The 72,089-nt window shown below is 41.4% G+C and overlaps 2 protein-coding genes across 2 annotated transcripts; both read right to left on the bottom strand.

The window, feature by feature from the left end:
* Positions 1-21,797: 21,797 nt before the first annotated feature.
* Positions 21,798-38,718, bottom strand: LOC118617665 (fetuin-B-like). Its single transcript, XM_036243653.1, has 7 exons — positions 38,494-38,718; positions 38,044-38,154; positions 36,670-36,757; positions 35,012-35,181; positions 33,926-34,027; positions 22,996-23,079; positions 21,798-22,115 (listed from the first exon to the last, which is right to left on the bottom strand). The coding sequence occupies exons 1-7, from the start codon at positions 38,716-38,718 to the stop codon at positions 21,798-21,800; spliced, it is 1,098 nt and encodes a 365-aa protein (XP_036099546.1).
* An 18,703-nt stretch (positions 38,719-57,421) lies between these two features.
* On the bottom strand, positions 57,422-64,496 carry AHSG (alpha 2-HS glycoprotein). The gene is made up of 7 exons (XM_036243505.1): positions 64,284-64,496; positions 61,985-62,095; positions 61,547-61,631; positions 61,026-61,189; positions 59,756-59,857; positions 58,386-58,469; positions 57,422-57,733 (listed from the first exon to the last, which is right to left on the bottom strand). Exons 1-7 carry the CDS (start codon positions 64,494-64,496, stop codon positions 57,422-57,424), a joined length of 1,071 nt encoding a protein of 356 aa, XP_036099398.1.
* Positions 64,497-72,089: the final 7,593 nt, after the last annotated feature.

Below are 72,089 nucleotides of genomic sequence, written 5' to 3'. Positions count from 1 at the left end.
GATTTCAAAATACAGTCCATAACTAGAGAAGAAGAAGGGCACTACATAATATTGAAAGGATCTATCCAACAGGAAGATATAACCTTGGTAAACATATATGCACCGAATATAGGAGCACCAAATTACATTTAAACACTTCGGGAGGACTTCAAAGGAGAAATTGACAACAATACAATCATAGCAGAGGACTTTAACACTGTGCTGACATCATTGGATAGATCCTCTACACAAAAATGAGCAAGGAAGCAGAGACTAAATGCTGGATTTAATAGATACCTGTAGAGAATTACATCCCAAAACTGCAGAATTCACATTCTTCTCAAGTGCACATGGGACATTCTCAAAGATAGACCACAGGACACAAACTGAGTCTCTACATGTTCAAGAAAATTGAGATAATGTCAAGCATCTTCTCAGATCATAATGGCATGAAACTAGAAATCAATTACAGCAAAAACATTCAAACACATGGAGGCTAAATAGCGTGTTACTAAACAATGAATGGGTTACCAAGAAGATCAAGGAAGACGTTAAAAATTTCTTGGAAACCAATAAAAATGAACACACAACAACAAAAAATCTATGGGATGCAGCAAAAGCAGTCCTGAGAGGGAAGTACATAGCACTAAAGGCCTACCTCAAGAAACAAGGAAAATTTCTGATTGACTCTCTAACCTCACAACTTAAAGAACTAGAAAGTAAACAAAAAGGAAAACCCAGAGCAAGTAGAAGAAATGAAATAGTAAAAGTCAGAGCAGAAATAAATGACATAGAAACTAAAAAAAAAAAAAAAAAAAAAGGAAAAGATCAATGAAACAAAGAGCTGGTTCTTTGAAAAGATAAACAAGATTTATGGACCCTTAGCTAGACTCACCAAAAAATACAGAGAGGACACAGATAAATAAAATCAGGAACAAAAAAGGAGAAGTAACATCTGACACCACAAAAATACAAAGGATTGTTAACAAATACTATGAACAACCATACGCCAACAAATTGGACAATCTAGGCGAAATGGATAAATTTCTAGAATCATGCAGTCTCCCAAAACTGAACTGGGAAGAGATGGAAGACTTGACCACACCAATAACAACTAAGGAAATTGAAGATGTAACCAAAAAAGTCCCAGCAAACAAGAGCCCAGGCCTGGACAGCTTCACAGGGGAGTTTTACTGAACATTCAAAGAAGAACTAACACCAATTCTCCTCAAACTATTTCAAAAAATTCAAGAAGAAGGAAGACTTCCAAACTCGTTTTATGAGGCCAGCATAGTTCTAATTCCAAAACCAGAAAAAGACACTACAAAGAAAGAAAACTACAGGCCAATATCCCCGATGAACATAGATGCAGAAATTCTTAACAAAATATTAGCAAATTGGATCCAGCAATACATCAAAAAAATTATTCACCATGACCAAGTGGGATTCATTCCAGGGATGCAAGGCTGGTACAATATTCGCAAATCAATAAATGTGATACACCACATAAACAAAATGAAAGATAAAAACCATATGATCATATGAATAGATGCTTAGAAAACATTCAACAAAATCCAGCACCCATTTCTGATAGAAACGCTCAGCAATGTGGGAATAGAAGGATTATGTCTCAACATAATAAAGGCCATTTATGAAAAACTTACAGCCAACATCATACTCAATGGACAAAAACTAAAAGTATTTCCCTTAATAACAGGAACAAGACAGGGATGCCCCCTTTCATCACTCTTATTTAACATAGTACTGGAAGTCTTAGCCACAGCAATTAGACATAAAGAAAAAATAAAAGGGATCCAAATCAGAAAGAAGAAAGTAAAACTGTCATTATTTGCAAATGACATGATATTGTACATAGAAAACCCTAAAGACTCTATAAAAAATCTACTAGATTTAGTAAATGAGTTTGGCAAGGTAGCAGGATACAAAATTAACATCAAGATATTAACAACATTATTATACACCAATAATGAACTCACAGAAAGAGAAACTAAAAAAAAAAATCTCATTTACCATTGCAGCAAAAAAAATTAAGATAACTAGGAATAAACTTAACCAAAGAAGTAAAGGACCTATTTGCAGAAAACTATAGGACATTGAAAAAGCAGTAGAGGAAGATATAAAAAAGTGGAAGCACATACCTTGTTCCTGGATTGGAAGAAGTAACATCATTAAAATGTCCATACTACCTAAAGCAATCTACAGATTCAATGCAATCCCCATTAAAATACCAATGACATATTGGTATTTTACTAGAACAAATATTCCAGAAGTTTATATAGAACCAAAAAAGATCCTGAATAGCCAAAGCAATCTTGAAAAAAAAGAACAAAGTAGGAGGGATAATAATACCCGATATCAGGTTGTACTACAAAGCCATTTTAATCAAAACAGCCTGCTACTGGCACAAGAACAGGCATATAAATCAATGGAACAGAACAGAAAACCCAGAAATTGACCCAAGACATTATGCTCAATTAATATTTGACAAAAGTGGAAAGAACATACAATGGTATAAAGAGAGCCTCTTTAATAAATGGTGCTGGGAAAATTGGACAGATACATGCAAAAAAATTAAACTAGACCACCAACTTACACCATACACAAGAATAAACTCAAAATGGATAAAAGGCTTAAAAGGGACTCATGAATGCATAAAATTCTTAGAAGAAAATGTAGGCAACAAAATTTCAGACATCATACGCAGCAGAATTTTCACTGATACAACACCTAAGGCAAGAGAATCAAAATCGCCCGGTTTGGCTCAGTGGTAGAGTGTTGGCCCATGGACCAATGAGTCCCAGGTTCTATTCCAGCCAAGGTTACATACCTAGGTTGTGATTCATCCTTGGCCCTAGTCGGTGCCGTGTTGGAGGCAGCCTGTTGATGTGTTCCTCTCACATTGATGTTTCTCTTTCTTTTTTTTTTTTTCTCTCTCTCTCTACTTGAAGATAAATAGGAGAGCATAATTGCCAATGATACATCAGATAAGGTGTTAATTTCCAAAATATATAGAGTACTCATACAACTCAACAAAAGGAAGACAAAAAACCCAATTAAAAAATGGCAGAGGACCTAGACACCTCTCCAAACAGGACATACATATGGCCAAGAGACATATAAAAAAATGCTCAACATCACTAATCATCAGAGAGATGGAAATTAAAACTACTGTGAGGTATCACCTGACAGAATGGCTGCCATTAACAAATCATCAAACAATAGTGTTGGCGAGGGTGTGGAGAAAAGGGGACTCTAGTACACTGCTGGTGGGAATGCAGACTGGTGCAGCCACTATGGAAAACAATATGGTGTTTCCTCAGAAAATTAAAAATGGATCTGCCATTTGACCCAGTGATCCCACTTCTAGGAATATATCCTAAGAAGCCTGAAACACCATTCAGAAAGAATATATGTACCCCCATGTTTGTAGCAGCACTATTTATGATTGCTAAGATCTGGAAACAGCCCAAGTGTCCATCAATAGATGAGTGGATAAAAAAGCTGTGGTACATTTACACAATGAAATACTATGCAGCTGTAAGAAAAAAGATCTCCTATCCTTTGAGACGACATGGAAAAGCCCAGCACTAGTGACCAGTCATGGAAGAGAACCATAGCAACTTGTAATGAAAATCTTTGGAACCTGTACTTTCCCCAAAGTGTTGACTAGGAAATGTTGTGAAATAACTGGTGGAGGTATTTGATAATATTACCTTGATTACCAGATCCTTCTGATGCTCAAGTCTCTGTTTTGACACTATTCATGATGCCCCAACCCCATCATTCATAAAGTGTTAATCTTTTAGCAAACTCTTCCTAGTTCTGGCAAGGAGAGCATCATTAACATGAAGTTTTCCCCAGAGAAAGAAGATACAGCTCAATCATCTTTAAGGCAACCTTCTGAAGGTGTTGCTTGGCTGTTGAACTTTTGTGTATTGAATCATGCTGAGATTTGCTATTTTTAAAGAAATTCTGTGATAATTCTTTTGGAAAACGTAAATAAAAGAACATGCACTTTAGAGTCAACACTGGAGGGGTGGGGTTATGTTCACCACATTTTGGCTGTTTTCCTGAGGCCAAATCACCAAACCTCTTTGAACCTCAGTTTTTTTAAACTCTAAAATAGAAAGTATCATAATCTTCATAGTCTTATTGTGATATTAAATGAGACAACATATATATAACTGCTTTGTAAACTGAAGTATTAATATATAACTTTTAGATGTTGAAGTCAATACTTAACTGAGTGCTAAGTACTTTGGAAGTGTGCTACACAGAACGTCTTATTTAATTCTAACAAAAACCAAATTATTGGCTTTATTTTACAAATGAGGAATACTTAATGTGGTTGAGTAACTTGCCCTCAAGACCATGCGACTAGTAAATGATAAGATTGGGATTCAAATTGAAGCAAATTAATCCCAGAGCCCATGTTCTCTACAATAACGCTATACTGCCTTATGTTAATTTTAATTTTAATTTAAATTTAATTTTATTTTTTTATCCTCACTCTAGGACATTTTTCCATTTTTTGTTCAGATAGAGTGAGGAAGAGAGAGAGAAACATCAAAGTGAAAGGGACACATTGAGTGGTTGCCACCCGCACCACTCAACCAGGGCAGGGGACAAACTGCAACCGAGGTATGTGCCCTTGCGGAACTGAATCCGGGTCTCTCTGGACCGCAGGCCGACGCTCTAACTGCTGATCCAAACCAGCCAGGGCTCTATTTTTATATATTAAATTTCTTTAAAGAAAAATGCACCAATAACAGGGAAACTCTGCTTGCTTTTCTTTTCAAGAGAGTGAGTAATAATCAAGTCCGTAAGCACAGGTAGGGACCATTTTTGATACGTACATCATAGTATTATGTTAAATACCTCTGTATGACTGAATTAAGTAGTATTTTTCTTTTAATAATCTTTTTTTCAGATAGAGTGGGAGGGAGGGAGAGAGAAAGAAACATTGACGTGAGAAAGACACACTGGCTGCCTCCCGCACGACCCACAACCAAGGTATGTGCCCTTGTCTGGAATCGAACCCGCCACTCTTTGGTCCACAGGCTGATGCTCTAACAGCTGACTCCATTCCTCATGGTAATTGCAACTAATTCCTTTATCCATTCCTGCTAATGGGACCAGTCTTCAGAGGACACAATTGCAAGTTCATAGGTTCTAGACCCATTGACTATCAGGGCCAGGTCGGATCTTAGAGTCTATCTACTCCAAACTCCTCTTATTTTATAGCTAAGGACATGGAAGGCTAGCAACATTAGATGATTTGCAGAAGGTCACATAGCTGATCATGCTATACCAATGGACCACAAGCCCCACTGACTTATCTTAAACTGGGTTCCTAAGTATGGCTCTCAAGAGAATATTACTCAAGGTTGACATAATCTTCATAAGTCAAAAGGCAGAAACTACTCTTACTCTTTTGCTGTGCTAGACTAGAAAATACAGCTACTCCAAGTAAACAGAGTGGACCGAAGTTAAGAATGACAAGGAGAGGAGAATGGTAGCGTGTTTACTTACTATATCAGATAGATGCCCAGAAACAGTTGGCCCAGTCATCCCAGTGTTTCCTGGATTGGATCAGACAGTGAGATTCGTTCACATCTAAGACTAAATAATAGATATCTGTGGATTCCTGAGAAATTCCAAGAGAGCAACAGGTGAATAGCACGTGGGAGCCCAGTTTGTTTTCAATAGAAGCAATCTCTTGATTTCTTAAACAGAATTCTTGTTCCCTTCCAAATCATTGCAGAGGCTTATCTTTGTATCATTTGATCTATTTGTTTGAATAAATAGCTTGAAATGGTTACTTCCAAAATGTTCTTTTTAACTGGTCATGATGTTGCTTCTGCTCATGAGCTGTAAAAAGCAATCATAAAATAGCATTCGTTTGGGTGGAGATGTTGAAAGTGTAAACCTAGAATTATAAGTGATGACAACCACATCACGAGCTCCAATCTGTATGTGCAATTATGTCCTCTCACCCAGCTCTATTCCTGAACTTGGACTTCTTGCCTTAATTTCAACTTGCCCAAAGCTAAAACCACTCTCTTCTCTTACAGACCAGCTGCCTTTCTCAACATATCCTGTCTTTTGTCAGTGACACCATTAATGATTTCTTGCTTTAGTCTTTGGCTTAAAAAAAAACATGACATCAACTTTGATTTCTTCCTTTGCTTTTGCTATCCAGTTTCCAGGCCTTGGATGATCTTTTCTTAAAACGTCTCATGTCTTTTCTTCATTCTCATTGCCCTAAATCCCACTGCCTGGGTCTGGTCTTCATTTGCTCATTCCTGAACACTAAACAAGCCCACGTCACCTGCATTCATCTTCCCAGATACACTGTACCTCCTCTCCCCCTTTGGACTCCCATTCAGAAGAAGCACTGGGCCAACTCATCCTGTGTCCTATAATGTGGCAGAGAGCTTGAAATGAGACTAGTGGTCACTGAATTGCTGATAGAATCCTACATCCCTGCACTGGTTCTCTGCAACCTGTACTGCCTCCACATCTAATACTTTAGCAAGTATCAAGTTATCTGCTTGTCCTCTGTGGTGCTCTATTGTCTTACCACAGTGATTTTAGTGATTCCCCCAGAGGGTAGGTTGTTTTGGGAAGTTGGGGAGGGATGCTTCCCTCCACAATCTCTATCAAGCCCTCAAATCTACTCCAAATAAGCATATGATCAGTGGTTTTCCACCTTTTTAATCTCATGGCACACATAAACTAATTACTAAAATTCTGAGGCACAACAAAAAATATATTACATTTTTACCCAAAAATATATTTTTTGCCAATCTGATTTTTTAAAAAGGTATAATTTTGATTCAGTCACACCAGATGGCTATTGTTGTATTGGCTGTTGTCCTTTTATTATTTGACAAACTAAGGGACAAGAGGTCAGTGCCCCTGACTACATAATCAGGTCTTGCATGTTTTTTTTTTTTTTTCCCTCACTCGAGGACATTTTTCCATTTTTTGTTCAGGTAGAGTGGAAGGGAGAGAGAGGAACAGAGAGAGAGAGAGAAACATCAACGTGAAAGGAACACATCGAGTGGCTGCCACCCGCACAACCGACCAGGGCCGGGGACAAACTGCAACCGAGGTATGCGCCCTTAGTGGGAACCGAACCCGGGTCTCTCAGGACCGCAGGCCGACGCTCTAACCACTGAACAAAACCGGCCAGGGCAGGTCTTGCATGTTTTAAAAATTTCTGTGACGCTTGGCCGGCGTGGCTCAGTGGTTGAGCGTCGACCCATGCACCATGAGCTCACTGGTTCGATTCCCAGTCAGGGCACATGTGCACGTGTGGGCCCGATCCCCAGTGAGGAGCATGCAGGAGGCAGCCAATTGATGTTCTCTCTCATCAATGTTTCTATCTCTCTCTCCCCTTCTCTCTCTCTAAAATCAATAAAGAAAAATAAAATTAAATAAAAATAAAATAAAAATTCCTGTGACATACCGGTTGAAAATTGCTGCTCAAAGTGAAGACGGTGGGCTTGCATTGCATCAAGATAAGCCTACATTTTTTCTTCCACCCTACTGCCTGTGCCAAATCTCGTGCAGAAGTTCTGGGATACCCTTGCTTATGTTTAATTTCTCCCTAATACTCTCCTTCCTGATTTCTTACCACACAGAGGTGGTATTTCTGGAATTCCTCTAGAATGGCTGTAACCCAGGCCGTCTTCCGGTTTAAATCCTGCTTATTTTGGGGGACCCAAATGAAGCTTTCTGTCATTCAATGGTAATAGATCTCCTTTCATTAGCTTGTCCAGCATCTATGCTACTCACTCTGTCACTTGAATATATCATACCTTTCTCAGTTTGTCTATGTTTTTATGTGAGCTGATTATTATTTATCTCCCTGAGGGCAAAGCCCATAGTCTATTCTAATTTTTCTCTTATATTACTTTGCATTTGATTGGATTCAGCATCAGTGCCTATAAGTATTCACAGGCAGCATAGTTAAGGACAAACTAATAACAAACATTAGTTTGAAAAAATAAGAACAGTCTAGAGCAGCAGCAGCAGAAACTAAACAGAAAACCCTGACCAAAGCCATTCCATTGTGCAAAGCAGTAGGCTCGGTGGCTAGAGTCACACTTGCCCCTGGTGCATGGTTTCCCGACTCAGCTCTGCATTGGCAATTCCTTCCTGCTTTGTCCAAGTGGGCATCAGCGACCTGCAGCAACGGAAAAAGGTAGCCATTCAAATGTCCTTTATCAGGCCGGCGTGGGTTAATGGTTGAGTGTCGACCCATCGTGCATCAAATGTCCTTTATTGATCAGGTCTAGAGCTTTCCCAGCCAGGGACTCAGTAGCATTGCAGTCTATGGGACTCACAGCACAGAAATACTGCAGTGTGATCAAAAGGATAGAAAACAGAGCTGCAGTGAATACCTTCATTTTGTTAAAATGTGAAAACCATCCCTTGCTATGGTATACCACAGCAGAGAATTTTATACAGACTTTTGAAATAAACACACACACACACACACACACACACACACACACACACACACACTCCGTTCATTAAACAGTTTTTATACTTTTTTGTTGTGTAACCAGGATGTTCACCTTGACCCCTGGTTGAAATATCTGTCAACATGCTGTAAATGATTAGCGGTCCCGGGGACAGAAAGTTGAGACATGCCTCTGGTGAGTGGGTGAAACTGTGATCTGCACAAATCTGGCTATTTCTAGTACATACTAGATCCAAAGTGTTTTTGACCATAAACCTTCCTCATTTATTGGTGTGGGGGGTAGGGGTAGCAGTGAAGTAAATTTCCTCCTTCTGCCTGCCTGTCTCAGCCAGAAATTGGCACCATTGGTTGTAGCACTAGAAGTCTTTAGTAGAAAGCAGCTATATTATTTAAGGGAGATGTTAAATGGTTAACACATAAAAGGATCTGAGTTCAGGTAGAATAGAATGATTAAGAGGTTGTTGCTTTACAGTCAGATCTGCATAGTTACCCTCTTACCATGTGATGCTGGGTAGGCCATGAAACTTCTCTGAGTCTTAGTTTCCTCATATATAAAATGGGGATTAATACCTCTTGGCAGTACTGTACGATAATTAAATAAGAAAACGTATGATGTAAACAATACAATTCTTGGCACAGATTCAGGTGCTGAATAAATGATTCTATTATTATTATTATCATCATTATTATTATTATTATTGAGGACAGCACTTATCATTCCAATTCTCCTTGGCTATTAAAGCATGCCCCCCAAAATTGGTTCATGTGGAAGAGAAACTTGGTGAGGATAGAAGTCAAGCCATTTGATACCCATCCATCCCAGAGAAGGGGTTAGAGGGAATACACCATTGAGAGAGGGGCTCAGCACTGAGGGACAGAGCTGGGATGAAGCTGACCCCTAAGCCCTATTCCTCCAAAGAAACAAATATACCTGTATGGACCTCTCATACCAGGGGAACTTAGCAGCATCTGAAAGGACTAAAGGGAATCAGCCCTTTCCACTACCAGTCACTTAAACAGCATCGCCCTGCCTGCTCTCTTCTCTGTGGTGAGTGACTGTAAGTGTCCACAGCAATGGTTCTCAGTCTTGGCTTCATACTAAAATCACCTGAAGAGTTTTGAAAAATCCTTATGTCCAGGTCTCCCCCTAGAGCAATTACACCAGGATCTCTGGGGGTGGACCCAGGTATTAGGAGTTTTAAAACTCCCAGTTGATTTCATTACGCAGTCAAGGTTGAGGACTGCTGGGGCCCTAGACAGAACTTGGAGGGTGTTTGAAGAGAGAGCTAAAAGGCAGGATACACAAAATGCAGAACTCACTTCCCAGAATCACAGATGGTTTAGCGTGTGTTAAAAGTGGAAGAAACACATTTTAAATTGTATTTGAGAATGAACTTTTAATATTAACAACACTAGCTTTTAAATACCCAAACAATACTACTCCAGTGCAACTTTGAATGACAGGAACAGTATAAAATCTGGCCAAAGTGTTATTAAGGGACTCTCACAAAGGTGGGTAGGGGGAATGCTATTGATTAAAACAAAAACTGTTTTATGTTTCAATGAACTGAGTTCCTTAATTAAGTCTTTCTATTACTGCCTATATTGGCCAGGTCCAATATGGAGTGCCCTGGGCAAACCAAAAGCTGGTGAAGGGAAAGGGATGGCAAAGGGAAAAGTGACCAAGGAGGAAAACAAGCTTTTCCTACAGTGCTGTTGTAGGGGTACTCACGAGAGCCATGCCTTCTCCTCCCCTTGCTTTACCTCTTTATTGAATCTTAAATACAGACACAATTCTAGAGATGCCATTTCAGTTACTGGGGTAGCTCCTTAGGGAGCTGATTGAGGGTGCTAGGGTGGCGACAATCAGGAGACAGAATGATGGCGAGTAGGAGAGAGAGTCTGTCCTGGGGAACTGTCTGATCTAGGAAGTGACATTTAGCTTTGGTGAAGCTACTTACTGGCTTTGGGAAAGCTTCCGGAGAGTCCTGAGGCAGAGAATGGCCTCAGATGTGGAATGAAGAGGGTAGTAGTGACTTTTCACAAGATGATTATCAGGGCAGATGGGGGTACATAGATCTTCATTTGTTATTATCAATGAACCTACATTGAAACATTATTATCACCCAAAGTCTATAGTTCATATTAGGGTTCACTCTTGGTGTTATACATTCTATGGGTTCAGACCAATGTGTAATATCCTGTATGCACCATAATAATATTATATGGAATAGTTTCACTGCCCTAAAATACTGTTTATCCCTCCCTACACCCAACCCACTGATCTTTTTACTGTTTCTATAGTTTTACCTTTTTCAGAATATCATGGAGTTGAAATCATAGGATATGTCACCTTTTCAAGTTTGATTCTTTCACTTTGTGATATGCCTTTAAGATTCCTTTATACCTTTTCATGGCTTAATAGCTCATTTATATTTAGCACTGAATAATATTCCATTGTTTGTATGTACTACAATTGATCCATTCAACTACTGAAAGGTATTTAGGTTGCTTCCAAGTTTTAGCAATTATGAGCAGAGCTGCTATAAACATCCATGTGCAAGTTTTTATGTAGACATAGATTTTAAACTCATTTGGGTAAATATTAAGGAACACAATTGCTAGATTGTATGGTAAGGGTATGTTTTGTTTTGGAAGAATTGCCACATTGTCTTTCAAAGTGGTTGTACCACTTTGCATTCCCAACAGCAATGAATGGGAGTTTCTGTTGCTCTACACTCTTGCCAGCATTTGGTGTCAGTGTTTTGGATTTGGCCATTCTAAAAGATGAATAATGTTATCCCACCATTGTCGTAATTTTCAACTCCTTAATGACATATAATATAGAGCATCTGTCTGCCATATGTTTATATGCCATTATATATCTTTTTTTAAAAAAATGAGGTATCTGTTCAAATCTTTTACTCATTTTTAATTGGGTTTTTCATTTTCTTATTGTTAAAGAAGTTACTTCTAAAGATTCATCCAAGAAAATTCTTAATACTACATAACTAGAAATGTCCAAATCTTAAAGTTCCATCATTGAAGATTAACATTAGCAATTTTCAGAGCACTGATTATTTGATTAATGCGTGCAGCATTTTGAGACTATTGACAAAACTATTGAATTAGCTTCCCTGCATGGAGTTTGCAGACTAAGAAAAAAAAGATCAAGAATCAAAAGCTGGAGAAACAGCATCTAAGAGATGAGCCGAAGAGGAATCTAAATGCCTTAGGAGAAGTTATCAGAAAGGTAGAAGGACCTGGAGGATGTAGGACAAAGTCTAACTGAGAAATTTAAAGGAACAGCAAGAATCACATTGTCAGATGCTTGACAGAGCATAAGTAAATGTCAACAATGCGTCCCTTGACTTTAAGAAAGTCATCTCAGCAACTCTGCAGGCAAACCTACTTTTCCTCCCTGTTAATGGAGCCCTTGTCTGTCCATCCAACAAGGAACACAAAGTCCTTCAACACACTTTTTAAAAAAAAAATTTAATTTTTCTTTTTTATTATTATTTTTTTCTTTTTTAATTAATTAATTAATTTTTGTTACAGATGTTTCTCCTTTTTCCCCCATTGAGTTCCCTTTCCCCTCCCTCTCCGCCCTGTCCCCAGCTTTGTTGTCCATGTCCACTGTTCATGCATACATGCATGTATGTCTGTGGTTTATCTCTACCCCACCACTCCCTCTTCTGCGGATTGTCAGTCTGTACCCCACTTCCATGTCTCTGGGACTACCTCATTCCTCAGACTATTATGTTCATTATATTCCACACATAAGTGAGGTTACATTATACTTGTCTTTCTCTGTTTGGCTTGTTTTGCTTAGGATAATACCTTCCAGGTCCCTCCATGTCGTCTCAAAGGATAAGAGACCTTTCTTTCTTACAGCTGCATAGTACTCCATTGTGTATATGTACCACTGCTTTTTTATCCATTCGTCTACTGATGGACACTTGGGCTGTTTCCAGATCTTAGCTATTGTAAATAGTGCTGTTACAATCATGGGGGTACATATATTCTTTCTGATTGGTGTTTCAGGCTTCTTAGGGTATATTCCTAGAAGTGGGATCACTGGGTCAAATGGAAGTTCAATTTTTAATTTTTTGAGGTAACTCCATATTGTTTTCCATAGTGGCTGCATCAGTCTGCATTCCCACCAGCAGTGTACTAGAGTCCCCTTCTCTCCACACCCTCACCAACATTTGTTGTTTGATGATTTGTTGATGGCAGCCATTCTGACAGGTGTGAGGTGATACCTTATTGTTGTTTTAATTTGCATCTCTCTGATGATTAGTGATGTTGAGCATTTCTTCATATGTCTCTTGGCCATTTGTATGTCCTGTTTGGAGAGGTGTCTATTTAGTTCCTCTGCCCATTTTTTATTGGGTTCTTTGTCTTCCTTTTGTTGAATTGTATGAGCACTCTATATATATTGGGAATTAACCCCTTATCTGATGTATCATTGGTAATTATGCTCTCCTATTCAGTGGGTTGCCTTTCCATTTTGATGATTATATCTTTTGCTGTGCAGAAGCTTTTGAGTTTGATGTAGTCCCATGTGTTCATTTTTTCCTTTGTTTCTGTTGCCTTAGGTGATGTATCAGTGAAAATTCTGCTGCATATGATGTTTGAAATTTTGTTGCCTACATTTTCTTCTAGGATTTTTATGCATTCATGAGTCATTTTAAAGTCTTTTATTCATTTTGAGTTTATTCTTGTGTATGGTGTAACTTGATGGTCTAGTTTCATTTTTTTGCATGTAGCTGTCCAATTTTCCCTACACCATTTATTAAAGAGGCTGTCCTTACTCCACTGTATGCTCTTGCCACCTTTGTCAAATATTAATTGAGCATATTGCCTTGGGTCCATTTCTGGGTTCTCTATTCTGTTCCATTGATCTATCTGTCGGGTTTTGTGCCAGTACCAGGCTGTTTTGATTACAGTGGCTTCATAGTATAACCTGAAATCTGGTAATGTGATCCCTTCAACTTTGTCCTTTTTTTTTCAAGATTGCTGTGGCTACTTGGGGTCTTTTTTGGTTCCATATGAACTTTTGAAGTATTTGTTCTAGTCTGTGAAGTATGACATTGGTATTTTGATGGGGATTGCATTGAATCAATAGATTGCTTTGGGTAATATGAACATTTTAATAATGTTAATTCTTCCAATTCATGAACAAGGTATGTGCTTCCACTTTTTTTTTATATCTTCCTTTATTTCTTTTTTCACAATTTTTTTTTTTTTTTTTTTTAGTATGTGCCCCTAGCGGGAACCAAACCCGGGACTCTCTGGTCCACAAGCTGATGCTCCAACCTCTGAACCAAACCGGCCAGGACTCTATTTCTTTTTTCAATGACATGTAGTTCTCTGCGAATAGGTCCTTTATTTCTTTGATTAAGTTTATTCCTAGGTATCTTAATTTTTTTATTATTAAATCTTTATTGTTGAATGTAAAATGTATTACAGATGTTCCACATTTTTCCCCCATTGACCCCCTTCTCCCCACTCCCGCCCCCCTCCCGCCTTTTCCCACACTATTGTCTGTGTCCATTGGTTATGCATATAAGTTCTTTGGTTTATTTCTTCCCACCCACCCCCAACTCCTTTCCCTTTGAGGTTTGTCAGTCTAGCAATTAATTTGTATTTCTTAATCTCTTCACCTTTACACCCATTCCCCCAACCCTCCTCCCATCTGGCAACCAACATCTATGAGAATGTTTCTGTTCTGCCTCTTCATTTTGTTTGTAGATTCCATTGTTGATAGATATGTATTCATTGCCATTTTGTTTGTTCATATATTTTACCTTTTTCTTCAAAAAGACCCTTCATCATTTCATATAATCATGGTTTGGTGGTGATAAACTCCTTTAACTTCTTCTTGTCTGGGAAATTCTTTATATGGCCATCGATTCTAAATGACAGCTTTGCAGGATAGAGTAACCTTGGTTGTATGTTCTTGCTTTTCATCACTCTGAATATTTCTTGCCACTCCCTTCTGGCCTGCAAAGTTTCTTTGGAGAAATCAGCTGACAGCCTTATGGGAACTCCCTTGTAGGTAACTAGCAGCCTTTCTCTTGCTGCTTTTAAGATTTTCTCTTTGTCTTGAACCTTTTGTATTTTGATGATGATGTGTCTTGGTGTGGGCCTCTTGGGGTCCATCTGTTTGGAATTCTCTGTGCTTCCTGGACTTGCATGTCTGTTTCCTTCACCAAGTTAGGAAAGTTTTCTGCCATTATTGTTTCAAACAGGTTTTCGATTTCTTGTTCTCGCTCTTCTCCTTCTGGCACCCCCAAGATGCGAATGTTGGCACGCTTGAAGTTGTCCCAGAGGCTCCTTACACTCTCCTCATTTTTTTGGATTCTTTTTTCTTTTTGCTGTTCTGATTGGGCATTTTTTGCTTCCTTATATTCCAAATCGATGGTTTGCTCCTTGGATTTACGTACTCTACTATTGAAGCTGTGTAAATTATTCTTTATTTCAGTTAATGCCTCCTTCAATTCTGACTGTGCATCCATGATTTCTGACTAGTCCTTTTTTATGCTCTTGAGGCCCTCACTAAATTCACTGAGGTTCTCACTAAGTTCAGTGAGCATCCTTATAAGCAGTATTTTGAACTCAGCATTTTTTAGGTTGCTTATCTCCATTTCGCTTAGTTCTTTTCTTGGGCTTTTGTTCTGTTCTTTCATTTGGGACCTGTTTCTTTGTCTCCTCATTTTGGCTGCCTCCCTGTGTTTGTTTCAGTGTATTACTTAATGAGAGGTATTGGGCTATCTGAAACCAGATGCTGCTCATTTGAAAGAATTTAGGAAAAACCTGAAGCAGGATCCAAGACCGGCCAATCCTATGGTTAAGCAAGTGGCAACAGCTTGGGTGGGCCTGAAAGTTGGGTGGGGCGGGGCTACCAGTGTGAGCCAGCTTGCTGGAGTCCCAGATATGGCTTCTGTCTGCCACCCCAGGGAAGGGCTCACCAAAGGAACAAAGGCATCTGACAGCACGTTTGTCCCCGAGGAAGCCCCCTCTCCAGCCCTCGCTCCAGTGCCAAACAGCTCAGTTCTTCCCTGTAAATCTCTGGTGCCCCTCGAGCTGCCTCCCCTCCAAGCTTAGAGGGAGAGAGTCGGATAAGTTCGTGCACAGGCCCTTTAAGAAGCTGCCTGGGGCTCCAGCCGCCTCAGCCTCCCTGAGCCTCAGTTCCTGCTGGTTTTTCCAGCCAGAAGTTATGGGGATTCTCTTCCTGGTCCTGGAACCCTGAGCGGGGCACCTGGTGTGGGACGGGGACCCCTCAGTCCTCAGGAAGAACCTTCCCAACCGAGGTGTCCTCCTGATTTTTATCCGCCATACGTGGGTGTGGGACCAGCTCGTCTGCCTCCGCCCCTCCTACCAGTCTGGATGAGGCTGCTGCTTTAATTCCGTAGTTGTAGGACTTCCATTCAGCTTGATTTCAGGCGGTTTTGAATGATGGTTGTTCTGTAGTTTAGTTGTAACTTTGATGTGGTTGTGGGAGGACGCGATACCGCGTTTACCTACCCGCCATCTTGACTGGAAGTCGGTATCTTAATTTTTTTTGCTGTGATCATAAATGGGATTGTTTTTTAGTTTCTCTTTCTGTCAGTTCATCATTGGTGTATAAGAATGCCATTGATTTCTTGACGTTAATTTTGTATCCTACTACTTTGCCAAATTCATTTATTAAGTCTAGTAAATTTTTGATGAAGTCATTGGGGTTTTCTACGTATAGTATCATGTCATCTGCGAATAATGACAGTTTCACTTCCTCCTTTCCAATTTGGATTGCTTTTATTTTTTCTTCCTGTCTGATTGCTGTGACTATGACTTCCAGTACTATGTTAAATAAGAGTGGTAAAAGTGGGTATCCTTGTCTTGTTCCTGTTCTTTAGGGAAATGCTTTTAGTTTCTGTCCATTGAGTATGATGTTGGCTGTAGGTCTTTCATATATGGCCTTTATTATGTTGAAATATGATCATTCTATTCCCAGATTGCTGAGCGTTTTTATCAAAAATGGGTGCTGGATTTTGTCGAATGCTTTATCAGCATCTATTGATATGATCATATGATTTTTATCTTTCATTTTGTTTATGTGGTGTATCAAATTGATTGATTTGCAAATATTATACCAACCTTGCATCCCTGGGATGAATCCCACATGGTCATGGTGAATAATTTTTTTGATGTATTGCTGGATCTGATTTGCTAGTATTTTGTTCAGGATTTTGGCATCTATGTTCATCAGAGATATTGGTCTGTAGTTTTCTTTCTTTGTAGTGTCTTTTTCTGGTTTTGGAATTAGAATTATGCTGGCCTCATAAAACGAGTTTGGAAGTCTTCTTGAATTTTTTGAAATAGTTTGAGGAGAATGGGTATTAGTTCTTCTTCGAATGTTTGGTAAAATTCCCCCGTGAAGCTGTCCAGGCCTGAGCTTTTGTTTGCTGGGAGAATCTTGATTACATCTTCAATTTCTTTTGTTGTTATTGGTTTGTTCAAGTGTTGTAACTCCTCCCAGGTCAGTTTTGGGGGACTATGTAGTTCTAGAAATGTGTCCATTTCGCTTAGATTGTTGAATTTGTTGCCGTATAATTGTTCATAATATTTGTTAACAATCCTTTGTATTTCTGTGGTGTCAGTTAATATTTCTCCTTTTTCATTTCTGATTTTGTGTATTTGGGTTCTCTCTCTCTTTGTTTCTTGGTGAGTCTATCTAAGGGTCCATCAATCTTGTTGATCTTTTTAAAGAACCAGCTCTTTGTTTCATTGATCCTTTTTTTGGTCTCCATGTCATTTATTTCTGTTCTGATCTTTACTATTTCCTTTCTTCTACTTGCTCTGGGGTTTTCTTTTTGTTTGCTTTCTAGTTACTTAGCTTGTGAGGTTAGATAGTCTATTAGAAATTTTTCTTGCTTCTTGAGGTAGGCCTGTAGTGCTATGAACTTCACTCTCAGAACTGCTTTTGCTGCATCCCATAGATTTTGTGTTGTTGTGTGTTCATTTTCATTGATTTCCAGGAAGTTTTTAATTTGTTCCTTAATCTCCATGGTAACCCATTCATTGTTCAATAACATGCTATTTAGCCTCCATGTGTTCAAATATCTTTGCATGTTCTTGTTGCAATTAATTTCTAGTTTCATGCCATTGTGATCTGAGAAGATGCTTGATATGATTTCAATCTTTTTGAACTTGTAGAGATGTAGTTTGTGCCCTAACATGTGGTCTATCTTTGAGAATGTCCCATGTGCACCTGAGAAGAATGTGAATTCTGCTGTTTTGGGGTGTAATTCTCTGTACATAGCTATGAAATCCATTTGATCTAGCGCTTCATTTGGAGTCTGTGTTTTCTTGTTAATTTTTTGTCTAGATAATCTATCCAGTGATGTCACCGGGGTAATGAGGTCCCCTGTTATGATTGTATTGCTGTTCATTTCTTCTTTGAAGTCCTCCAAAAGATTTTTAGTCCTTCCAATGTGGTCTTTATTTCTGCTATGTCATTCTTCATTTCCACTTTGTTGATTTTCAATGTTTCTATATCTTTACTCATGGTGCTGATGTCCTTACTCATGCTGTTGAGCTTCCTCAAGATCATGGCTCTGAACTTTACCTCTGATAATTTGTTTAACTGCATTTCATTGATCTCATCTTCGATAGAGTTCTCTTGTTCTTTCATTTGGGATTTGTTTCTTTGTTTCACCATTTTGGCTATCTCAGTGGGTTTTGGAGCCTGCCAAATTTTCCCTGTGGGTGTTGGTGTTCTGCTGTTTGTGTCTCCCTCTGCTGGGTTTGAATGGACCTGGGCAGGCCCACGTTAAACACCACTGTCAAGTCTTACTTTCCTGGGTAGATTTGCAAGCCCAGGAAAGGTTCAATTATCCTCTAGCTTTTTCCTGGTGGCTAGTAGGCTCAGTTACTCAGTGCCTTGGAATATAGCCCTGGTGTTCTGCATAAGAAGATTTCCAGAGGGTGGGATAGATGCTGGTTGTTAATGAGCCTCAATTTGCATTTCTTTGCCTCACCTGGGAATGGCAGAATCTCTGAGGTGGGGGGCTGCTGCATTTCCTCTCAGCTCTGGGAAGGAGCACACTGGCCACCATCATTTTTGGCCGCAACTCAGCAAAAACTTTGAGTGCCCTCCAAATCTCGGGTGTCCCCACAAAGTTTCAGCCTAGTCTGCCCTTCCTCTGCCTTAGCCCCCAGGTGAGTGGCTGTGGCTATTTTAGCTCTCTGTCCTGGCTCTCTGCATTGTGGAGCAGGCTTGGTCTTTATTCCCCAAGGTTACTGCTCACAGCTAAGACTGCTGCTGTCCCTGGGCTCCCAGCCCAGCACCCTCTTGTGCCTCTGCAGAACCTACCAGTGTCCCTGGTCATATCGTCCTGTCCTGCTGCTTTTCTGTTGCTTTTTTCTGAGAATTTGTCTTAATTTTATTTGTAATTCTCGTTTGGTCCTGGGAGATAGTCCGTGTAGCTTCTATTTACTCTGCCTCCATTTTCACATCCTCTATGCCTATCTTATGTGCATCTGGGTAGCACAGGCCTTTCTGGTGCCCCCGCACCCTGCAGGTTCCATGGGTAACTGGATCGCCCAGTCCCTTTGAAGACCTGGTTCTATGCCTATGTTATGAACTGCTTTGTCGCACAGGCCTCTCTGGTGCTTCAGCACCCCACAGGCCCCTTAGGTAACTAGATTGTGCTGACCCTGCTTGATCATACAGTCCTCTCTGGTGCTTTAGCACCCCACAGGTCCCGTGGGTAATTGGATGGCACAGTCCCTGCTGGGTCGCATAGGCCTCTCTGGTGCCCCTGCACCCTGCAGTTCCTGCAGGTGGGCAGCTGGATTGCACCAGTCTCTCTCGGGCTCTAGCTTCCCACTGCTCTTGTGTGCTGCTGAACCGCACAGGCCTCTGTGGAGCCCCAGGTCCTGCTGCTGGTGGCTGGGGAGTGCTGCTGCTCCTCGGTGGGGCTCAACTCCTGCTCAGCTTTTGCTGTAGTTTTTGGGGATGGGTCTCAGCTGCTGGTCTGTGCTTCTGTTGCCTGGGGATGTCTGTCTGCTCTCCACACCCTTTTTTACTGGAAAAAAAATTATGAGGATGTTATAGAACTAACACCTTTGGGAAATTTCCTGTATGGGGCAGGCAATGGTTTTCCTCTGTTTGCCCCAGGTCCATCCTTTGTCTCTCTGTTCCTGGTCTGTCTCAGGAGGCTGACTCCTGTGGATTGAGTAACTCAGGTTTTCCCTGCAGGCTAATTTACTATTGGGTTCAAAAAGCCAATGGGAGGAGGATATTGGAGGGAGAGAGGGAGGAAACTTGGGAGGGAGGGAAGGAAGGATGGAGGGAGGGAGAGGCCAGGTTGGTCATTCCCTGCTCTTTCCTACTTCAGCACCAGGTTTTGGCAGTGGCTGAATCCCTCTCCAGGGCTGCTCCTGCCAGATGGCCCCTCCTTCAACAGCTCCAGCTCCCCTTGGGCTTGGGTAAGGCCACTCCTTCTCCACCTTTCTCAGGACTAGAGTGGTCAAGGCACCCCACTGTTGTCCTTCTCTAGGTGCCTCAGCATCCCTTGTCCTTCCCTTAACTCAGCCCACAAGGCTTCATTCTCTTCATTAAAGTCTTTTCAATTGAACTACCCAAGTAAAATTGTGTTTCTTGCCAGACCCTGAATGAAACAGGGTCTAAAACTCCATATGACGCCCCACAATCATTTTTCCTTCTTATAGGAAGCAGATAAGAGTAACTGAGTGTGACTAATGTCTACTGCTCTTAAGCACATTATGCCAAGGCCTATGTACCTCTTTAAGAATCAGCTGCCAGGACAGAAGGCAATCGTTATATCTGCAAATCCTCATTGTATTACTTTGTAGGGCTGCCATACAAAGTACCACAAACTGGTGGCTTAAACAATAGAAATTAATTTTCTCACAATTCTGGAGGCTACAAGTTTGAAATCAAGGTGTTACAGGGTTGGTTTCTTCAGAGGCCTCTCTCTTTCTCTCTGACTCTACATTGTCTCCCTCCGTGCTCATATCTGTGACCTAATCATCTCTTCTTATAAGGACAGCAGTTATATTGGGTTAGGACTTTTTCTCATGTCTTCATTTTACTTAACTACCTCTTTAAAGACCTCATATCTAAGTATAGTCACATTTTGAGGTATGGGGGGTTAGGATTACAGTATAAAAGTTGGGGAAGTTGCCCTGGCCGGTTTGGCTCAGCGGTTAGAGCGTTGGCCTGCGGTCCGGAGAGACCCGGGTTCGGTTCCCGCTAAGGGCATGTACCTCGGTTGCAGTTTGTCCCCGGCCCTGGTTGGTCGTGCGGGTGGCAGCCACTCGATGTGTCCCTTTCACATCGATGTTTCTCTCTCTCTCTCCCTCCTGCTCTATCTGAACAAAGAATGAAAAAGTGTCCTCGGGTGAGGATAAAAAAAAAAAAAAAAAAAAAAGTTGGGGAAGTCATAATTCAGCCCATAATACTTCTTATATTTCAAAAGATATGTGTGTATATATGTATGTATTACATATATTTGTGTATATATATGTATATAAACACAATATACATATACATGTATATAATATATGTTTTATATATGTATGTATGTATAATTTTTTAAGTGAAAAAATTGAGAATGAATGTTATCTGGGCTCTTAATTTATTCTCTGAGCAAAACTATTAAATAACACAGAAAGCTCCCAAACTCAACACAATATCTGGTTCTCCCCAGGCTCAATCACAGGCCACAGGCAACTGTCTCTAAGTGACTTTATCAGTTCTGAACATGGAGACCATTCAGACAGGTAAGAAAGAGAAATGTCACCTTCAGGTTAAAGGCTGTACAGACAATATCTGACCAATACTTAGTGTTGAAATAATTGGGGAATAGAGGGAGCATGAAACTCACTGATGAATTTCCGTCCTTTGGTATTCTTCAATTTTTATCTCATTTTGATCAAAAGAGTCACAGTATGCACTTGCTCAGAGAGAGGAGGGCATTCCTAAGTATGGCAGGTCCTGTATCAGAGACACTTAGCTAAAAGGCAGTAATTGTTGCAAAAGAAAAGGTGAAAGACATAAGAGGCATCTACCTATGGAATGATATCTTGGATGGTTTAGAAGGCAGGCAGCTCAGTGTAAAAGTGGGGGATTTAGTCTCATTTCCACTTCCAGCCAAAATGATGAGACCAAGAACAGTAAAAGAGACACACTTTATTAGCCACTCTCTACAGTCAAACCCTCTGTCTTTCTTCCCCACTCCTCTCATCTCCTGCAGGGTATGACATCCCCATGGAATCCTCTATGTGGTCCTCATGGTGGGAGAACAAGAGGGTTTGCATTCTTGGCTGGTCCTGGGCACTTAGCAGAGTGTTGTTCTTTGGGGAAAGGTAGGACAATCAGCTTCTCACTCATAGGCTCCAGGAAGAGGAAGGAAACATTGAGGGTTTCTCCCTGGGGATTTGTGGTTAGATCCAGCTGTACAGGGAAGGCCTCAACAGGACTTGTTTTTAGGGATTCTTCAGGCATCTCATCAGTCAAGTTAGGGAGGTGCTGGACAGATCCTCTGGGCCCAGCTTTGGTAGGTGAGTAGGTGGGTTCTGTAGAATTTTTGTCTTCAGAGGTGGAAGCCTGAAATAATAATGCTTTTAATAAGGGAATTTTCCCCAGGGAAATCTCTGCTGTGCCTAGTACCAGGCTAAGCTGTTCTGTGCCTTTCTGATGGAATGTTTCAAAGGAAACCCAGCTGAGGGATGGGTCTCTGGTAAAGCAAAACAGATTAGGGCCAGGGGGGACCAAGACTGACTGAAGCTTGAATGCAAGTCTCACAAATCTAGAATGGAACAATGATACAGAGGTTACATGACTTATTCCAAATCCCCGCTGTCTCCCTGCTCCTAGTAGTGGCAGCAATAGCCACCTTTTACTAATTGTTTATTTTTTGTGAGACCCAATACAGCACCCTTTATCCAGATCTCCTCACTTGTTTCTCACAGGGAACTGAATGAGGCAGGCATTGCAATCCCATTCATAGATGAGGCAACCACGACTCAGAGAGGTAAGAATTTGCCCACAGCTCACAGGTGGCAGAGCAGAAATGGAATCCAGATGGCCTCTCTCAACCACCCTTTCAACTATATCAGGCTGTCTCACAGTAAGTGCTCAATTAGTACTTCTGGTAAGGGACTGAATATTTCCAAAGAAACAATTTCTTTCTTCAGTTCAGTGTAAGGGTCTTTGGGACACTGAATTTAATGTCTCAGAGGCCTGACATCTAAGCTTGTACGTTCTTGTTTCTGAAGGAGCCTTAATTATTTGGCAGCAGCACATAGAACAAAGAGTTACAGGTCTTTACTTAGCTAACCTGTGGGTGTGACCTCAGGAAAACCTGAATAAAGTGGTGACCATGGCTCTTAGGAAAATAAAAGGAGAGGATGGGGTAGGGATAGCTAAAATATAGATAATCTGCTTTTTTCTTCACAGGAAGACAGACGATTAGAATGAAAAATACCTGTGATTCAAAGAAGTTACAAGTCACGGAGACATCCTTTTTAATGACTTGGTCAATCAGGGAACCTTTGCAAAGACCAACAGGCTAAAAAAAAATGAGAGAGAGAAGATACAATGTTGTTTGAGTTTTACAATTATCAATGATCATAAAGGGAAATCAAATTGCTTTCTGCTTGTGTGGAAAAACAACCAATCAACATTTTTATTCTACTACCATACAACAGTCAAGCTCTGAACCAATTCTCTCTAGATTATCCCTACGAGTAACCACCCAAACAAGGCTAAACTGCCTCCAATGATGGAAAATTCAAAACTTCTTACAGAACAAACTTTATTAGAAAATTATTTATAATGAGTGGAAATCTGTGTCTATAGATTACCTCTTGGCCTTATTTCTACCCTTGGGTCAATTAATAAACTTGTCCTTGATGTGCATACCACGTGAGTTGACTCTTCTCAGACAAAACCACTCTCAGTCCTTCAGCTTCTCTTTATTTAAAGATAAAATAATTTTGTTTTCTTATTACACACGTAATAGTTATTTAGAATATGGATAAACAGAAAGAAAAGAAAAAAACCTGTAATTGCATGAAAGGTACCTGTTTCCTACAATGATTTGATTCCTTTTCTTCTAATCTTTTCCCTATATATTTTTTTTTCTTCTAGAAAATAGGATTATGCTATACATATTATTTATAACTCTCTTTTGTCATTTAATAATATATTGTAAAAATCCTTTAATGGCATTGGATAGTCTTCTATGCTCCTCATAATGGCTACCTAATATTCCTCTGTGTTATTTAACAAATTCTCTTTTGTTAGACAATAGATTGTATATCATTTGTTTTGTTTAAATGTTGAAGCTATATCTTTTCATATCACCCTAGTTAATTTCTTAGGGTGAGTTACTGGAAGAGAAATTTTAGAGTCACAGAGTATACACATTTTCAAGTGTAAATATAACATTATAATAAAACATTGCCTTAATTTTCCAGAGAACTGTAAGAATACAGTATTTACATTGAACTTACTAAAATGTGTCTAAAGAGCTTGCCTGAATATTTCTCTATCACCCATCTCCAGAATATATGAAAAACAGAAAGATAAAAAATTCTTAAGAATGGGGAAAGTCCGTTAATGTAGAAAGTCCTTGGGGAATGGTGCTTCAGCCTTTCCCTTCTCCTCTTCATCATCAAATCACATAGGGAAAGGGCTCTAAGAGAGTTTTCTGGGAAGACTGCAGGTACTGGTACCAGGTAGAGCCTGGCCCCTCCCACTCAGCCTAAGATTTGCTGAGCTACCATGATTCATAGGCCTGCCTGGCACTGAAAGCAGAGTGGATCACAAAGAGGGAGTTTGAGAGCATGCTTGACTTGGGAATTCTAGGGTTTAGAGACAGGTAGGCTATGGAGATTGGGATCTGCTTCTCTCTCAGAGCATTCTAAGAGCAGGTCTTGGATAAAGCAGCCTACTATGGTAAGGAGACAGAGCAGCCAGAGAAACCTATCTCCACTGTCTGGCACAGTAAAAATGCATGAGGTTTACGTGAGACAAGCCAATGTCATATATAGTGTTCTTTTGAATGTGCCCACCTGAAGGGACTTCCAGATACAGGGCATTTAGTAGTAAAAATATGTGGGGGCTGAATCTGAGAAGGAGTGGTTTCAAGTAGTCAGCTAGAGAATACATCATCCTACCAGGAAAAGACCTCTGGATGAACTCACACTTGTACCACCTGGAGAATCAGCACTGGAGCCTGTTTCACAGAGAGCCAGTGTAGACCAAGAGAAAACTACAATTGCAGGTTTAGTTATGTAAAAAGACCTTTTTTCTCTACTCCTCTCTCATTCTTCTTAGAACTTGGAAGATCCAGAATTAAGTGAAAGATTGCAGGAGGGGAAGAAAGAATGAAAGAACAGACCTCGATCCCTTTCTCACATCAGGTCTTAAGCTCTAAGTCAGGTTTGAGCTACAGACCGGGAAAAGCTATGCATTCATTGTGAGATAGAAATGTTGATTCAGCATTGACTGAACAGTCAAAACCTGAAAGTGGATCTTTTTTTTTTATCCTCACCCGAGGATATTTTTCCCTGAAAGTGAATCTTAATTTCAAGTGTAAATAGTGAAATTGTTTCTCTTACTGAACATAACCAGACAGCTATGGAATCTGCCCAAGATGCCATTTACAAGTGAGAAAGAGATCCCAAAGAATAGGGTGAAGATGTTTCCCTAATTATTCCTTGAGAAAATTAAGAATATAAAATTGACTGGTTACAGAAGGCTTTTGAGAGACATACTTTATTATTTACTCATTAAAAAAATGTTTTGTTGATTTTTTAGAGAGAGGGGAAAGGAGAGAGAAATATAAACATATATCAGCTGCCTCCTGCAAGCCCCCTACTAGGGATTGAGCCTACAACCTGGGCATGTGCCCTGACCTGGAATCAAACTGGGACCTTTCGGTTTGCGATGTAAACTGTAACCAAAAGAGAGCTGGAATGGCTATATAAATATTAGGCAAAATTGTCTTTAAGACAATATGTTACTAGAGAGAAGGAAAAGTATTTTAGAATGACAAAGGGGTCAATTTAGTAGAAAGACACAATAATTATACTTATATATGACCTGCAACAGAACCCCAAAATACGCTAGCCAAAACTGACAGAATTCAAGGGAGATGTAGAGAATTCAACAATAATAGTTGGAAACCTCACTTTCAATAATGGATAGGACAACTATGCACAACATTAACAAGGAAACAGAAGTCTTACACTGCACTATAAACCAACTAAACCCAACAGTTACCCAGTTACCGAATGCTTCACCTAACAACAACAGAATACTCATTCTTCTCAAGTGTACATGGAACATTTTCCAGGATATACTTTATGTTAAACCAGAAAATAAACTTTAATAAATTTAAGAATTGAAATCATTCAAAGTACATTCTCCAACCACAATGAATTTATTTTAGAAACAGAGTAACAGAAGGAAATTGGGGAGTTTCATAAATATGTGGAAATTAAGTAACATACTCCTAAGTAACCAATTGGTCAAAGAAGCTATCCCAAGGAAAATTGGAAAATACTTTGAGATGAATGGAAACAAAAACACAATATGCACAACTTACTGAGATATAGCTAAAGAATTTCTTAAAAATATTTATAGATGTAAATGCCTATGTTAAAAAGAGAAAAAAGAGCTCTGGTCAGTGTGGCTCAGTTGGTTGAGTGCTGGCCTATACACCCAAAGGTTCAATTCCTGGTCAGGGCACATACCCAGGTTGCAGGTTTATAAGGTTGGGGTTCATATGGAAGGCAGCTAATAAATATTTCTCTTATGTCAATGTTTCTCTCTGTTTCCCTCTGTCTCTCTCTCTCTCTCTCTCTTCCTTTCTCTCTCTCTAAAACCAATAAAAAATATTTTAAAAAGGAAATAGAAAAAAGATTACAAATCAATAATTTAATCTCTACTTTAGAAAACTAGAAAAGCAAGAGCAAACTGAGCCCCCCCCCCCCAAAAGCACGAAGATGGTAAAAATAAAGAATAGAAAGGAAAACCAGATGATAAAAAAAAGAAATAAAATAAACAAAACTGAAAGTTGATTCCTTGAAAAGATCAATAAAATTGGCAAAGCTCTAGTTAGACTAACCAAGCAAAAATGACTCAAATTAATAAAATTAGAATTAAAGTGGGGATATTACTTCTGATCATTCAAAAATAAAAAGGGAATATTATGAACAACTGTATGCCAGAAAATTAGATAACTTAGATGAAATGGGCAAATTTCTAGGAAGTCATGGGCTGCCAAAATTCAGTGAAGAAGAAATAAAAAATCTGTGTAGACCTATAACAAGTGATTAAATCATTAATGAAAAAACTTTCCACAAAAGTCCAGGCACAGATGGCTTTACTGTGAATTCTACCAAACATTTAAAGAAGAATGAACACCAACAAACTCTTTTAAAATAAAATAGAAGAGGAGGAGAAATGTTTTAACTTATTCTATGAGGCCAATAAGAAACTTACTAAAATTAAGCAGACAACCCAAGAAAACTACAGATCAGTATCTCTTATGAATACTGATTAAAAATCTTTAAAAAAAAAAATACTGACATGGAATTCAGTAACATGTAAAAAGTATTATATGCAATGATAAATTAGAATTTACTCCCAAAGTACAAGATTGTATTAAGATACAAAAATCAATTATTGTGCCCTGGCCGGTTTGGTTTCTTGGTTAGAGCGTCGACCTGTGGATCAGAGTCACAGGTTTGATTCCGGTCAAGGGCATGTACCTTGGTTGTGGGTTGCTCTCAGCCCTGGTCGGGGTTATATGGGAGGCGACCAGTCAATGTATCTCTCTTGCATCAATGGTTTCTCTCTCTCTCTCTCTCTCTCTCTCTCTCTCTCTCTCTCCCCACACACACACACACACACACACTCTATCTGAAAATAAATGGGAAAATATCCTCGGGTGAGGATTTAAAAAAAAAATCAGTCATTGTTACATATAATACTAATAGATTAAAGGAGGGGGAAAAAATCACATGATTATCTCGTTAACACCGGAAAAGCATTTGACAAACTCTAACACTCTTTTATTGATAAAAAAACATTCAACAAACTAACAATGGAAGGAAACTTTCTCAACTTGATAAAGGGCATCTATGAAAAACCTACAATTAATGTCATATTTAATGATGAAATACTGAATGCTTTCCCCCTAAAACAGGAATAATACAAGGATGTCTGTTCTCTCCGCCTTTTTTTTTTAATGCTCACCTGAGGATATTTTTCCATTAATCTTCAGATAGAGTGGAAGGGAGGGAGGAAGGGAGGGAGGGAGGGAGGGAGAGAGAGAGAGAGAGAGAGAAATATTGATGTGAGAGAGACACATCACCTGGTTGCCTCCTGCACGACCCCGACCAGGGTTGGGGACGAACCACACTGAGGTATGTGCCCTTGACTGGAATCAAACCCATGACTCATTGGTCCATGGGCTGATGCTCTAACTGCTGACCCAAACCTGCCAGGGCTTTCCACCTCTTTTTAATATTGCACTGGAAGTTCTAGCCAGGGATATTAGGCAAATAAGTGAATAAAAGCATGCAGATTGGAAAGGGAGAAATAAATTATCTCTATTTGCAGAAGACATGATCTTATAGTATGCAGAAAATCTTAAGGAATCTACTGGAAAACTATTAGAACTAATAAATGAGTTTAGCAAAGTTACAAGATACAAGTCAATGTATAAAAATCAATTGTGCCCTGGCCGGTTTGGCTCAGCGGTTAGAGCGTTGGCCTGCGGTCCGGAGAGACCCGGGTTCGGTTCCCGCTAGGGGCACGTACCTTGGTTGCAGTTTGTCCCCAGCCCTGGTTGGGTCGTGTGGGTGGCAACCACTCGATGTGTCGCTCTCACGTCGATGTTTCTCTCTCTCTCTCTCTCCCCCTCTCACTCTATCTGAACAAAATATCGAAAAATGTCCTCGGGTGAGGATAAAAAAAAAACAAACAAAACAAAAATCAATTGTAGTTCTATAAACTTGCTATGAATAATTCAAAAATAAAATTAAGAAGACAAATACATGATAGTAGCATCAAAGAGAATAAAATGTTTATGTATATAAATAAATGAAAGTCTTGTACACTGAAAACTACAAAACATTGTTGAAATAAATTGAGTTCTAAACAAATGGAAAGACATCTTTACATTCATGGATTGGAAGACAATATTTTTTAAGATGACAATACTTCCCCCTTTGATCTATAGATTCAATGCAGTCCTTATCAAATTTCCAATTAATTCTCACCCAAGGACATGTTTTTATTGATTTGAGAGAGAGAGAAACATCAATGTGAGAGAGAAACATTGGTTGGTTGCCTCCTGTACACGCTCTGACTGGGGATTGAACCCACAATTTAGGTGTGCGCCCTGACCAGAAATCAAACTCACAAACTTTTGGTGTAAGGACAGGGACAATGCTCCAATCAACTGAGCCTCACAGGCCAGGGCTCCACACTGCCTTTTAAAAAATAGACACTGACAAGCTGATCCTAAAATTATTATGAAAATACAAGGAATCCAGAATACCCATAACAATCTTGAATGAGAACAGGGAGGACTCCCACTTCCCAATTTCAAAACTTATTACAAAGCTATGATATTCAAAATAAAGCAATAGTGGTGTAAAGATAGATATATAGATCAATGAGATAAAATTGAAGGTATAGAAATAAACCCTTATATTTATGGTCAATTGATCTTCAAGGAGTATGCTAAGACAATTAAATGAAGGAAGAAATCGTCTTTTCAACAAATAGTGTGGGGACATCTGGATAATCACATGCAAAAGAATAAAGTTGAATCTCATACCTCTCATCATATACAAAAATTAACTCAAAATGGGCCATAGACCTAAACATAAGAGCTAAAACTATAAAACTCTGAGAGGAATACATAGGAGTAAACCTTAGCAAATCTTGGACTAGGCAATGGTTTTTAGATATGAAACCAAAAGCACCTTTAATAAAAGAAAAAATATACAACCAGGACTTTATCAAAATGAAAAATGTTGTGCTTCAAAGAACATTATCAAGAAAATGAATAGGACTTCCAGTCAAGATGGTGGCGTAGATAAATGCGGTATCACCTCCTCCCACAATCACATCAAAATTACAACTATACTACAACACAACCATCATTCAGAACTGCCTGACATTGAGCTAAATGGAAGTCCTACAACTATGAAATTAAAGAAGCAGCACACCAAGACTGCTAGGAGGGGTGGAGGCATGGACAGGCTGTTCCCACACCCATGTGTGGCAAATAAAAATTAGGAGGGACACCTCAGCTGGGAAGGTCCTCCCTGAGGGGTAAGGGGTCCCTATCCTACATCAGGCTCGCAGCTCAGGGTTCCAGCACCAGAAAGAAAAGTCCCCATAACTCCTGGCTGTAAAATCAGCAGGAACTGAGGCTGAGGCTGCTGGAGCCCCAGGCAGCTCCTCTTAAAGGGTCTGTGCACATACTTACTCCGACTTGCTCCCTCTAAGCTTGGAGGGGAAGCAGCTTGAGGAGCACCAGAGACATACAGGGAACAACTGAGCTGTATGGCCTCAGTATGAGGGCTGGAGAGGCAGCTTTCTGCTGGACAGATGTGCTGGCAGAGGCTGATGTTCCTTTGGTGAGCCCTTCCCTGAGCGGCACAAGGCACCATATCTGGGACTCCAGCAACCTAGTTCACACTGTTTGCCCACCCTGGTGATTCCCTGAGGCCCCAGCCCACCCAACTTTCGGGCCCACCCAAGCTGCTTCCAAAGGCTTTACCGTAAGAATGGCCTGTCTTGGATCCCACTTTAGAATTTCCTAAAATCTCTCAAACAAGCAGCATCTAGTCTCAGCAAGCCCCATACCTCTTGTTAAGTGGCCCCAGGCCTGGCACTAGAAGCAGCCAGGCTTGGTTCACAACTTGGTTTTGCCTGGGCACCTCCAAGCCCAGCAGATCACTTTGTAGCTTATGCCAGGTGGCCCCAGGTAGAACACAGGCAGTGGCTGACCTTGCCCTAGAGCCAGCACACCAAGTGGACAGCTCCAGACCACATCCAAACACCACCACCCAACCACCTCCACAAGTGACACATTCAATGTGTGGACTCAGTGAGTATCAGAGCCCCACTGTGGTGGGCCCCTACACAGCTGATTCTCCAAAGTAGTCAGAGGCCAGTGGGCAGTGTGCACAGCCAGCCCTTGCAGCTGATCAATTTGAGTAAATTCCTTCCATTGACATGCCAACAGCAATCAAGACTCAATTACAACAGAAGGGTGTACAGTCCACACTAGGGGTACACCTTGAGGACCCAACTGGGGTGATCAGGGAGGCTGTGACACTGGACACCTTCAACAATAGGCTACTCTATGAAGCCTAGGAGACATAGCAACTCTACCTAATAAATAGAAACAATAATAGGGAAGCTACCAAAATGAAAAGACAAAGAAACATGTCCCAAATGAAAGAAAAGAACAAAATTCCAGGAAAAGAATTAAACAAAATGGGGATAAGGAATCAATTATATGCAGAGTTCAAAACACAGGTTATAAGGTTGCTCAAGGAACTTGGTGAGACATTCAAGGAACTTAATGAGACCTTCAAGGAACTTGAAGAGATCTTCAAGGAACTTAGTGAGAACATCAACAACATAAAAAAGGGCCAGTCAGAAAGGAAGGATGCACTAACTGAAATAAAGAATGATTTACAGGGAATCAATAGGAGAGTAAGTAAAGCCAAGAAGCAAACCATCAATTTGGAATATAAGGAAGCAAAAAACACCCAATAAAAACAGCAAAAAGAAAAAAGAATCTTAAAAAATGAGGATAGTGTAAGAAGCCTCTGGGACAACTTCAAGCGTGCCAACATTCGCATCTTGGGGCTGCCAGAAGGAGAAGAGAGAGAACAAAAAATTGAAAACCTATTTGAAACAATAATGGCAGAAAATTTCCCTAACTTGGTGAAGGGAACAGGAATACAAGTCCAGGAAGCAGAGAAAGTGTCAAACAAGATGAACCCAAAGAGGTCCACAGCAAGACACATCATCATCAAAATGCCAAAGGTTAAATACAAAGAGAGAATCTTAGCCCTGACCAGTTTGGCTCAGCAGTTGGAGTGTCAGCCTGCGGACCAGAGAGTCTCAGTTTTGGTTCCCACTAGGGGCATGCATCAAAAAAAAAAAAAAAAAAAAAGAGAGAGAATCTTAAAAGCAGCAAGAGAAAAGCAGTTTGTTACCTACAAAGGAGCTCCCATAAGACTGTCAGCTGATTTCTCAAAAGACACTTTGCAGGTCAGAAAGGGGTAGCAAGAGATATTCAAGGTGATGGAAAGCAACGACCTACAACCAAGACTACTCTATCCCATAAAGCTATCATTTAGAATCAATGGATACATCAAGCGTTTCCCAGACAAGAAAAAGCTAAAGGAGTTCATCACCAACAAACCAGTATTATATGAAATGTTGAAGGGTCTTCTTAAAGGAGAAGAACACAAATATAAATAATAAAATGGCAATTAATAAATATCTATCAACCATTGAATCTACAAACACAATGAGCAAGCAGAACAGAAACAGACTCATAGATCCTGAGAACTTTTTGTTGCTTGCCAGATGGGTGGGGGGTGGGAGGATGGGTGAAAAAGATGAAGGAATTAAGAAGCACAAATTGGTTGTTAGACTGATAAGCCTCAAAGGGAAGGGAGGAGGGAGGGCGGGATGAGATAAACCAAAGAATTCTATGCATATATGCATAAACAATGGACACTGACAATAGTGAGAGGAAGGTTGGAGGGGGTGGGATTGGGGAGGAGGGGGGCTAATGGGGGGAAAAGGGGGGGCATGTGTAATACATTCAACAATAAAGATGAGTTAGAAAAATAAAATAAATAAATAAAAATTTTAAAAAAGAAAATGAATAGACAATCCAGACAATGGAAAAAAATATTTAAAAACCATATATCTGATAAGGGGATTGTATCTAGAATATTTACAGAACTCTTACAAGTCAACAATAAAAAGATAAATAGTCCAATTTTAAAATGGACAAAGAATTTGAATAGAGATTTCTCCAAAGAATATATACAATTGGCTAGTAATCACATTAAGAGATGTTCAGCACATTAGCCTTGAGGAAAATGCAAATAACAACCAAAATAAGATATTATTTCATACCCAGTAAGATGACTATAATAAAAAGAAAGATAATAATAATAAATATTGGCATGTGTGTGGAGAAATTAAAACCCTCATACATTGCTGATGGGTTTATGAAACTGGTATAGTCATTTTTCTCAGTTAATCAAAAGGTTAAATAAAGAGTTCTCATATGACCCAGCAATCCCTGTCCAAGGTATATACCCAGGAGAAATGAAAACATGTACACAAATAAATAAAAACTTGTACACAAATCTTCATAGCAACATTATTCATAATAGCTCAGATGAGGAAATCTAAATATCCATCAACTGATGAATAAATAATACATTGTATATTCATACAATTAAATATTATTTTATAATTTAAAAAATTAAGCACTGATACATTCTACAAGATGGATAAACTTTAAAAACATTGTACTAAGTAAAAGAAGACAGATTCAAAGGGCCACAGACAGTATGATTTCATTATATGAAATGTTCAGATAAAGGTAAAGTCATAGAGATAGCAAATAGATGAGTGGTTTCCATGGGCTTGGGTAAGAAGGCAAGGAGAATGATTGCTAATGAGTATGGGTTTTCATTGGAGGTGATGAAAATATTCTAAAATTACTGATGGTGGTGGCACAACTCTGAGAACATACTAAAAAGCTACTGAATTTTATACCTTAAAAGGGTGAACTTTATGGTGTGTGAATTATGTCTTAATAAAGTTGGTATTATAAATATGTAAATAAAGGAAGAAAAGACTTTTGATGCATTTTGCCCAATTGTGTTACAACACATTGTGCCAACTGTCATTCCCACCAGGTATGTCAGATGGTTTCCAGGCACCCTCTCCATCTTGGATGCATTCTTTCAAAGACGTCCTGTTTTACTTTGTCCTTTTTAAAGAGTGGTCCAAGGAATAAAAATGCTGTATTCCAAGTGTAACTTGATTTGTTCTGATATAAGTAGGACTACCACCAACCACCGAGGAGATTTCTCTATATTTTACAGCCTCTATGACCATTTACTGAAAGGGAATAACATTGCTGATGAAAATTGCACTTACAATAAAATATTATTGCATCTGGGCCACCACAATCTCTAATTAGTCAGTTACTCCTTGAGGGGAAGAAAAGTGTCTTATGCATCACAACAGTTCCTATATAATTTATGCTCAATACATACATATAGATGATCGGGGAACACAAATCTTAAATTATGAAGACATTCAGGAATACTCACCGCAGAGTCAGGGGGCTGAAGCGCACAACTGCTGGCTGGGGATTCGGTACATGGTGACTCTTTGATTAAATATTCCACAAAGTAGAAGGAGCCAAACACCCACTAGTGTGAGACAAGGATTGAGAAACAAACATCAAACCTCTCCATGTAGAGAAGTAACTGAGATTTGGCAGCATTATATTTACAGAAACCATACATCTCCAGCGTCGTTGTCAACACAGGTCTCCCTGTAATTCCCACCATGATCAAACCATGTATTATGATTTTATTATTTAGAAAACATAATCAGCATACCTTTCTTCCCTTCTTAAGGATTTGAATGGGCTCTAAAAAAAACCTTCCCTTGGGTGAGCTTATTTTTCTTCTACTATATTTGTTTTTAGATTCGTTTTTCTTTATGTAATAGATATCAACATAATTCAAATACAAATGAGCCTCCATTTCTCCTAACCCATAAAACTCAACATCCAGTCCAGGGCTTAACATGGAGCAGAAATTGGCTTGCTAAATGAGATCCATTGTCAATCAGATACGAAAATGTAGCAGTCAATAGTGAACCAAGATAGAATAAACCAAGGAGATTATGAATTAATTTCCATTCATGCCTTAAAGGCAATGAGGTGAAAGCAAAGCCCATAGCTCTTGTGGAAATTCCATGGGATAACTGAGAGACCGAAACATGAAAAATGTACATCAGGTCTACCAAAGTAGGAAATGAAGAAAGGCTCTTGGATTCTAATAAAAAGAAGTACCTTTCCCTGGTTGGTTTGGCTCAGCGGTTAGAGCGTCGGCCTGTGGTCCAGAGAGACCCAGGTTCGGTTCCCGCTAAGGGCACATACCTCGGTTGCAGTTTGTCCCTGGCCCTGGTTGGGTCGGGGCCATGGGGGAGGCAGCCACTCAATGTGTCTCTTTCACGTAGATGTTTCTCTTTCTCTCTCTCTCCCACTCTATCTGAACAAAAAAATGGAAAAATGTCCTTGAGTAAGGATTAAAAAAAAAGTGCCTTAATATTCTCTTCTCAGTTTAGAATTCAATAGCAACAGTCATGAGACACATTGTCAGTGTAACTGGACATTTCCACCTCACCTGGCTAGAAGTCTTGGAGACTTTGACTAAAGAATATTGCTTGGTGCTCTCATTGTTGAATTTTGCAAGAGACTCAGTGACAGCTTCCAGAACTCTGGGATCCGACATGTCAACAACGGAAGGTGATATGGGACAGTCGGGACAAATAAAAGCAATCTCTCTTCGAGAAACTGTTGATGCCAAAAAGAGTAGTTTAAGAATAAATGTCCTTAATGCCTTTTAATTTTATAAATCATATATCATAAATCATATGACCACACAAAAGTAGAAATTGAAAAAAATATATACTCAGTTTTGGCAAGGATGGAGTGGAAAAGACATTATCTGGAATGAAACAGCTGTCAGCAGTGAATTTTCTGCAGTGAGCATGTATTCCTTTCATAGTTTATTTTAAAAATCAAAGCAAGAGTTTTTTCACCTTGTACAAATTTACTTATGCTAGGAATTTTGTTCAAAACATATATGTGTTTATATTGATATAAAAACATTTCCCCCTACTAGTAGCTTGATATGTTCTATCATTATTGCCTCTGTAAAGCAGCTGAGTGTCTTAAATGGCTGGGATTTCATTATTAGTATGTCTTATTCACCTTTTGGTCTCCAACATCTGAGATAATGTAAGTGCTTAGTAAATGCTTGTTGAATGAAGGAATGAGTAAGTGGCATAGGAAAGGTGGAAGCACACTCTCTCTGGTTAGAAAATGCAAGTGAACCAGAAACAAAAATTGGCCTCGTCACTGTATGACTGGATAGAATACTCATTCTAATGGTACAGCCAGAATTTCTGACTGGGAGGAGCTTCGGGTTACATAACTAGTGTGAAAGTCAGGCTGGGAACTTGTCTGCAAGTTGTTTTTACAGAGCAAAACAATTGATCAGTTGTGTGTTTGAGTGTATTTGGGTGTACTATGGGGGAGTTACATTCACAGATTGTCACTCATGGCACCATCCCCACGTGTCACTTTCTGACCTCTCGTACCTCTGGTACCTGTGACTTCTGAGTCCTGATCTGTTTTGTTAGTTTTTGTTGTCTAATTTAAGTAAGTCTCATCTTCACAACCAGAAGGCTTAAACTGCAGCTAATACAATATTTGCTCTGTTGCTTTGTCCCTCCCCTCAGAGGAGTCAGCAGTATTGTTATGACCTGGAGCTTGTTAGAAATGCAGACTCTCAGGCCCCACAACAGGCCTATGGAATCAGAGTCTGTACTTGAACAAGATCCACGGGGGCAGTCACATGCACACAATAGTTTGACAAGTAGCCACATTCGATTTTCCCATGACTTAGATGCTTGCTTTCCAAAGAAGGACCCAGAATGAATGCATGTGGATATTTGAAAAGTCATTAGTTTCAGCCTCTTTCTTAATTCATTTATTCACGTATTCAACAATATTATGGACTTCTTACACTTAATAGAAACTTGGGAAAGGTTGTAGCAGGAACAAAGAAGGCATAAAATATCCTACATGAAGTAAAATAGAAGACTGAATTATGGGAAGTTGAATTTCACAGGGGAGACAAGTATGGGATATAAGAACCCGGCCTTGGTATGAATAGGAGGTAAGAATAGGAGAACCCTATACACTCTGGACATTGCCCTGCTTAATTCTCTTTTTATATCTTTCATTAAAATAAACAAAGTCAGAGTGCTCTCTTACCTGGGCGAAGAGTACAGTTATAAGCAGGTAAATAAACAATTCTTCTTGGTAAGTTAACATAAAGTATTGCTTTGCATTTACCATAAACCTGGAACAAAGAAACACATTTTATGACATTGTGGTACAAACTCTGACTTTTAAAAATACTCCCAAAATAAAATTGGACATGTTATTTGTAAATAATGAAAACCTAAGGTAAATTTTGGTGGCTTTGGGTGTGAGAAACTGCCAGCTGATCATCACACAGTTTAACCTTCTCTTGGGACTCAGCTAGACTGCATTTCCCAGCTTCCCTCCCAGGTAGGTGTTACTGTGTATAACTGAGTTCTAACCCTAAGAAGGTGAGCAGAAGTGGCTGTATACACTCCCAGGTCTGGCCTATGAAGATCTCCCATATGATCTGTTCTCCACACTTCTTCTCTTTCTATAGCTGGATGCAGATGAGCATGGTGACCACAGAAGTCATGAGTCAAAGGTGGCAGAGTCTAGAGCCACAATGTGGAAGGAACCTTGGTCTCCATATCACTCCTGGAGGAAGGCCTCCTCTTAACCAGGAGTTCCTATTTTGAACTTTACATGAGTAAGAAATACATTTCTATCATGTTGGAATCAGCATACACTTTTTGTGTATGTGTTATAAATAGCTAGTGTCATCTTAACAAATATAATTCACAACAGCGTAAATGGGACTCTCAGAAATACCTCTCCAAAATCAGATAAGTGCAGTTTGACAAATCTGGTTGAATGATTAGAAAAGAAATCTTGATAAAATAGTTTACTTCTAAACACAATCATGCACTCAAAAATGTCATATCAATTAATGGAAATAACTCAGGATAATTGAGAACAAATAAAATTTGATACTTATTTTCAAGCCTCTTCAATGGTCATCTTTAAAAAAATCAATTCTCAGGCCCTTTAGGTTCTATAATTCCAAGAAATCCTTTCATATCACCTCTGCGAGCTTTCATACTTTAAGCCCTTCCTTTCCCCAGCTTCAAATTTCCTATCAGTGTTCAATAAACAAATAAAAAAGCTCTTCCTTTACTGCTTCTATAGTCTTCCTTAAATGTAAACACATCCAGAGTGCTACAGCTCAGATCTTTTTCTCATAATTTAAACCCAGGCTTGGAGCCTACAGAAGGGTCTTGGAAGTAGGAAACAATTTGAGGGTCATAACCCCAATGGGACTCTCAGAAATTCCTCTGATTAAACTCTGTTTTGTTCAACAGAATTAGAATAACCACATAAGCACCATTCCCAAGAGATTATAAAGAAGGCCATTTAATAGATGGCACACATTGAACAATGTTTATTCTATAGACAGAGGACATCTAGTTTCTCCCCTAGAGCTCCTGGGTCACAAACACTTACCGATTCATGAAGCAACCCCACCTCACAATCGCTCCATGCTTTCTTGGTGAGCACATGGCATTTAGTCTCCAACACGTCCAGTGTGAGATAGAATAGAGATCCCAGACCATCCTGTGGGAAGAGATGAAAAAACGCACCATAGCCCACATGAAACATAAACCCCTAAAGACTTGCCCAAAAGTTCATGGTTTATGGTAGAACCGAGGCTATCAGGTTTGTGATGATTTCTAATAAACTGTGGAACACTAGACAAGTGTCAGGGTAGGGTACTATTAGCACTTGTTCTTAGTAACAATAAGAGCATATAGCACAACCTTGATTAGGGGAGCTGAGAGTTCTCAGCAGGTTTCCAATTTGGAAAGCACCTGCCAACATGTTTCTCTGGGTTTCCACCCACTGGTCAGCCCATGCAGCTTGTGCAAACTACCCCAGATAGGGACTGTCACTTGCCTGTCTGTGTTCTTGGACATCTCTCACTCGGTTGAGGCTCAGCACATAGCCTTCCTTTCGGTCATCGTTGATGCTCTTCAGGGCAAGTCCCACTATATCCAGCACGCGTGTGTCATTGCAGTCATGGGAGTGGAAAAGAGAAAAGTTGGGGACCTGCAGGGGCACAGATCTAGTATTGCAGCACGTGGCCAAGATGCAGAGCAGCAGGGGTAGGAGCAGACCCATTCTGTAGGAAACAAGACCCAGGATGGTTCAGTATTTGGAACTGCAAGAATGGACTAGTTATAGAGCTCTGTAAGGTCAACTTGAACAGTTTTGTAATCACAGTTCGAAACTTGGACCAGAATTTAAAGAATAGTGCCCCATTTCATTTCCTTGATCTCTAAATGTAGAGTTCCCTTAGCCAGCACTTTGGATGGGATTTGCCAATGTTTCTAATCTTAGATGCTTGAGCAATCTTGTACGCATGGGTACATATAAGCAAATTCTAACCTTTTCCCAAGAAATCATAATAAACACTTGGTTCAAGGCTCCTAAAAGGTAATGATTAGATTCTGGCTTGCCTCTAGGACTTCAAATGAATCAGAGTATGCAGACTGTCCCATTCTTGCATTTCCTCTAGCACCTTTCCTCTCACTGATGTCTGTGGCCACACTACTAGTTACCCCAAGCTTGGAGCCTGAGATCATGGCCATGGTGCCAATAGTATTCAGTGAATTCATACTTCCTGCTTGACTTCCCATGTTTACCATTCTTGTTAGATCAGAAAAAAGGCTCTAATTCCACATTGCCTACATGAAAGACTGGTGAGATTCCTAAAGCACTTTGAGATCTACTAGGATGTGGTCTATGTAGTTTCACTTAGGTTTTTTAAAATAAAGACTTCCTAAAATAGCCACAGCTCTCACCTGGGGGCTATGGCAGAGAAAGGACAGTCTAGGCTGGAACTCTGTGGGGACACCTGGGATTTGGAGGGCACTCAGAGTTTTTGCTGATTTTTGGCCACAAAGGACAGTGGCCAGTGTGCTCCTTCCCAGAGCTATGGCGAAAAGCAGCAGCACCCCCCCATGGAGATTCAGCAAGAGCATACAGTGGAGTAAAACAGCCTTTTTAATAAATAGTGTTGGGAAAATTGGACATTGCAGTCATGGAGTGGAAAAGAGAAAAGTTGGGGACCTGCAGGGGCACAGATCTAGTATTGCAGCACGTGGCCAAGATGCAGAGCAGCAGGGGTAGGAGCAGACCCATTCTGTAGGAAACAAGACCCAGGATGGTTCAGTATTTGGAACTGCAAGAATGGACTAGTTAAAAAAATGGAATGGACTACATGCAAAAAAAATGAAACTAGACCATCAACTTACACTATACACAAAAATAAACTAAAAAAGGATAAAAGACTTAAATGTGACCTGTGAATCCATAAAAATTCTAGGAGAAAATGTAGGCAACAAAATTTCGGACATCATACGCAGCAGAATTTTCACTGATATATCACCTTAAGGCAACAGAAACAAAGGAAAAAATGAACACATGGGGCTACATCAAACTCAAAAGCTTCTGCACAGCAAAAGAAACAACCACCAAAATGGAAAGCCAACCACTGTATGGGAGAGCATAATTGCCAATGATATATCAGATAAGGGGTTAATTCCCAATATATATAGAGTGCTCATACAACTAAACAAAATTAAGACAAAAAACCCAATTAGAAAATGGGCAGAGGAACTAAAAAGACACCTCTCCAAACAGGACATACAAATGGCCAAGAGACATATGAAGAAATGCTCAACATCACTAATCATCAGAGAGATGCAAATTAAAACAACAATGAGGTATCACCTCACACCTGTCAGAATGGCCGCCATCAACAAATCATCAAACAACAAGTGTTGGCGAGGGTGTGGAAAGGGGACTCTAGTACACTGCTGGTGGGAATGCAGACTGGTGCAGCCACTCTGGAAAACAATATGGTGCTACCTCAAAAAATTAAAAATTGAACTTCCATTTGACCCGTGATCCCACTTCTAGGAATATACCCTGAGAAGCCTGAAACATCAATCAGAAAGAATATATGTACCCCTATGTTCATAGCAGCACTATTTACAATAGCTAAGATCTAGAAACAGCCCAAGTGTCCATCAGTAGACAAATGGATGAAAAAGCAGTGGTACATATACACAATGGAATACTATGCAGCCGTAAGAAAGAAAGATCTCCTATCCTTTGAGATGACATGCAGGGACCTGGAGAATATTATCCTAAGTGAAACAAGCCAAGCAGAGAAAGACAAATACCACATGATCTCACTTATCTGTGGTATATAATGAACATAACAGTCTAAGGAACAAAGTAGTCCCAGAGACATGGAAGTGGGGTACAGACTGACAATCCCCAGAAGAGGGGGTGGGGGGGAGATAAGCCATAGTACTTACATGCATTTATGCATGAACAATGAACATGGACAACAAAGCTGGAGACAGGGCAGGGAGGGTACGGGAGGGGGTATCAGTGGGAGAAAAGGGAGAAACATCTGTAACAAACATAAATTAATTAAATAAATAAAATATAGTTAAAATAAAAAAATAAAATCAATTTTTAAAAAAGAAAAAATAAATAAAACAAAGACTTCATCAAGTAAAAAACAAAAAAAGGAATGGTATAGTTCATGCATCATACTCCAAATCTATGCTTCCTTCCTTGGAGCTGTGTGGAAGTAAACTCATAAGGAAACAAAAACCTGATAATATTGTTAAGAGATAGATCATGATTGGCAGGTAGGCTGGAATATCAGTAAGTCCCACAAAGTTGGGACTCATGCTTTTCTCTTTTAGTTTCTGCTTGGGGTTCAGAAACTTTGTACTGATTGGAACTGTACAAAAGGCAAGCTTCTGCTTAGGGTATCACAGACGTTATTCCATAGAACACGAGTCCACGAGAGGTTTTCCTCACTCCACTCTTGTCTCAGTCTCACTTCCACCTCTCACCCCACCCTCAGTGTTCTGTGCTCAAACAAGTTTGGGAACTGGTGCATTCATAGATATACCGTCGTATAGCATCTCAACACACACTAGATGTTGAAGGTTCTCCAAAACTTTGAGGTGAAGAAATCTATTTATGTAACAATGTCCTACATTATTTGACAATAAGAGAAGAGTCTTTGTAAAACTTATCATTAATCCACAAAATACAATTTGGGAATTATTGCATAAGTAGATAAAAATTGCTATCTGTGAGGTTTCTTTGCAAGAAACTTTTCAATGGTATGAAGATTTTGATGGGAAATGAAGATATTTCACATAGATTAAAAAACCAAAAATATTCTGGCCTAAACCAAAATTCAGGGTGTGGTAAGCCATGGCTGATAACAGTGAACTAAACATAAGCAAGGCTTTTAATGTTACCTATATTTATTTAAAACTTTAGTTTTACACTAAACTTAAATATAATGATTTGTGTTTCTATTTAGGATTACTATATTTAGCTACTGTGATATAATTTTAAAAAAATTTTTATCCTCACCCGAGGACATTTTTCCATTTTTTGTTCAGATAGAGTGTGTGTGTGTGTGTGTGTGTGTGTGTGTGAGAGAGAGAGAGAGAGAGAGAGAGAGAGAGAGAGAGAGAGAGACATCGACGTGAAAAGGACACATCAAGTTGTTGCCACCCACACTAACCAAGGCTGGGGACAAACTGCAACCGAGGTACGTGTCCTTAGTGGGAACCAAACCCGGGTCTCTCTGGACCGCAAGCCAAAGCTCTAACTGCTGAGCCAAACTGGCTAGGGCATACAATTTAAATTTTTATTAAAAAGTTGAGTGGAAAATAGTTTTCTTCTCATTTGATAACCAAGTTATGGCACTGTAGATCATTTAGCAGTATATATAGATAGACTCACTGAAAAGTGCCCTTAATCGGAATTTAGTGAATCTAACCAGAGAGAAAATTGAGGTGTAAGAAGGTGGAGTGCATCATAACTGAATCAGTGACAGAACCATCCCATTCATCCCCCCATACCCTGCAGATGGCTTCCTTCACCCAGAGATACTGGTTCTCATGGGTTTCACTCCCAATGGGTGGACTAATTTCAACTCTAACCAGTACTTCCTGTACACTGATCAAAGACAGGAAAAGGAAATGGCATGGCTGAGAGCCTACCTACTGTGTCCCAGCACTGCTGAGTGTGAGACACACTTAATTCTCACAACACCTTGTTGGGAGGTATCTTCTTTCCCATTTGATGGCTATGTCACCCAAAGCATGTGTGCTTTCTGATACCCCCAGTGTGGTGACATCTGCTGAACTAACAGTCAGAACTTGATGGCATGACACGTTCTCTGGCACATTTCCTTTCAGTGGAAGCTCAGCTATGAGCACAGAGAAGGGACAATGATCAACTAGCCCTGTCTGCAGTGCATTAGAGGCAGAAATGAGGGTATTGTCCTCCAGGATGCAAAACCTTAATTACACCTGTTGCTGGTAATTACCGCTTACCAGCTGAAGTGAGTAGTCCCTGTTGGTAATACAAGAGTAAGTGTGAATGGGGAGAAGGGAGTGGGGCAGGGGGATGAGAATACCAGGGTGAGTTGGCAGAGCAGGAGTGGGTGGAATTTAACATTGTCTGCCCTTCCACACTACACCAATATATTCTGATTAGTAGGAAATGAATAAAAAACAAAATTTCTAAAGTTATTTTCTTCATTCATGAGCATGACTTCGCCACTTTTCAATGGTCACAAAGATTGTTAATTTTTTTTAACTTTCAAAACACAGTTGAGAAGTTCTGAGGACCCTAAGCAATATCTTGGCTGCATAGGGTATAAGTCTCATGATCCAGGTGCTCAAAGCACACAGAAAAACTGGCTATTAAAGATTCCTATATGGAGGTGATGGTCTGCAACACTCAGTTGTTTTTCTTGGTGGTAAGTAAAGAATAAATAAACTTTGAGGAATGCCTCTTTAACACAGTTTGGTTTTGCATCTCCTGAGCCAGTCTGATGGCCTTGCAGCTGAGCTGGACAAAACGCCTCGGCGGATCTGTTAGAGAAGTGCCGGCTCGTGGCCTCTCTGTCAAAGAAAGCATCCGTTTCTCCTTCTCTAATTTTTTTTTTTAAAACTGGGAAGATATCATAAAATCACAGATTCTAAAAAAGAACAAGAAAGGTGTGGGGAGAGGGAGGAAAAAAAGTGTGAAGTTTCACACAGAGACCTGCTCAAAAGTTTAAGAAATTGCCCCTGTAACTCTTCTAAGAACCAGTTTCCTCATCTTGAACATAGGAATAAGAAACTCTCTCCCTGAGGGTCGGTGAAACTGACGCCTTTGAGATACTAGAAACGTGTTCCTGTTCACTTTCTCTTAAGAAGATGCCCTTTCTAGATGCTATGGGATGCATATAGGATCACAGATTGGAGAGCATCAGAGATCGCAGTGTCCTTAGAGACAGGGCAGGCTGCTACCCACTTCTTTAAACGACATAACCACAGTTCTGAGAAATTAGACAACTGGCCCGAGGCAGGGGTTGGCCCAATCTTCTAACCCAGTGCTCTTCTCAATTATGTGGTATTTGCTGTCCTCCTTCATTGTGTATCTTGTTGGGTCAATACTCAAGTAGACCATTACTCATTAACACAGTGCAAAACCAATGTACACTTTCCCAGCTTTGATGCAGTTTCTGCTAAAGCAAGTGTCGCTGACCTCTGGTGGGCTTATAGCAGAGGATTATGACCTCAGAGGCAAATTTGCTTTTACCCTTCTCAGTGTGGGCACAGGCCTGGAGGTGGGCCCTCCCCAAGAAGGCCTTTGCTCTGCGGTGTGGTGGAAGGCTGGAGCTTACAGTTGGGTAGACCTGTTGGATGAAATCTGTCATGAGCTGTGTGACTTCAAGCACAGATACAATTTATTTTCTCTGACAATCCGCTTTTCCTCAGTAAAAATGGGGACAATATGTACATTTTATAGGACAAATTGTGACCATTTATATGATACATTCCCACCCAATTGTAAGTCTTAATACCTGGTAATTTTATTCTTCCTTTGGGTCCAAAATCATTTATGCCTATTAATGGAGCTTGGTGGAGGACTTAAATAACTAAATACAAGTTATATAAACATTTTTCTCATTAAAAGTATTATCAAAGTGATTTATGTGCATTTAGGAATAAAAAACAACAGAACGTAAAGAAGATAATATATTCTATTACAGTTAATAGTTGATGTATATCCTTCTAGATTTCCTTTTATGTATATATAATATTATATTATAATACAGTACCTACTATATTGTAACTTGCTTAAAAAAAAAATTTTTTTTTTATCCTTACCGGAGGACAGTTTTTGATATTTTGTTCAGATAGAGTGGGAGGGGGAGAGAGAGAGAGAGAGAGAAACGTCGACATGAAAGGGACACATCGAGTGGTTGCTACCCACACAACCCAACCAGTGCCGGGGACAAACTGCAACCGAGGTACGTGCCCTTAGTGGGAATTGAACCCAGGTCTCTCTGGACCTCAGGCCGGCTGACGCTCTAACCGCTGAGCCAAACCAGCCAGGGCATAACTTGCTTTAAAATCCCACAATAGATCATGAACATCTTAACATATAAAAAACCCCACTATGCATCTTAATTTTTAATTACTACATAGTTGTCCATTGACAGTTAATTCAATTATTCAAACTATGTAGATTTGTTTGATAGACATGTAGATTGTTTCTAATTATTCGCTGTTATAAACAATGCTACAATTAACATTCTTGTGAGTACATTTTTGTTTACACCCTAAATTATGTTCTTAGTAAAATGCCTGGAAATGGGATTACTAGATTAAAACAATTCCTAATGTTTTAGAAATACTTTGTCACATTGCCCTCCAAACAAAGTCCAGTGAATAGTATTCACGCCAGCAGTATATAAAACATTAGCAAATGATCTTCACTTGAATGTCCCAAGCTTGGGTTTCTCAGCTCCTCAGTGAACAGATAGGTCAGGAGTTTGGAAGATGAGAAGGAGGTTCCTCCATTCAACTAATACAGTAAGTTTTTCTCCAGTGAGTAACGTCATTACTTTCTGACTGGCACAATGCTAGGTGCTGGAAATACAGAATTAAGAAAACATTCCTTTCCCTGAGAAGCAGATTACAATACAGTGAGGTAAGTCTAACCACAATAGAAATCCCAGTGGTTAACACTTGCCTTAGGCCTGGACAGACAGAGGGGCAAAAGGATCTAGCATAGATTTCCTGGAGCAGGTGACAATTTATGTAAGCACTGAAGAATAAATAGGAGTTAGTTCCAAGAAGTGTGGGAGGGCGAGGGGTCACGTTCAAGATCTCAAAGTGGGAGCAAGCAGATCCAGGGGAATTATACTAGGAATCTAAACACCAGTGAATCCAACCCCAGAAATGTTCTATGAAGCCTTTTTAAATGAGTGCCCATTCTTCAATTCATCTTATTGTAACAACTGGGTAATCATGTGCTTCAGTGTCATGTGGCAGATAACAGGCATCATGGGGGTGTACATGACCAGTCAATGATAGCAGGAAGGGCCCTGTGTAGGAGCACAGGGTCATGTTCCTTATGATGAAATCTCCCTGTGATATGGGGATACTTGGCTTGTAACTCATCATTTGTGACAATTCTCAGCCTTTTCTATAGTTTAGCAAGTAATGACATAGTTTTTAAATTGTTCTCCATTATTTTGGAGTTAATGATCTAAACTTTAGACATATTGTTAATTTAAAATAAACCCGGCCCAAAATATTATAGATAATTTTTTCTACTGTAGTTTTATATGACTTGAGTGTATGTGCATAAGTTAGAAGGCACAAAAAAGGAGGTAAGAAGGAAAAAAAAGAGGTAATGACAAGCCATCAAGCCAGAGAAGTAGGCAGGCAGGGACCTGGGGCCCTCTCTGCTATAAGGATTTGCATAGTATTCTCAAAGCACTGTGGAGTCACACAAGGGTTTTAAAGACTTAGCTCTTAGAAAAATCACTCCAGGTAGCAGTGATGAATGATGCCAGCTTCTGCAGGATACCCTCATCAAGAGCAGAGGCAAATGAAGAAACATGGTGTCTGTCAGTCTATCCTCATGGGGTTCCAGTTCATTGTGTGGGTTCCAGCTCTTGATCCCTTTACTTCACACTGATCTTCTCTTCCTGAGCATCGCCCTGTGAACTTTAGACTGCAGAATCAGACAGCAATAGCCTTTCAGGGTCCTGTTTATCCAATGTCCACAATAAGGGTCATGATTACCTAAGCCAATTTCTTGTATTACCTCCTCTGCTTGAACCCTGATACAGTTCTGAGTGAGAGAGACCTGTTGGAGGGATGTTGCTGCAGAGATAGAAGTGAGAGTACAAACATAGAGGAAGGGTTGGATCTTAATTTACAATAAAGATTTAGTGACCATCAGATGGGCATTGAGGTAGATGGCTGAATCAAGAATGACACCAGAGGTTTCAGGCTCGATGACTGGGCTGAGGAGTTGTGCTACCATCAAAGGAGTGGCGCCAATTTGGGAAGGAAGGAGATGGAGAACCGAGTTTGAGACTGCTCAGTTTGAAGGGTCTGACAGACCTCTAAGTGGAGATTTACAATAGGTGTTGGATATATGGAACTGAAGCTTAAAGGAGATGAGTGGATCATCATTAGTATCATATGGAGGCAAGACCACAACAGTGATGAGCTCACTCTGGGAGGACAAGTAAGGTAATAAGATGACTATCGAGGTGAAACTCTGGGAAACCTAATATTTAAGGAACAAGCATAGGAAAATGAGCTGAAAAAATAAAAAGCCTGAGACTTACAGGCTGCAGAGGAAAAAGCCAGGCTCCATGGACAAGGAAGGATTGAATTTTAAAAGGAAAGGGGTACACAGTGGGTCAGATAACCCCGAGTACTTGAAGAAAAATAAAGCTAAATATGTACCCACGGGATTCAGCAACCAGGAAGTTCCTGGTGGCCTTTGTTAACAGTCATTTTAGTGGAGTGGTGGAGGTAAAAGCCAAATTGCAGTTTTAAAAACAGGAGACCACTTATGTTAAGCCCAGGTTGAGAGAATGCAAAATTTATAATTTTGAAATTGGAGTGAAACAAACATAATTCCCCACCAAATGACATGATGTAATGAATCCTAGTATGAATTAAGCCTGTTAGTATTTTCCTTTTAAATATGTTTTTATTGATTTTTTTTAGAGAGAGAGGAAGGGAAAAAGAGATAGAAACATTCATATGAGAGAAAAACATCAATCAGCTGCCTCCTCACATCTTCCCACTGGGGTATGTGTCCTGACTGGGAATCAAAATGAGTGGGACCTACTAGTCCATGTGAGGATGCTCAATCCACTAAGGCACACTAGCTGGGCAACCTCTAGTATTTACTATTCTCATTACTGAACATGATAAGAGCTATGGTATGCAAATGAGCCCATTCCTCACATACACACATTTTAAGTCCATTGATGTAGTTTGTTGCTAATCTCAAACTCATCCCAACTTCTGTAATCTTAGCTGTGTACAATATAATAAAATAACAGCAAAAGAAATTAAAAAGTAAATGGGAGTTCAGGAAGTTAAAACTATTGTTTTTTTACAAGCTTGGTTGCAAATAGAAGAAAGTAACACATGAACGACAGGAATACAGGATTGAGGAAGGGCCTCTTAAAAAATGGAAGAGACTTGAGTATATTTATATGCTGAGGGTTTAGGGCTGCTAGAGAGGGGGAGATTAAGAATACAATAGAAGGGGATTCCAAAATGGTGGCTGAGTAAATGGAAGCTCCACGGACCATCTCCCAAACTGGGATTACAACTAAAATAAAGACAAATCATTGGGGAAAATCAACAGAAATGCAGCTGGAGAGGAACCATATAACCAGGGACAGGAAAAAAAGACACTGAATCAAGCCTGGTAGAGTCTGTGGAGGCATGAGAGGGCAGGCTGGGAGCGGAGCCCATAGAGAGAAGCTGTTTTAGCTGTGAGCAGCTCCCTCAGCGTTAAAATCCCAACTTGCCTTCACAGCACAGAGGACCAGAACAGAGCCCTAAATTAGCTATAGCCACTCACCTTGGGCTTTGGCAGAGGGAGGGTGGGCTGGACTGAAACTGTGTGGACACTCAGGACCTTGGACAGCTGGGAGGGCATTGGAAGTTTTATGCTGAATTACTTCCACACAGGACAGTAGCCATATTACTCAAAGAGTCCCTTGCCAGAGCCCTGGGGAGAAGCAACAGCCCCTCCTTCAGGAATTTAACTCCACCCAGCTAGGCCAGAGAAATGCAAACTGAGGCTCATTAACAGCCAGCATCTGCCCCACCCTCTGAAAATCCTCTTACCCTGAATACCTGAGGATTTTTTTCATTCAGCTGAGGGCTACAACCCAAGGTTTATCAAGTAACTCAGACTAATAGCCGCCAGGCAAAATGCTAGAGGATAACTGAACCTTTCCTGGGCTTGTAAATCTATTCAGGGAAGTAAGACTTGACAATAATGTTTAACATGGGTCCTTCCACACTCACCCAAACCCAGTAGAGGGAGCCACAAACAGCATAACACCAACACCCACAGGAAAAAATTGGCAGGCTCTAAAACCCATGGAGATAACAAAATGGTGAAACGAACATATCAAATGAAAGAACAAGAACACTCTACTGTAGATGAGATAAATGAAATGCAGTTAAGGAAGTTATCACAGGTAGAGTTCAAACTGATGATAATGAGGAAGCTCAACAACATGACTAAAGAGCTCAGCACCATGAGTGAAGATATAGAAACATTGAAAACCAATCAACTGATATTTGGCAAAACTGGCAAAAGCATACAGTGGAGTAAAAAGAGCCTCTTTAGTAGATGGCGTTAGGAATTTTAGACAGCTACATGCAAATAAATGAAACTAGACCATCAATTTACACCATACACAAGAATAATCTCTAAATGAATAAAAGGCTTAAATGTGACTTGTGAATCCATAAAAATTCTAGAAGAAAATGTAGGCAACAAAATTTTAGACATCATACACAGCAGAATGTTTACTGATACATCACCTAAGACCACAAGAACAAAGAAAAAATGAACACATGAGACTACATCAAACTCAAAAGCTTCTGCACAGCAAAAGAAATAACCATCAAAATGGAAAGAGAACCCATTATATGGAAGAGCATAATTGCCAATGATACATCAGATAAGGGGTTAATTTCCAAAATATGTAGAGTACTCATACAACTCAACAAAAGGAAGATAAAAAACCGATTAAAAAATGGACAGAGGAACTAAATAGACACCTCTCCAAACAGGACATACAAATGGCCAAGAGACATATGAAGAAATGCTCAACATCACTAATCATCAGAGAGATGCCAATTAAAACAACAATGAGATATCACCTCACACCTGTCAGAATGTCTGCCATCAACAAATCATCAAACAAGTGTTGGTGAGGGTATGGAGAAAAGGGGACTCTAGTATACTGCTGGTGGGAAAGCAGACTGGTGCAGTCACTATGGAAAACAATATGGAGTTACCTCAAAAAATTAAAAATTGAACTTCCATTTGACCCAGTGATCCCACTTCTAGGAATATACCCTAAGAAGCCTGAAACACCACTCACAAAGAATATATGTACCCCCATGTTCATAGCAGCACTATTTACAATAGCTAAGATCTGAAACAGCACAAGTGTCCATCAGTAGACAAATGGATAAGAAAGCTGTGGTACATATACACAATGGAGTACTATGCAGCTGTAAGAAAGAAAGACCTCTTATCTTTTGAGACAACATGGATGGACCTGGAGAGTATTATCCTAAGCGAAACAAGCCAAGCAGAAAAAGACAAATACAACATGATCTCACTTATTTGTGGAATATAATGAACATAACAGTCTGAGGAATAGGGTAGAACCAGAAACATGGAAGTAGGGTACATACTGACAACCTTCAGAAGAAGGGGTTGTGGGGGGAGGGAAGAGATAAACCACGGAACTTATATGCATGTATGCATAACCAATGGACATGGACAACAAAGCCGGGGACGGGGTGAGGGGGGATGGGGAGGAGGGTGTCAATGGGGTAAAAAAGGAGAAACATCTGTAACAAAAATAAAATTAAAAATAAAATAAAAAATAAATATCGGAAAATTTTATGCATAATAGTAATATATTATATTAAAAATTTAATGGAGGCATATTTAAATTTTTTAGTTAATCTAAGCAAAAATTGATTCAAATCAAGCAACATTCCATCTAGCAGATAGAAAGAAGCTCCAAAGGGCTGTACAATGTGGAAGACTTTTATAAGCAGGAAGGAATGGGAACAAAGAATTTATACTAGGCAAAAAAGCGGGTTATTTATTGCAAAGGTACTTTCATTTAGGGGATGGCAGGGGTCTACCAGCCATATTACCTAACTAGGACTGATCAGGAGATTCCTGATTGATTACCGTAAGATGTCATTTCTGGGAGAGCCAAAACTATAAGTTGTCTTGGTTTGGTGATGTGGGGCTTAGTAACATAACCGACTCCATTTGGGCTTGTTGTCTTGTGGTTAACAATTGCCATGACACTTACAACTGTAAAAAGAGCAACCACCTAAATGTCCAACAATAGGAGAATGGTTAAGTAAACTATGGCATGCCCATTTGCTGAAATACTGACTAGTCATTATTAATTATATTTGTGAGGCCTATATAGTGACAGAGATGTTTATGTTATAATGTTAAGGTTCAAGCTTCATAGCTGGATAGAGTATTGAAACTACAGGGTATTATATTGTTTCATAAAGCACCTCTATAGAATAGGGTTGGGAGATAGAATGAATACAGTACAAAAATGTTCATTGTGTCTGTATCTGAGACACAGTACCGACTATAGGAGGCACTTATTTTTATTCTTTCAGCTTCTCAGTACTTTTCCAAATTTTCCTTAGTGGGCATTTAACAATTAAAAAAATAAGCAAACATTTCTTAAAAGGAGGTTTGATGGTAAAGGGAAGCAGAGGGATAGGGAAGTGGCTTGGGAGAAATATAGGGTTAAGGGGAGAGTGACTTTTTAGGATGGGGATTATGTGACAGTCATTTTGGTCCGTGGAAAGGGTGAGGCTGATGTGAGGGTAGAAAGGAGGATATGGAGGACAGAGTAATTAGGGAAGGTGAGGGGGTGAGAGGACAGTTTGAAGGAAGAGAGAGACATCTGATCTGAGCAAGAGAGAAGGAGGTAACAACCACCGACTCTGGAGATGTACTGGAAGGAAGTGGAGGGACGTTTTACCTGAAAACATTTATTTTATTTGGAAACTGGGAGTTTTAGTCTACTGAGGGTCAAGATGTAGGAGTGTGATCAGGGACTTGAGAGCAGGGGCAAATCTGTGGAATGGGAAATAGAGTAAAAGTAAGGAGCATGGAGGTGGGTAGCCTTGTGGTCCCAGCTGAGGATGGAAAGCAACATTTGTCAGGATATCAAGAGCCACACTATGGGAAGCCCTTAAGCTGGACCCAGCAGGCTGTAAACAGGAATGGAAAGGTCCCGCTGGTGTTGGGCCCTGGAAGGGCATGTGGTCCAGAGGATAGAGGTCAAGACTCATAGAGGATGCTTGTGTGAGTATCATTGAAATGACTGACTGGGGACTGGGGCTCACGGACAAGGAAGTGAAACCAGGGAGAGTCTGACAGGTGGGGTAATACACAGACATAGAGGGGCTGAAGCCCTCAGTGAGGCTGACCAACCAGTTTAACCTGGTCAAAGGTGACTGAGAGATGGAGGAAAAGGTGGCTAAGGGCAGACAAGGGTAGAGCAAGGGTTGGCATCAGGGAGAGGACAACTGCTCTGTAAGGGTGATGGTGGGAATAAGCAGGTGGCAGAAACAGAGAAACAGTAGAGGAGGCAAGATGTGGGAGATATGTTGGGGGCAGGGAGTAGTAGAGGTGTTGAAGTTGGCTAGAGAGGAGAGACACTAAAGTCACAGTTGAATGTAGGAGAGCCCCTGGTGGTGTCAGTAATAATGACAAGGATGGGAAAGGGCATCCCAGTGGCAGAAGAAAATGAACATTTTAGGGATGGTGGTAAAATAGCCTAAAAAGCCAATGCAGGAGGAATCAGTGGGGGGGAAAGGAGAAACATCTGTAACAAAAATTAATTAATAAAAAAATTAAAATAATTAAATAAATAAATAAAGCCAATGCAGAGATAGGAGTGTGTCAAAACTAGCAATGTTTATTGAAAATGATCAATTAGGAAATTAATATTTGTATTATCCTAACATCCATCAAATATTATTAATTGGTACAAGTATTGAAAAACATACCTGAAATTCAATGACTTTAGAACATGAGATTGATGTGATTAAAAAGCCACGAAGAAGGCAGGTAAATGGGACATATGCAGCGCTATTAATTTAGGAGAGAGCACTCTGCAAACATTAAAAATGACTTGAGAGCCCTGGCCAGTTTGGCTCAGTGGTTAGAGCGTCGGCCTGCGGTCCGGAGAGACCCGGGTTCGGTTCCTGCTAAGGGCACGTACTTCAGTTGCAGTTTGTCCCCGGCCCTGGTTGGTCGTGCGGGTGGCAGCCACTCAATGTGTCCCTTCACGTCGATGTTTCTCTCTCTCTCTCCTTCCTCTCTCTCCCTCCCACTCTATCTGTACAAAATATGGAAAAATATCCTCTGGTGAGGATTAAAAAAAAAAAATGACTTGAGAAAACACAGAACAGCATTAATGCAAAAATGCACAATTAGCACAGTAAATTTAACACGTGCATAAGTCATCCTCTCTAGTTTATGTTTATTCTTGGGAAAAAACTTTTCTAGAATAGGTGCCTTTTGAACAATGATGAGTCTTCAGGTGTGCATCTCTTAGATACACAAATCACATGGAAAACTGCTCTAGGTAAATTCAAGTGAGGAGATCCTGGAGACAGGATTTGGAATTCAAAACAGAAGCCCAAACTGGAGCTGTAGAGTTGGAAGTTATCTGGGTAAGTCTAAGAATTTAAATCATGAGAGAGGATCAACTTGCCAAGCAGAGAGTACATATTTAAGAGAAGGTAAAAAACATAATCTTCTAAAGACACCAAGTTCAGAGGACAGGAAGAAGAAGCAAAGGGGGAAAACAGTTACAATGGACCTAAATGTGTCAAGAAGGTTCCAAGCATCTACTTCTAGCATCTCATGCTGGGCTGTTGTTTACACCTGGTTGTATAATGAGGGCAATGAGAATTGAAAGGTAAAGCAACTTGGCACAGGTCATGCAGGTCTATCTGATTCACTGCCTCCTTAAGAAGCATGGGTTAGCCTGACATAGAAAAATAAACTGCACAATTTCAAGATAAAAAGAAGAGAAGTTGAGGTAACTCAAATGAAATGAACCACTGCCCTCTGCCTCAGTAAATGTCACCACCATCTACCCAGTTAGCAAAGCCACACATCCAGTTTCTTCTTCTCCTTTCTCTTTCTCACCCCCACATCAAATCCATCAGTAGGTCCTAGGAGTTCTATCTGCAAATTATATCCTTGTTTTACTACATCTGAATTCCACTACTCTGGTCTAAGTACATTTATCTCTCCCCTAGAAAGCTCCAGTCACCTCCTATCCTATGGCTACCCTTGCCCAGCTACAATCCATTTTCCTTACAGCGATGAAAAGGTGAAACCTACTAGCATTTGGAGCATCAATTAATCATTGTTCATTGTTGGGACTTCATTGGTTGGGTTGTCCCACTCATTGCAGAATGTTTAGCATCCCTAGCCTCTGCCTAGTAGCATCCCAAGTGAATGCCTCCACTTACTTCCAAACATCTCTGTGAGGGGCAGGTGATGCTGCCCCACTCCACCTCACCCCATCTCCAGGTTGAGAACCATTGAACCTGAGTGATCTTTTCATGTAAACCAGAATATGCCACTGCCCTGCTTAGAACCTTTAATGTCTTCCCATTGCACCGAGAATAACATTCCATCTCCTTCTGGGGACCGCAGGGCTGCCCATGAACTGGCCTCCATCCACTTCTCCAACCTCATCATCTATAGCCCTCCTCCTCTTGCTTGGTTCAGTCCAGCTTCCTTTCTTATCCTTGGCTGCATCGACCGATTTCTTGCCTCTAGGCCTTCAAGCATGCTATTCCCCTGAAATAGCTCCTTCCCTGGCTCTTCTTGACTGACCCTTCTTTCTTTCTTCAGGCTTAGGCACCAATGCTTATGTAGGTATGAGACTGCCAATGGCTATCCTGGCTAAGACTAAAAGCAGGCATTGCTGAAGGAGGCGGAGGGAAGGGGAAAGGGAAGGGGAAGGGGAAGGGAAGGGGAAGGGAAGGGAAGGGGAAGGAGAAGGGTAGGGGAGGGGAGGGGAGGGAAGGGAAGGGAAGGGAAGGGAAGGGAAGGGAAGGGAAGGGAAGGGAAGGGAAGGGAAGGGAAGGGAAGGGAAGGGAAGGGAAGGGAAGGGAAGGGAAGGGAAGGGAAGGGAGAAAAGGGAAGGGAAGGGAGAAAAGGGAAGGGAAGGGAAGGGAAGGAAGAAAAGGGAAGGAAAGGAAGAAAAGGGAAAAGAAAGAAAGGGAAGAAAAGGGAAAAGAAAGAAAGGGAAGAAAAGGGAAAAGAAAGGAAGGGAAGATATGACATTTTGAATCTCTGGATCTAGCGTGCCTTAGGACTCATCCACTTGAACTCTCAGTAACAAAGTGGTAGTATCCCACTCTTTACTTAAGCTACTTCGGGTTGGGTATCTATCACTCACCCATCTATCATGGAAAACATTGTGACTAATACTCTGTGTGCTCTCTCACAGCTACACCTGCATGCACAGGGGTGGACAGAAGGTGAGTCTCTTTTAGCGCTGGATGAAATGTGACTCTTCAGGATCTTGAAAGCTCCCTCAAGGAAGCACTAGAGGCCTTAGCAGAGTTGCTCAAATCTTCTCATTTCCAGTTCTCCACTAAACATCTCCCCTGGCACCCTGTCCCAGCCTCTCCTTTTTTCTTCTTCATCTCTTTCTATCTTTTGCCCTAAATAGGCTCAAAACTCTTTTTTGAAAAAAAAAGTCTTCTCTCCACCCAGTTATCTTTTTAAATTACATCTTATTTCTCCCACACGTCACCATCAAACTACTTGAAAGAGAATACATGTGCCCCTCCATTTCCTCATCACAGACATACCACCAGTCAACCCTCTGCACCCAGGCTTTTACATCCACCCTTCTAGTAAAACTGCATTTGCCAGTGCTTACCATGACCTCCAAGTAGGTCAACATGGCCTTTTCTCAGTCCTCATTCTCATGGCTCTTTCTGCAGCATTTAGCTCAGCTGACCATACCATCCTCTTCTTCTTTGGCTTCTGAGATACCTACTGGTTTTCCTACCTTCCTGGCCATTCCTTCTCAGTACTGGAACATCAACAAAACCTCCAGGTTTTGATAAGGTGAGGGTCAGTGCTTGATTCAGTCTTCTTGGTTCAAGTGAAGCCACTGACTGGTTGTTAGTCCTGTCCCTTTAAAATTCCATATGAAAGGGCCCTGACAACCTAATGTTAGCAGACAAAAATTGAAATAGTCTAGGCACCATTCTATAATAAAAATTGTTTATTCATTTACATCATCTGAGCACTTTAACAGTGTCTATAAATGTCCACTAAATTTACCTGTCTAGGTAGCCCTCCTCTAATCATCATAACATAAAGTGTATACAGTACAATCAATAGTTACTTTATTATTTTTTTAATCCTCACCTGAGGATACTTTTTCATCTATATTCAGATAGAGTGGGAGGGAGGAGGGAGAGAGAGAGATACAAACACTGATGTGAGAGACACACATTGACTGGTTGACTCCCACACAACCCCAACCAGGGCCAGGCACCAAACTGCAGGGTATGTGCCCTTGAGTAGAATTGAACCTGTGACTCTTTGGTCTGCAGGCCGATGCTCTAACCCCTGAGCAAAACTGGCCAGGGCTCAGACGTTACTTTAAACATAAATAATAAATTAAAGTGAGGTTCCTATGTGAATTACCTGGGTACTGGGGAAAACAATGGTTGGTCTGCACAAAGTTAAGACACTTGGTCCTCTTTTAGCAATATTTTTTACTTTTATGAAATGAAATGGGCCTATCATAAGGAAATGGGCCTATCCTATGGGTTTTGAGCAGATTCTAGTCTCATTTTTTTCTGTGTATAGTAATAGTGTAGATTTTTTTTATTTTTTTATCCTCACCCGAGGACATTTTTCCATTTTTTGTTCAGGTAGAGTGGGAGGGAGAGAGAGGAACAGAGAGAGAGAGAGAAACATCGACGTGAAAGGAACACATCAAGTGGCTGCCACCCGCACAACTGACCAGGGCCGGGGACAAACTGCAACCGAGGTACGCGCCCTTAGCGGGAACCGAACCCGGGTCTCTCAGGACCGCAGGCCGACGCTCTAACCGCTGAGCCAAACCGGCCAGGGCAATAGTGTAGATTTTTGTTCTTTTTTGTCTCTATTTTCACTTTGATTTTGCTTAGGGACACCTGTGGGCTAGCTGTTGGGAAGACAGGGCATACACATGAGCTTGGAGGAAGTAGGCAATAATCATGACCACATTTCTGCTTAGAACCTTCTTTATTAAGGAAGGTCCTTCAGACACTTTTATTAACAAGCAGATATAAGCTTGACAAGAGCACCTCTCAAAGTCACAGTTCCAATGGTTTCTGTGAGGTCAAAGAAGGCAGAGAACATAATGGTGGCGGCTTAGGATCAAAACAATGACCATCAAGATGCTGGCCTTACGCCTTTCATCAACATAACCATCATTCCCTCTGCTTCTGTTTTCTGAAGAATGAAGAGACGTTGTGATTTAAGACTTGATATTAATCTAGACCACAAAAAGCACTTGCTTTGATAGCAGTCAAGGTCCCACCCCTACTCAGACTTGGACAAAATGGCGACTATGTTCTCTCTACCAATATTTCTCATCTCCGACCTTCCTCTAGATCTTGAAGTGTCTGATTCTCCCTGGGCAAGGGGGGGCCACTGGACTGACAGCAGCAACCACTCCAGGCTGCACCACCTTGGGTGCTTTCCCCACTTGGAATGCTTCTCCTGAGGCGGACTCCACTGAGGCTGCACCTGTGAAGGTGTGGCGAAGGTCATAGTGTGCCCGGTGCACTGGCAAGACTGGCTGGGGAGCTGCCACCACCAAGGGTCCCACCACCATAGGTGCTGGAGGAGGAGCAGGCACAACTGAGGCCCCCACAGGGGTAGGTGCATTGGTGTCTGGTTGAGGTTGTGGTAACACGGGCTGGAGAGAAAACCATTTCCTTAGGTTAGTTAGGTATTTTTCTCTTCCCGGCCAAGACCCCCCAAGGTTCTGGGTGGAACCCCACCCAATTCTCTCATAGTAATAATTTCTATTTGCAAGGAATCGGTTAAAAAAGAACAAAAGAACTTGGTGGAAAGAGTTGTCATCAGAGCTGCAGGAAGGGTAACCGGCTTATGGTAGCTCTTTCTCACCAATTGTCTTGGGGATTGTGAACTGGCACATGTCCCATGAGCAAAGGCTCCCCATGTGATGGCTAACTTTCGTGAGCAGTGTCACCCTCTTCGTCATCTACACCTGCAGCCACTGGGAGCCGCTGGGCAGATCTGGCCACCTGGTCTCTGCAACTAAGAAAACCACCCCCAACCCCAACTCCAACCCCACAAATATAAAGGTGTCCTTGTCATATACCCACTAGGATGGTTCTACCCTGTAGGTAGCAGTTCATGGGCAGGGAAGGAATGGCTGAAATACCCTTCCATTTGTTGATGGTTCCACATACCCCACTGCTACTTATCATTGTAGGGCTCAGAGGGACAGGGCAGCAAATGCCCTATAATTACTAATACTGCATATATGTCAAGGGATCATTGTACTCTGAAGATGAGGACAGGTGTACCCATGACTTCGTTACCTGTGTTTGAAACACTGCACAGGTCACTGCAACATCTTCCCCACCGACCTTCTCAGTGAGTGTCGCCTTACAGAAGCCATATTGCTGCCACAGAAAGACAGGAGTTATTTGGTTTCTCTCCCAGTTTCACTGATACAACAACATGTCAAAGGGCAAAATTAAGTAAACCTTGAATTCTTAATTTCTTTTTAAAAAAGTTTTCCTAAAGTTTGTAGTTTCTGCTTACAGAAGATATATAAAATATAATTCTATATAGAATGTGGAAAATACAGCCCTGGCCGGTTTGGCTCAACAGTTAGAGCGTTGGCCTGTGGACTAGAGTCCCCGGGTTCAGTTCCCACTAAGGGGACGTATCTCAGTTGCAGTTTGTCTCTGGCCCTGGTTGGGGTCGTGTGGGTGGCCGCCAGTCGATGTGTCTCTCTCACATCGATGTTTTGCTCTCTCTCTTCCCCCCTCTCTCCCTCCCATTATCTGAAGATAAATGCAAAAGTGTCCTCGGGTGAGGATAATAATAATAATAATAATAATACAATGTGAAAAATAGAGAAATGCTTTGGAAGTGGGAGAAATCATCCAGCATCCCCCAAATGGTGGTAACTCAGGAGAGCTTCCATTAACATCTATGTATTTCTTTCTTATTTCAAAATACTGCTTAAATATAATTTAAAAATTGGGATCATTGCGACTTACATTTTGTATTCTGTTTTTCACTTACTATAATATGAGAGCATGTTCTTACATCATTATTCCTTGAAAACATAATTTTTAGTGTCTGTATAATTTTCTATTTACTGATGTGCCATTACTTTATTCAGTGATTCTCCTCTGTTAGTCATTCAGATCTTTTGAGGGTCATTTTGTATCTATGACAAATTATCTTTATATATATATTTTTTTAAATTATGAAACAATTTTATTTTTATTTATTTAAAAATTTTTATTTTTCAGTTACAGTTTATATTCAATATTATTTTGTATTAGTTTCATATGTATATAGATATATTTCTGTCAAACATCTCTGATGTTCTCTTTAGACTAAATTCTTAGAAGTAGACCTTATGATTTCATATCAGAGGTATATCTAGAAAATCTACACTTCTCAGTCCCAGTAACTGGGCAGGACTTGGCTTAGTTAGAAACAGTCTCTGTTTTTTCCCAACGCCAGGGACCTCCAGCAGGTGAGATGATTTGGTGACAGCTCTTAAAGGGAGGAGTTGGCACCCCAGAGGAAGGCCTGGGATGACCCAGCCCCACAGGGAGCGGGTATCTTGCATTGTGACCTCCTTTCCACAGCCCAGAGATACTGGCTTGCTCTAAGGAAGCTCTGTCCTATGACCAGCTTTGCCATTCTCAGGGCCTGGCCCGCTCACCTGTTCCGCCAGCAAGTTACACTTGGCTGGGTCTGTGACCTCTTTAGCAACACAGTCAGTGGCAGCCACTGCAAACTCCACGTAGGTTGAAACTGGAAGAGGCTGATGAGAATAAATGAAAATGCTCATGAAGCAACACAACTTGGCATGAAAAAGGCAGGGAAGGAGAGGCTGGAGGGAAGGGCCACATCATTGCACACCTCAGGGAGAGCCCTGGCACACACCCCAGTGAGTACCTAGAAATGATGGCCCGATCGCTTGTATAAGGTGGTTTTTGTAGCCTCATGTTCTGAAGTGCTGTATACAGAATTCGGGGGTGGATCTCCCCTGAAAGAGGTGCAGGTATCCACTGCCCATCACTCAGGGCAGAGTGAGTTTTCAAATAGGAAGCAGGAGCCCAGAGGCCAACCTTACACTGACCTCCTCCACCCCAGCCTTTCCTATTGGGACTGCACTTTGAGACCCAAAGTTCAGGTTACTCCAAGGTGGAGCAGGAAAGTAAAGAGATCAATTAACACCTCTCCCAATTGTAGCGAGCAGGATCAAATGGAAAATAGAAATGAACATATGGAAGATACTCATGCTTTTCTTTCTTATATTTCTTATAAAACACCTGTTATTTGATATCGTCTGAGGGTGAGGGTGCCCTGAGATGTACATTTTCTGGTTAATAGAATTACCGCCAAACAGTGCATGTCCAAGTATTCCATGGCTAATGTCCAGAATATCAGTTTTTAAAAATATTAGGACTCTGTTGCATTCAAATGTGCTAAACTACCTACAGTATAATTAGATTTTCTTCAGTGATGTAGAAGGCATTTTAGGATCCTGCCATCATATGCCTGTCTGTGTGAGTTAAGCCCATGCCTTTATAAGTATCAGTTATGGAAGTGCTGCAGATGGTAGTGGTGACAGATGATAAAGATGTGGAGATGCATGAATTTCCAGTGAGTGCTTGTGTATAATGTGGGAACTTCCACCCACTGAACAGAGAGCCCTGGTGTTAACTAGAACTGAGAACTGGGGACAGACAGCATCTGGCCGTCTCATGTTCGAGTGGCTCAGCATGGAGGACGCACTGAGAGTTCTTTGGGTCCACATGACACTCAGGGTCCTCATACCTTTCAGGACTTTCTTCCTTTTTTCCCACTATCCTCCTTGCCTTCCCGTTGCTGCCCCTACACCTGCTCTGTCTCTCACTGCTCCTTCACCACTGGCATCCCTGAAGTGCCACCAAACTGCCCAATTTGTCAAAAGGTCTCAGTCTTACCACAAGTTGAGCCCGGGAAACGTCCACAAGCTGAAAGTAGGAGCCATTACTATGAGCATTGAAAGTGCGTAGTGCGGCCTCTGCAGCGTGCACCACCTTGGTGCTGTTAAGCGGAGCCAGCAGGGGGCAGTCTGGGCACACCTTTAGCACGTCCTCCGCCGAGTCTAGGCAGAGAGAGAAGAAACGCGTCAGGGTTGTAATTCTCCGCGGCATTCACCCCGGCTCTGCTTGCGTGGAAAGGGCTAGGACTTGATCCAAATGGTTTTAGGCGTTTTCTCTGCTTCTTATTAAACCTTCAAGTGGTTCCTGTCATGCTGACATTTCTGTAGGAGCCCCTCTCATCCGGGGGCAATTTTCACCTCCAATAAGAACAGCTCCCTAAAACAGTTCTACAATCCCAGAACCCATGAAATTTGGCGTCTTTTCCTCGCCATCAGTGACCAGAACTATTCACGTTGGTAACAATGCAGGCTCCTTACTTGTTCTCTCTACAAGGTCAAAATAAGAAGGATCATCTCTACCTGGACTGGAATCACATTTTGCAAACAACACGTGAAACTGGCCGTCCTGTTTCAGCACACGGAAATCACAGTCTCCTTCCACAGCCTAGAGAAATAAACCCACAGTGAGGGCCTTGGAGGAGGGCTGGCTTTCACTTCTCACCCGGGGAGGGGTGGGTCCCTCAGGCATGGTTGTCAAAGGCAAGCCTCAAAAAATCACCTTCCCTGGGTGATATTGACACATTACACTCTCTGATTACTGAGAGGGCTACAACAAGAAAGCTGAACTGTTGCAAAAATCGGTCCCAGGAAATGTGGCTTCAAATGGCAGTTTTAGCAACTGCACACTGGCTAGTCTTGAGGGCAGGTTGGGCAGCTGGATACATGGGCCTGCTTTATGCAGAACCAGGTGGAACTGGCTGGGCCACTACCTGCAGCCACCCTAAGTGTTCCACTCACGTGCTGCGTCAGCTGCCGCACAGAGCAGTTGACCACGGGGGTGGGGTCCAGTGCGTGGCAGGTGGTTTCCAGCGTGTCTATTTCCATCTCAAACACCTCTCCCATGGGCCTCTGTGGAGACACAGAACGAAGAAGTGAGCAGTGTATTGCCCTGTTTCTGATGATCAGGCCAAAGTGTGAGCCCTCACTGGGCTTGAACCCACCCCCTGTTGGAGAAGAGAAGGAAGTCATTTCTACTAGTCTGCAGCTCCACCCAGCTCTGCCCTGCCCTGTGGGTGGGACCACAAAAGGGCTTCCTGGTCCTCCTCTGTTATCTGGGCAGGTGCTCAAGGGTGTTTACCAAGAAGGGGGCACGAGTTGGGACAGTCATCACTCAGAGCTCTATTTGGAAGCTAAAAATGAGTGCTGACAATTAATTTTTAAAATTTCTCCCTTCAAGCCTGCTTTGAAAAAGTCAGCTTTGGATTTTTCTCAGTTAAGCAGCAAAGTAAGGTTCTGTAGGATAATATCTTACTGTCTCTACTCTATCTTCACCATCCCTCCGTCTACTTATTTTTGCCTTCCCTCTCATCATCTGCTTTCCTTCCTTCCTCATTTCCTTTTCCTTCCTAAAGGAAAAGTCCTTGGCTTTTGTCTTTGGCTTGTAAATAAATGCCTGATGCAAAGTTGCTGCCCTCTACTGCCCCCTGCTGGTGGTGAGAGGAAGAGGAGCCCCTTGAACAGAGAAAGCAGTAAGTCACTATCATAGACCAGAAGGAGCAGTGGGGGAGGTAGTGATAGGAGAGCTTGTATAACTCCATGGAATTGTTCTTGCCCGTTCACCTGTTTCTATATCCTTTCTTTTAGGCCTAAAAAATCAAGAAAGTACGAGTATGCCTTTTAAAATAATCTCACCCCAGTACTTCTTGCCTCTTATTTCTGTTCTGCCATACTCACTAGTACCCGAAGCCTTGGAATCTCCTTTCCAGGAGAAAGCTGTGTTTTATGATGTGCAGATGTGCCCAAGTTAACTTCTTGAAAACACTCAGAGCTGCAGGGAACAGGAGCCATGCACTCCTGGGGTCCTCAAGGAAAGTAATTCTCAAGCTCCACCTTTAGTGAAAACCACAATGTCTGTTCATTACCTTTTCCTTGTATCTGCACATTGTGTGTTATTCCCCCTGAATTGATCAGTGTTTCCTCTGTACTTCAGTATGGTAGCGGAGCTCCTAAAATTCATCTGGGATGATCCTGATTTTAGATATTTTGTCCCATTAGGGAATCAGATGTTAGTCAGTTTGGACATCTTGTTGCTTACCCTATTATCCCTTCCAGATTCTAACCTCTTGTGGGTACTAACTTTGTCTTTTCTTACCTTTGTATTGGGTTGAACCCTTAAAATGTCAACATTTGCCTGCTTTTAATATACAAAAATGGCAATTTCATATGGTTCAACCAACTATAGTTCAACCTACTGACACTGGTTCTTGCCCACAGAAGGATTGTACTCATCAGATATACAATCTAACTTCAAAAGAGTCGACAGATGCCTTTTCCCCTACCTCTCCAGACCTCTCAACTAATCCCCAAGGCATCTTTTCTAGCTTGATCTTTATTGTCACTGACTGCAGTGGTTTCTTGTCTAGCATGTGAAGAAGTAAATCTTGTTCACACCAAGACCTCTCTGGAATGTGGGATCTGGAAAGCAGCTTGTGTAGAGGAAAGAACACAGTTCTGAAATTGAATCACATACCAATGTGTACTAATTATATGATCTCAGGGGAGGGGGTAAAGAGCCCTAATTTGTCAGCTCCTTGGTTTTGTCTTATATAAGACAAGGACAATACCTGCCACACAGAACTGGGGGGTGGGGGGAGTTGAGCAGATAATACATGTGAAAGGGCCTGGCATATAGTAGGTAAGTTGTCAACTGCTAGTTCCATTCACTCTCAGTCTTCATCCAGAGATAACAGAAGCAAAGAAAGATAAGTGCTTTTCAGTTAGTGATAATTTGGCAACTAGAATTCAGTCTTTTGCACCCTGGTTTTTCTAGCAAGCCGCACTTTCTACCTTTGTTTTTTAAAATATTTTTTTCTCCTCCTACAAATCTCCCCAACCTCCAGCACTTCCCAGGAGACCCGTGACTACAGAACAGGAGGTATTCTCTCTTGCCCTGCACCTGTCCCCTCCCTCACTCTCAGGAAGAAATCAGAGTTACCCCTCTGCAGATTCTTCTGTGCTGGGAGATGTGATCTTCTGAGACACACAGTTAAGTTCCACAAACAGGTTATTTCAGCTCATACGCGGCAGGTTCACTTACCCGAGGCCACACTTTCACTTTGTCAATCTGGTTCAAGGTGTGCTTGTAGCCCCGACTAAGGTGCTTATTGATGTAGTCCACGGCCACCAGGGCTGCTTGCTCTGTTTCTGGGTCATCACAGTTCAGTTCCCTATAAGCCGGACCTATGGCAGGCGGGGCAGAGTGGCAGCCCCAGAGCTGAGCAAGACAAAAGACCAGGACGAGGGACTTCATGGCTGCTCCAGAGAGGCCCTGAAGATGGGCAAGTGCTGGAGGCTTCAGGAGAAACTCAGGTGCTCTGCTGGGGAAGGTAGACCAGTGGAGGGGCCAGGGCTTTATTTATCTGTCTAAGCCTCATGGGAAAATTGCATAAGAACGTGAGATGATTTCTGTTGTGTTTCCAAGAAAATTCCTGCAAACATCAGCCCTGGAAAAACAAACAAGTTAGGACATTGCTGGCCCCCAAGAAATCTGCCAAATCAATGTCTCTGGGAATGGGGTGGTGGCGGCATGTGGGGGCAATGCTACAAAGTCAGCTTGGAACATGGTAACAGCAGCAAAGAGAGGAGGCCGAGGGGATGAGGTGTGCATGGAGGCGAGGCCGGCTGGCACAGCCAGCCTGGAGCCTGGGTTTGACAGCAGAGGGAGCACACCTTGGGGTCTGTGAGGGGAAAGGGAGGATGAGTAGCAATTTGATAAAATCCTCTAATGTCAGGAAGTGTTATCTCCTCTAAGAGGGATCCTGAAGGACAAGGCCCACCGATGTACAGATGATCTAGAGTGGGAAGGGAGGGCTATGGACATGCCAAGATAATCAGGTAAGATCCTTAAGAGGAAAGAAGGGAGATATTTCTGCCTAAAGTGGGAAATGAGGGTGAGAAGAGGGGATTCCTGCAGCTGAGCCGGGGAAGGCCATGGCCAGCAATATGGAGTTTTGTGCTCCCTCATGCTCTTATCTCCAGACCCCCCTGCCAGGGCCCTGTAGGTGACAGCACTGACCTGGGTCTCCTGGGTGTCATTGGCACCAGTGGCCCTGTGCTGCCTGCAGTTCTAGCCTCTAGCAAGTGCATAAGTGCAGCAGAAGGGAGCCCCGGGCTAGCAGCCACTCATTTGGCAACCTCTGGGTTTGTCTCCCACTGCAGGCTGAGACACCCGAGGAGCCGCTAAGAACTTGCCTCCTAAACATCCTTCGAAGCCTTAGCAGAGTTAGCATAAGTCTTTCTGGCCAGAGCACAGGGCCACACTGTTGGTTTCATTTTAAGTGGCCCTGAACAATCCCAGGTGTAACTTCCAAGGAGGTGAGCAGGGTAGCAAGAGGCTTGGAAAATATCATGTGAGGACCTGTCCTGGTTTAGCCAGAAAAAAGGAAGCCCTAACATGCAGACCAAGATGTTCCTCAAACATTAAGAGGTCATCGTTGTGTGGGGGTGGATTTGTTCTGTTGTTTGCTATTGCTTCAGAGAACAAAACCTGGTTTAAAAAATAGAAAGGGCCTTCTACAGGGGAGCTTACTAATATTGATTTGCTGGGGGAGGGAGGGAGACGGGGGTGTGGTGAGGCACAGGAAGCAGCTAGAAGGACTGGTGTCACATCGACTCCCAGCTGCTCCTACTTGAACACAGAATCTCAATGGCAGAAGTTCCGAGGTGTGGTCAGGATTCCAGGTTCTCTTGGGAGGGAGATCCTGGCTCTTAGAGATACAAAACGAGCTCTGTCCAAGATGAGTCCCAGAACCAGGGGCGCCTTTCCCTCAGCCTTTGCCCCATTTTCTTCAGGGTCTTGACTCATGAGCAAGTTTTTGTGGATGCATTTCTTTTTTTTTTTTTTTTTAATCTTTTAAATACACACTGTGGTCATTAGTGAAAAATCTGAAAGTCACAAAAATATATGCAGTGAGTGAATATTTCATATTTAATAAGCTCGGGTATATGAAATATAGCTAGTTTCCACCACACAACTGGGTTTCTGACTCTGAGCCCTCTCTTGTGAAAATTTCATCGCTTCCATGCAACCTGTTTTCCCAGACACTTGGGTTGCAGCCCAGTCCCGCCGAGGATGGTTTGCTCCTCATGCTTCTCCTCCCCTCGGGGGTTAAAAGCAAGCCTGAAGTGGGGAGGGGGTGACTTACACAAATACCAGTCTAGACAAAGGCAGAAAGGGGCATTCTTTTTCTTAGTCAGCCTGCGGACCTGTGCTGGCATCATCTGTCTCATCTGTCCTTAGTCACGGCCACCTGGCATGTCCACCCATGAGCTCAGGAGCTGCTTGCCCCATCCAGTCCATAGGAAAAAGTCCTCCTGCATCCCCAGTCAGGAGTCCCCTTATCTCAGCTGTGGGACCCTTTCTAGACTACAGGCCTTCTCTCACCTAAGTGCCACTCTTTCCTTAAACTTGAGAAAATGTAGCTAATGTGCCCCCCCACAGTGTGGGGGACTTCATAAAGCTGCCTCACGCCCATCTGCCTATGCACCCTCTGCAGTCATGGCCCATGACTTCCCTGCTGCCACCTGCTACTCAGGGGACTGCTCCCCACGCTGTGCTATTTTCCCACGCCATCTGTGTGCCCCCTTTCCTCTCCCACCCCGGGGTGAGGTCCACGACCCCTCTGTTCTGGGATTTCCACACTGTTCTTGGGGTGGTTCTATTGCCATCCCGATCTGAGGGCGGGTGGAGAAGGCAAGTTCTGTTTGAGCATCCTTTCCGAGCATTTCTGTATTAGACTAGAGTCATTTCTTTTGGAATCTTTGTTCTTGGATCTTCCGTGGGCGACAATTTCTAAAGCACTAGGTATTGTCCTGTTTTGTTGATGCTAGGAAAACAAAAAGTAATTACTAACTCACTTATTACACTATCACCTAGAAACAGAAAAACAAACTCATCCACTATCTCATCACCCAGAGATAAACAGTGTTTATGTTTTAGTGCATTTCCATTTTGCCTTTTTTTCCTATACAAGGGGTTATTTTAATGTGACTTAAATCATACTGCATATACAACTTTGTATTCTCCTGTTTTCTTCACATAATATTATAACTGGAATATTTTCCCATGTTATTAGACCTGAAAAGCATGCTTATAATGACTCTCTGTGACTCTATTGTGTGTATCATTATTTAACCATTCTCTTGGTGTTGGACATTGCGTTTGTTCTCTAGTGGTCACTATCATATTCAAAAGTTTCATTGAAATATTTTCTTTGGAAATCTTTGGCTTTCTAGTTACTTTTTCAGAATAGATTCTTATTAGTGAAATAATTTATCCCAATGACTTAGATATTTTTAAAGCTCTTAATGTCTCTGGCCATCTGCCTATCCGAAAGGTCACCGCCCCACCGTTGAATGGGTGGCTATTTCCACTTGACCGCAGCTTCCATGCTGACTCTGGGAACTTAGACATGGGAAAAGCAGCAGAACTCTTAAACTGTGATTTATTGATAACCTTGGTTGTATCTCAAACATTCCATATGTCTGTCTAATTCTTATAAACTAAAATAACTGGGGTGTCAAGCTGAATAAAATGGTCCCTCATTTAAATTTTTCCAGTTTCCTTAGAAAGAAATGTCACCATTTACTCACTGACAGTGAAGAAGAAAATAGATGTTATTTTGGTATGTTTCCCAAAGGAGCTGTAGCACAGAGCGCCAGAGGGAGGCTAGAGGTGCTCCGCTGTTCCTGACGGCACCAAATTTGAACTTGGACAGATTTTCACCTGCCGAGTGAAATGTACACATGCCCAGTGCATGTACTCGTGAGTGCTCTCGGGTCAACTCCATCTCCCCTGGCTCCAGCTTCTTTGCATGTCAGTGGGAGACAGGCATTTGTCTCATTTTAATTACTTACCTGTGTAATAGTCTACGAGGCCCACATCACCGTCTTAAAATAATACTCTTCCCACTCATACTGTGTCTGATAGTGCACAGAGGCTGTCAGGGGCTTGTTAGAGCAGGTTGCGGAGAGCAGGCCCCAAGGTCCAAGGAGCAGAGGAGGATCAGCCACCCCCAGGAGGTGGCAGCAGGGCGCTGGGCAGCGCTTGCTGGGTGGAGCTCATGTGTGTGGCTGGAGATCTCAAGATGGCAGCTGAGCATGGTGCCAGGTCTCTGCATTTGTCAGTAGAGTTCTTCACTAGAACAATTTGTTCGAACTGTTCCAAGGCAGCAGTCAGCACGTATGGTTGCCAGACAGGAGGCAGGACAAGAAGGATCACGGGAAGCTCCTGGTCAGAGTTGCTGAGGCCGCTTCTGCCGGGGCTGTGCCAGTGGAAACAGGTCTCTCGGGAAGGATAGCACTAGAAGAGGGTGAAAATCACGCCAGGCAGTGAGAACTGAGGGGAGAGCTAGAAACCCAGCCTCTCACAAAACAGGACGTGGACCAGAGCACGTCAGCACAAGCCAGAGGAACAATTGGTTTTCGCAGAGAGGAAGTGGCAGTGGTTGGTGTTTAAATCACTGGGCAGATTCCTGGCTCTGCCCTTTCTGGTACTTAAAGGGCCTAGGCCCTGAGATGCCGAGGATTAATTCCTGATGTGCATGGTGTTTCTTCATTCATATGGGCATTTACGAAACACCTGCTATGTTGGTAGGTGCCTGGACGCAGAGCGATGAGAAGACACCATTTTCCCCGAAGGAGCTCATCTTGACTCAGTTGGCCCAGTGGCATTTGGTTAGCCAAAAAAGAGTTGTACAAATTTGTAATATTTGTCCTGTGGAGACAGGTTGGGATTTATTTTTTCAATGTGAAACATTGCTTAATGGAACACATGTTACCCTTGTCCAAGGACGCATCAGATTTCTTGTGAAGGTAACTTAGCACCAGTTGCCCTGGACACAACTTGGAAGAGCCCTCTGTGCTCAGTGCCAACACACCAAAGTTGAGAGATGTGAGCCTGAGTATAGCATGGTGAAAATTCTCAAATCACAGTGACCAGAGGGGATCACTCCTTTTCTCTGGGTGGAGAAAGGACTCTCTCTGCAAGCTTTCCCTCAGTCCTGCCCTCATCACCATGACCTGGAAATTTAAACCCTAAACAGAAACTCATTTGAGGAGATAAATGGAGAAAAGTAGGGTCTGGACTAGGGTAGGACAAGGGAGAGGGGGAAGGTGCAAAATTTAAGGTGCTCATCTTCATGGTTGCACCTCCTTAAATGTTGTGGCTTTGACCTCTTCTTTGCGCACCTTAGTCCCAGCCCTGGGGAAGAGGCATAATCTAAACCTAGAATAGAAAACAAGCTTGTACTTCATCAAATCTTTCTACTCTTTCAAAGAAAGCTTTTTTTTTTTTTTTTTTTACCATTTGGGCTGGTGATCCTATGTGTGAAACCGACCTCAAGAACACAGTGATCCTTGCTGTAGGCTTTTCATGATCACATAAGAAACTATGGGAAAAATTCCATTCTCTTTTGCTTGGAAGACTTCCAACTACAGAGTGTTTCGTGTGGCTTTGACACCCACTCAAGTGTCTGTCTCTCAAAAGAGAAGGTCATTCTAGGGTTAAAGAAAGCATGGGGATAGGATGGCGCCTCCTCAAGAAAACCGTCATCATAGCTCGTGTTGATTCCTTCTTCTGTAAAAGGCATTGTGCTTTAACCTTCATAACTTCATGGCAGCTGGACCGCCTGTTCTCATCTTCTTTTCTTTATGAAAGAAGAAGCAGAGGCTCAGAGAGGTGCTGGACTTTGACCACATCACGCAGAGGTGGAGCCTGGATTTAGCCCAATCACTTGATCCCTGTGAGCCCCAAACCAAAAGAATATAGGGCCCCCAAAAAGCTGAGGAGTCTGGTTGCTGGATACTGGGTGAAGGTGAACAAGTCATTATTCTTAACAGCGGGGAAAATGGTTGCATACTGTACTTGAAGAAAAGTGAGGAAAAAAGTATTGAGTTTAGTTAACAATTAAAAGAGTTTTAAAAAATGTGTTTACCCACATAATTTCAATCAGTAGAAAATACCTAAAAATCAATGTTGCAGAAGAGACCTTTACCTGTTGACTTTATTGAGGACTCAGTTGGTGTTGAAATGATTTCTACTTCAGATTTAGAAGGTAAATAAAAGATAAATGATTACATTATTTCTGGTTAAATGTTTTCCAGAGGAATGCTAATCAATGCAGAAAATCACATTCATCTCTTCTGCTGGCTTCTGTCATTAACTTTTGATATCTTCAAAACCAGGTTAGTGGCACTCTTCAGACAAGAAGGAAGATGAAACAACAATGAGGTATCACCTCACACCTGTCAGAATGGCTGCCATCAACAAATCATCAAACAAGTGTTGGCGAGGGTGTGGAGAAAAGGGGACTCTAGTACACTGCTGGTGGGAATGCAGACTGGTGCAGCCACTATGGAAAACAATATGGTGTTACCTCAAAAAATTAAAAATTTTAAAAATTCCATTTGACCCAGTGATCCCACTTCTAGGAATATACCCTAAGAAGCCTGAAACACCAATCAGAAAGAATATATGTACCCCCATGTTCATAGCAGCACTATTTATAATAGCTAAGATCTGGAAACAGCCCAAGTGTCCATCAGTAGACGAATGGATAAAACAGCACTGGTACATATACACAATAGAGTACTATGCAGCTGTAAGAAAGAAAGATCTCTTATCCTTTGAGACGACATAAAGGGACCTGGAAAGTATTATCCTAAGTGAAACAAGCCAATCAGAGAAAGACAAATATCACATGATCTTACTTATTTGTGGAATATAATGAACATAACAGTCTGAGGAACAAGGTAGACCCAGAGATGTGGAAGTAGAATACAGACTGACAACCCTCAGAACAGGGTGTGTGTGTGGGGGAAGATAAACCACAGAACTTATATGCATGTACACATAACTGATGGACATGGACAACAAAGCTGGGGATGGGGTAAGGGGGGATGGGGAAGAGGGTTTCAATGGGGAGAAAAGGAGAAACATCTGTAACAAAAATAAATTCATTAAAAAAAAAAGGCCCTGGCCGGTTTGGCTCAGCGGTTGGAGCGTCAGCCTGCGGTCCACAGAGACCCAGGTTCGGTTCCCGCTAAGGGCATGTGCCTTGGCTGCAGTTTGTCCCCGGCCCTGGTTGGGTCGTGTGGGTGGCGGCCACTCGATGTGTCCCTTTCGCGTCGATGTTTCTCTCTCTTCCTCTCTCTCCTTCCCGCTCTATCTGAGTAAGGAATGGAAGAATGTCCTCGGGTGAGGATAAAAAAAAAAAAAAAAAGAAGGAAGATGAGAGGTGAAATCATCATCTTCTAATGAACCCATGGTCTGCTTGCTGGGGTCTTTGGACACGGAGATGTTCAGAAGAGCTGTGGCCTTATCATTCAAGGGTTGGGTGGTTATAATGAGGCCACTGGAGTCAAGTAACTCATTGCACCTTAGTAAATTTGGGCACTTCTTTATCCATCAAGTAGATTTCTAGGGTTGGAATGGGTCCTTTCAACAGTGAGTCAGTATTATAGATTATGCGGATCCATTTATTGGCTTGTATTGGGTATTCTCTGGACACACACTCATTAACTTCAAAATTAATTTTTTTACATTTTGCTAGGTGCTAAGGATTCACAGATAGAAGGTATAATTCTTGCCTTCCAGATGCTCCCTGTTGGGTCTCGCTGCATAGCACTGTTTAGCTTTTATGAGCACCCAAGGTAAGTATAAGCTGTGGTTTCTGCCCTCAGCCTGCATTAAATGCAGAGGAACAGAATCCCTGGGTTGGAAGGGTTCTCAGAGGACAGCAGTGTCTTTGTCATTTCCAATCTTGTATCCCCAGCACCTACTTCCTGTCCAGCACAGACTGAGGCCCATACGTGATCACTGAGGGGTTTATGCCAGTCTTCCACT

This window comes from Molossus molossus, unplaced genomic scaffold (genome assembly GCF_014108415.1).
Source record: "Molossus molossus isolate mMolMol1 unplaced genomic scaffold, mMolMol1.p scaffold_m16_p_5, whole genome shotgun sequence".
Classification (NCBI taxonomy): domain Eukaryota; kingdom Metazoa; phylum Chordata; class Mammalia; order Chiroptera; family Molossidae; genus Molossus; species Molossus molossus.
Note: the sequence above shows the minus strand (reverse complement) of the source record. Positions and strands in the feature narration are given on the sequence as shown.

Bases quoted from the DNA above. Each gene is read 5' to 3' on its own strand.
- LOC118617665 (XM_036243653.1), bottom strand. From the start codon at position 38,718: ATGGGTCTGCTCCTACCCCTGCTGCTCTGCATCTTGGCCACGTGCTGC. The intron at 35,182-36,669 runs GTAAGAGAGCAC...TGGCATCAACAG, and splicing joins TAACTGTACTCTTCGCCCAG to TTTCTCGAAGAGAGATTGCT. The intron at 34,028-35,011 runs GTGAGGTGGAAA...GTCTCACACTAG, and splicing joins TCTCCAAGACTTCTAGCCAG to TGGGTGTTTGGCTCCTTCTA.
- AHSG (XM_036243505.1), bottom strand. From the start codon at position 64,496: ATGAAGTCCCTCGTCCTGGTCTTTTGTCTTGCTCAGCTCTGGGGCTGC. The intron at 62,096-64,283 runs GTAAGTGAACCT...GTGTCTCCACAG, and splicing joins AAGTGAAAGTGTGGCCTCGG to AGGCCCATGGGAGAGGTGTT. The intron at 61,632-61,984 runs GTGAGTGGAACA...TTATTTCTCTAG, and splicing joins TGCGGCAGCTGACGCAGCAC to GCTGTGGAAGGAGACTGTGA.